Consider the following 72,089-nt stretch of genomic DNA (forward strand, 5'->3'; position numbering starts at 1 on the left):
GTGCACACAGACCCAAAGAGTCACTACAAGGCACCTGTGAGAAATTCCCCTGAGCAAAGGGAAATGCTCCCTGTGGAGGCTTTGGCATCTCCCCAGGGGATGAAGGGTTGAGCCTGGAGCAGACAGTGTCTTTGATGAGCTCCAGAGGAGCTGAGCCCAGGGGCTGCTGGCCAAGGCCCTGGCCCAGTGAGCATTTCTCAGCTGGCAGGGCGGCCTGAGAAGGGGAAAGGGGAATGCACCAGACCAGGAACCATGGAACCAAGGGACCATTGTTACACTGTGGGGCCATGTGAGAAGAAGTGACCATTGGGACACTGTGGGGCCTTGTCAGACCAAGGGACCATTGGGACACTGTGGGACCATGTGAGATCAAGAGACCATTGGGATACTGTGAGTCCTCATGGATTCATGGACACCACTGTGACATTGCTGGGCCTCATGGAAGCAAGGGGACCCTGGTGACGCTGTGTGCCTCAGTGGAATGTAGGCATCATTGTGACACTGTGAGGCCCCATCCAACCAAGGCTCCATTGGGACACTGCGAGACCCCACGAAAACAAAGCTCCAGGGTGAAACAGAGAGGCTGCCTGTAATCAGTGCTCCATTGTGACCCTGTGGAGCCAAAGGAGAGCGTTGTGACACTGCAAAGCCCCATGGTCCATTGGTCCAAAGGTCCATTGTGACATTGCAGGACTCATGGAACAGAGGAGTCACATGACACTGTGGGGCCTGTGGAACCATGGAGAACATTGTGACACTGCAAGGCCTCAAGGAATCATTAGGACTGTTATATGTCTATAGGATAATTCGTGCAAATAAAATTGTCGTCTCTTTTATAGTTATGTGCTGTTAAATTATACTCTTATAGGAAGTTTTTAAATCGCACAAGCCAGCAACAGCGATTGCAACACCATGTCAAAGCCACCTGGACGAGAGAGGGAGGACTTTATTTACAAGCGAACGAAAGTGGCCAGCCCAGAGAGGGATCATGCATCAAGGTTGTCCGAGAAACACCCGGACGATAAATACACGATAAATATCCGAGACCGAGATAGTCAGAGCCATCAGGGAGGTACATCTCAAATCCGAATTCCGGGACTGCAAACACAGGTGTTCATCACTCTCCGGACACGTATTGTTCAACTTGCCACAGAGAAAAGAACTCCACATGAATACATGCACTTTGAAAAGGAAGAAAGGGGACTCTGGCTCAGGCAAGGAAAATCGTATAAAAATGGGTCAGACAGGACGGTCGGTGTGAAGCATAGAGGACCCTCTGCTGCAGCTGTCCAACCTGTGTCTCACCCGGTGGCAATCCCGGGCTCCACATTGACTTTTTTTTATAGTGGCTTTTTTTCATTTTTCTCAAAGTTTATATTTGGTACACTTAATAACTTTTATTAAATTAATAATGAATAACTTGGAGCCTTGCATTTCTAACATGTTCATCACATTCAGTTTCTCATGATAAGCCTATCTACTTCTGCTAATTCTGAGATGGGGAAAATGAACTGTCATGATTCCCGCTTGCACTAGAGGATTGTGACACGGGCTGACTTTGTGATGCCAGAGTCTTCTGTGCCATCACAGCGCAACTGTATGACATCCCAGAGTGATAGAGCAGCACTGGCTCTGTGACATCACAAGGGGGATTTGTGAGATCTCAGGGTGGGCTGTGACATCCCAGGAGGCAGTGTGACATCTCAGGGGCTCTGTGACCTTACTGTGGAGGTCACTTCAAGCCAGCTCCCACTCACAGTTCCTCCCAGAGAAGTCCAAAGCTGCTCGTGCCCGGTGGCATCCCGTGTCCCTCTGGGTCCCCCTGCCCCTGGCGCTGCAGCCTCCCCCTGAGGATGTTCGAGGAGATCAAGCCCAGAGCCTGACACGGGGACAGGGGCTCAGGGCCGTCACAGTTGGAACAGGGAGACAGGGACCCCCTAGCAGCATCCCTGTGCCCCCAGGGCCAGAGCTTGGCCAGGGCTCCTTCACCCTCTTATGAAGGAGGGCTTGAGAGCACTTTAAAAATCCCCAGCAGGGGAGTAGCATAAAACAGCTTTAATATTAAGTGACAGCACCACAGAGTTCCTTGGCAAGAGTCACTCTGCTCCTGACTGGACACTTCAGGCACACCAAGGAAACAAAGCAACAACAAAACCAAACAAAATCCAGGCAATCAAACCAAAAAGGAGTCAAGAACTGTCCCGGTGTCTGTGTGTCTCTGTGTGTTTGTGTGTGTGTGTGTGTCTGGGTGTGTGTGTGTGTGTGTGTGTGTGTGTGACGAAAGGACAGTGAGGGCAAGGATAAAAGGAATACAGCCTAAAAGCTAAACAGAGCTGTGGAATAACACTTAACAATATTCAACTTCGCTTATAACTTCTATTAAGCTTCACAAATTAGCAAAAGAACAACTCTTAGCAGCATTTAACTTTGCTTACAGCTTGTGACTTTGTCGCTATAAGACACGTGAAAGCACGACGCGAGCCACCTGCTATTTTCAAGGTAAAGAGAAAAGTTTATTCTCTGACTCCAACTTTTATACTTTCCCAAAGGTGACATTGGATTGGAGAGTGAATGGACCACCTGTCCAAAGACATTGGACAAAGCACTAGTACATCAAGTTTGTCCAGCCCCATAAAAGATTATAAACAATATGTTGTTGACAGAAATTGTGTGGGAAGGTTCTCCAACAGAATGGAAACTCAGAAGGCTTTAGAAAATCTTAAGAATCAGGGTGACATGACTTAACCTTACTTCCAGGCCTGACTGGCTCAGCTATCCAAGGCAATCAAAGCCCTCAGAGAGCAGCATTTCTGCCACATTTCCCTGAGCACAGGCACTCCTGTGTGCACACAGACACAAAGAGTCACTACAAGGCACCTGTGAGAAATTCCCCTGAGCAAAGGGAAATGCTCCCTGTGGAGGCTTTGGCATCTCCCCAGGGGATGAAGGGTTGAGCCTGGAGCAGACAGTGTCTGTGATGAGCCCCAGAGGAGCTGAGCCCAGGGGCTGCTGGCCAAGGCCCTGGCCCAGTGAGCATTTCTCAGCTGGCAGGGCGGCCTGAGAAGGGGAAAGGGGAATGCACCAGACCAGGAACCATGGAACCAAGGGACCATTGTTACACTGTGGGGCCATGTGAGAAGAAGTGACCATTGGGACACTGTGGGGCCTTGTGAGACCAAGGGACCATTGGGACACTGTGGGACCATGTGAGATCAAGGGACCATTGGGATACTGTGAGTCCTCATGGATTCATGGACACCACTGTGACATTGCTGGGCCTCATGGAAGCAAGGGGACCCTAGTGACGCCGTGTGCCTCAGTGGAATGTAGGCATCATTGTGACACTGTGAGGCCCCATCCAGCCAAGGCTCCATTGGGACACTGCGAGACCCCACGGAAACAAAGCTCCAGGGTAACACAGAGAGGCTGCCTGTAATCAGTGCTCCATTGTGACCCTGTGGAGCCAAAGGAGAGCGTTGTGACACTGCAAAGCCCCATGCTCCATTGGTCCAAAGGTCCATTGTGACATTGCAGGACTCATGGAACAGAGGAGTCACATGACACTGTGGGGCCTGTGGAACCTTGGAGAACATTGTGACACTGCAAGGCCTCAAGGAATCATTAGGACTGTTATATGTCTATAGGATAATTCGTGCAAATAAAATTGTTGTCTCTTTTATAGTTATGTGCTGTTAAATTATACTCTTATAGGAAGTTTTTAAATCGCACAAGCCAGCAACAGCGATTGCAACACCATGTCAAAGCCACCTGGACGAGAGAGGGAGGACTTTATTTACAAGCGAACGAAAGTGGCCAGCCCAGAGAGGGATCATGCATCAAGGTTGTCCGAGAAACACCCGGACGATAAATACACGATAAATATCCGAGACCGAGATAGTCAGAGCCATCAGGGAGGTACATCTCAAATCCGAATTCCGGGACTGCAAACACAGGTGTTCATCACTCTCCGGACACGTATTGTTCAACTTGCCACAGAGAAAAGAACTCCACATGAATACATGCACTTTGAAAAGGAAGAAAGGGGACTCTGGCTCAGGCAAGGAAAATCGTATAAAAATGGGTCAGACAGGATGGTCGGTGTGAAGCATAGAGGACCCTCTGCTGCAGCTGTCCAACCTGTGTCTCACCCGGTGGCAATCCCGGGCTCCACATTGACCTTTTTTTATAGTGGCTTTTTTTCATTTTTCTCAAAGTTTATATTTGGTACACTTAATAACTTTTATTAAATTAAAAATTAATAACTTGGAGCCTTGCATTTCTAAGATGTTTATCACATTCGGTTTCTCATGATAAGCCTATCTACTTCTGCTAATTCTGAGATGGGGAAAATGAACTGTCATGATTCCCGCTTGCACTAAAGGATTGTGACACGGGCTGACTTTGTGATGCCAGAGTCTTCTGTGCCATCACAGCGCAACTGTATGACATCCCAGAGTGATAGAGCAGCACTGGCTCTGTGACATCACAAGGGGGATTTGTGAGATCTCAGGGTGGGCTGTGACATCCCAGGAGGCAGTGTGACATCTCAGGGGCTCTGTGACCTTACTGGGGAGGTCACTTCAAGCCAGCTCCCACTCACAGTTCCTCCCAGAGAAGTCCAAAGCTGCTCGTGCCCGGTGGCATCCCGTGTCCCTCTGGGTCCCCCTGCCCCTGGCGCTGCAGCCTCCCGCTGAGGATGTTCGAGGAGATCAAGCCCAGAGCCTGACACGGGGACAGGGGCTCAGGGCCGTCACAGTTGGAACAGGGAGACAGGGACCCCCTAGCAGCATCCCTGTGCCCCCAGGGCCAGAGCTTGGCCAGGGCTCCTTCACCCTCTTATGAAGGAGGGCTTGAGAGCACTTTAAAAATCCCCAGCAGGGGAGTAGCATAAAACAGCTTTAATATTAAGTGACAGCACCACAGAGTTCCTTGGCAAGAGTCACTCTGCTCCTGACTGGACACTTCAGGCACACCAAGGAAACAAAGCAACAACAAAACCAAACAAAATCCAGGCAATCAAACCAAAAAGGAGTCAAGAACTGTCCCGGTGTCTGTGTGTCTCTGTGTGTTTGTGTGTGTGTGTGTGTCTGGGTGTGTGTGTGTGTGTGTGTGTGTGTGTGACGAAAGGACAGTGAGGGCAAGGATAAAAGGAATACAGCCTAAAAGCTAAACAGAGCTGTGGAATAACACTTAACAATATTCAACTTCGCTTATAACTTCTATTAAGCTTCACAAATTAGCAAAAGAACAACTCTTAGCAGCATTTAACTTTGCTTACAGCTTGTGACTTTGTCGCTATAAGACACGTGAAAGCACGACGCGAGCCACCTGCTATTTTCAAGGTAAAGAGAAAAGTTTATTCTCTGACTCCAACTTTTATACTTTCCCAAAGGTGACATTGGATTGGAGAGTGAATGGACCACCTGTCCAAAGACATTGGAAAAAGCACTAGTACATCAAGTTTGTCCAGCCCCATAAAAGATTGTAAACAATATGTTGTTGACAGAAATTGTGTGGGAAGGTTCTCCAACAGAATGGAAACTCAGAAGGCTTTAGAAAATCTTAAGAATCAGGGTGACATGACTTAACCTTACTTCCAGGCCTGACTGGCTCAGCTATCCAAGGCAATCAAAGCCCTCAGAGAGCAGCATTTCTGCCACATTTCCCTGAGCACAGGCACTCCTGTGTGCACACAGACCCAAAGAGTCACTACAAGGCACCTGTGAGAAATTCCCCTGAGCAAAGGGAAATGCTCCCTGTGGAGGCTTTGGCATCTCCCCAGGGGATGAAGGGTTGAGCCTGGAGCAGACAGTGTCTTTGATGAGCTCCAGAGGAGCTGAGCCCAGGGGCTGCTGGCCAAGGCCCTGGCCCAGTGAGCATTTCTCAGCTGGCAGGGCGGCCTGAGAAGGGGAAAGGGGAATGCACCAGACCAGGAACCATGGAACCAAGGGACCATTGTTACACTGTGGGGCCATGTGAGAAGAAGTGACCATTGGGACACTGTGGGGCCTTGTCAGACCAAGGGACCATTGGGACACTGTGGGACCATGTGAGATCAAGAGACCATTGGGATACTGTGAGTCCTCATGGATTCATGGACACCACTGTGACATTGCTGGGCCTCATGGAAGCAAGGGGACCCTGGTGACGCTGTGTGCCTCAGTGGAATGTAGGCATCATTGTGACACTGTGAGGCCCCATCCAACCAAGGCTCCATTGGGACACTGCGAGACCCCACGAAAACAAAGCTCCAGGGTGAAACAGAGAGGCTGCCTGTAATCAGTGCTCCATTGTGACCCTGTGGAGCCAAAGGAGAGCGTTGTGACACTGCAAAGCCCCATGGTCCATTGGTCCAAAGGTCCATTGTGACATTGCAGGACTCATGGAACAGAGGAGTCACATGACACTGTGGGGCCTGTGGAACCATGGAGAACATTGTGACACTGCAAGGCCTCAAGGAATCATTAGGACTGTTATATGTCTATAGGATAATTCGTGCAAATAAAATTGTCGTCTCTTTTATAGTTATGTGCTGTTAAATTATACTCTTATAGGAAGTTTTTAAATCGCACAAGCCAGCAACAGCGATTGCAACACCATGTCAAAGCCACCTGGACGAGAGAGGGAGGACTTTATTTACAAGCGAACGAAAGTGGCCAGCCCAGAGAGGGATCATGCATCAAGGTTGTCCGAGAAACACCCGGACGATAAATACACGATAAATATCCGAGACCGAGATAGTCAGAGCCATCAGGGAGGTACATCTCAAATCCGAATTCCGGGACTGCAAACACAGGTGTTCATCACTCTCCGGACACGTATTGTTCAACTTGCCACAGAGAAAAGAACTCCACATGAATACATGCACTTTGAAAAGGAAGAAAGGGGACTCTGGCTCAGGCAAGGAAAATCGTATAAAAATGGGTCAGACAGGACGGTCGGTGTGAAGCATAGAGGACCCTCTGCTGCAGCTGTCCAACCTGTGTCTCACCCGGTGGCAATCCCGGGCTCCACATTGACTTTTTTTTATAGTGGCTTTTTTTCATTTTTCTCAAAGTTTATATTTGGTACACTTAATAACTTTTATTAAATTAATAATGAATAACTTGGAGCCTTGCATTTCTAACATGTTCATCACATTCAGTTTCTCATGATAAGCCTATCTACTTCTGCTAATTCTGAGATGGGGAAAATGAACTGTCATGATTCCCGCTTGCACTAGAGGATTGTGACACGGGCTGACTTTGTGATGCCAGAGTCTTCTGTGCCATCACAGCGCAACTGTATGACATCCCAGAGTGATAGAGCAGCACTGGCTCTGTGACATCACAAGGGGGATTTGTGAGATCTCAGGGTGGGCTGTGACATCCCAGGAGGCAGTGTGACATCTCAGGGGCTCTGTGACCTTACTGTGGAGGTCACTTCAAGCCAGCTCCCACTCACAGTTCCTCCCAGAGAAGTCCAAAGCTGCTCGTGCCCGGTGGCATCCCGTGTCCCTCTGGGTCCCCCTGCCCCTGGCGCTGCAGCCTCCCCCTGAGGATGTTCGAGGAGATCAAGCCCAGAGCCTGACACGGGGACAGGGGCTCAGGGCCGTCACAGTTGGAACAGGGAGACAGGGACCCCCTAGCAGCATCCCTGTGCCCCCAGGGCCAGAGCTTGGCCAGGGCTCCTTCACCCTCTTATGAAGGAGGGCTTGAGAGCACTTTAAAAATCCCCAGCAGGGGAGTAGCATAAAACAGCTTTAATATTAAGTGACAGCACCACAGAGTTCCTTGGCAAGAGTCACTCTGCTCCTGACTGGACACTTCAGGCACACCAAGGAAACAAAGCAACAACAAAACCAAACAAAATCCAGGCAATCAAACCAAAAAGGAGTCAAGAACTGTCCCGGTGTCTGTGTGTCTCTGTGTGTTTGTGTGTGTGTGTGTGTCTGGGTGTGTGTGTGTGTGTGTGTGTGTGTGTGACGAAAGGACAGTGAGGGCAAGGATAAAAGGAATACAGCCTAAAAGCTAAACAGAGCTGTGGAATAACACTTAACAATATTCAACTTCGCTTATAACTTCTATTAAGCTTCACAAATTAGCAAAAGAACAACTCTTAGCAGCATTTAACTTTGCTTACAGCTTGTGACTTTGTCGCTATAAGACACGTGAAAGCACGACGCGAGCCACCTGCTATTTTCAAGGTAAAGAGAAAAGTTTATTCTCTGACTCCAACTTTTATACTTTCCCAAAGGTGACATTGGATTGGAGAGTGAATGGACCACCTGTCCAAAGACATTGGACAAAGCACTAGTACATCAAGTTTGTCCAGCCCCATAAAAGATTATAAACAATATGTTGTTGACAGAAATTGTGTGGGAAGGTTCTCCAACAGAATGGAAACTCAGAAGGCTTTAGAAAATCTTAAGAATCAGGGTGACATGACTTAACCTTACTTCCAGGCCTGACTGGCTCAGCTATCCAAGGCAATCAAAGCCCTCAGAGAGCAGCATTTCTGCCACATTTCCCTGAGCACAGGCACTCCTGTGTGCACACAGACACAAAGAGTCACTACAAGGCACCTGTGAGAAATTCCCCTGAGCAAAGGGAAATGCTCCCTGTGGAGGCTTTGGCATCTCCCCAGGGGATGAAGGGTTGAGCCTGGAGCAGACAGTGTCTGTGATGAGCCCCAGAGGAGCTGAGCCCAGGGGCTGCTGGCCAAGGCCCTGGCCCAGTGAGCATTTCTCAGCTGGCAGGGCGGCCTGAGAAGGGGAAAGGGGAATGCACCAGACCAGGAACCATGGAACCAAGGGACCATTGTTACACTGTGGGGCCATGTGAGAAGAAGTGACCATTGGGACACTGTGGGGCCTTGTGAGACCAAGGGACCATTGGGACACTGTGGGACCATGTGAGATCAAGGGACCATTGGGATACTGTGAGTCCTCATGGATTCATGGACACCACTGTGACATTGCTGGGCCTCATGGAAGCAAGGGGACCCTAGTGACGCCGTGTGCCTCAGTGGAATGTAGGCATCATTGTGACACTGTGAGGCCCCATCCAGCCAAGGCTCCATTGGGACACTGCGAGACCCCACGGAAACAAAGCTCCAGGGTAACACAGAGAGGCTGCCTGTAATCAGTGCTCCATTGTGACCCTGTGGAGCCAAAGGAGAGCGTTGTGACACTGCAAAGCCCCATGGTCCATTGGTGCAAAGGTCCATTGTGACATTGCAGGACTCATGGAACAGAGGAGTCACATGACACTGTGGGGCCTGTGGAACCTTGGAGAACATTGTGACACTGCAAGGCCTCAAGGAATCATTAGGACTGTTATATGTCTATAGGATAATTCGTGCAAATAAAATTGTCGTCTCTTTTATAGTTATGTGCTGTTAAATTATACTCTTATAGGAAGTTTTTAAATCGCACAAGCCAGCAACAGCGATTGCAACACCATGTCAAAGCCACCTGGACGAGAGAGGGAGGACTTTATTTACAAGCGAACGAAAGTGGCCAGCCCAGAGAGGGATCATGCATCAAGGTTGTCCGAGAAACACCCGGACGATAAATACACGATAAATATCCGAGACCGAGATAGTCAGAGCCATCAGGGAGGTACATCTCAAATCCGAATTCCGGGACTGCAAACACAGGTGTTCATCACTCTCCGGACACGTATTGTTCAACTTGCCACAGAGAAAAGAACTCCACATGAATACATGCACTTTGAAAAGGAAGAAAGGGGACTCTGGCTCAGGCAAGGAAAATCGTATAAAAATGGGTCAGACAGGACGGTCGGTGTGAAGCATAGAGGACCCTCTGCTGCAGCTGTCCAACCTGTGTCTCACCCGGTGGCAATCCCGGGCTCCACATTGACTTTTTTTTATAGTGGCTTTTTTTCATTTTTCTCAAAGTTTATATTTGGTACACTTAATAACTTTTATTAAATTAAAAATTAATAACTTGGAGCCTTGCATTTCTAACATGTTCATCACATTCGGTTTCTCATGATAAGCCTATCTACTTCTGCTAATTCTGAGATGGGGAAAATGAACTGTCATGATTCCCGCTTGCACTAAAGGATTGTGACACGGGCTGACTTTGTGATGCCAGAGTCTTCTGTGCCATCACAGCGCAACTGTATGACATCCCAGAGTGCTAGAGCAGCACTGGCTCTGTGACATCACAAGGGGGATTTGTGAGATCTCAGGGTGGGCTGTGACATCCCAGGAGGCAGTGTGACATCTCAGGGGCTCTGTGACCTTACTGGGGAGGTCACTTCAAGCCAGCTCCCACTCACAGTTCCTCCCAGAGAAGTCCAAAGCTGCTCGTGCCCGGTGGCATCCCGTGTCCCTCTGGGTCCCCCTGCCCCTGGCGCTGCAGCCTCCCGCTGAGGATGTTCGAGGAGATCAAGCCCAGAGCCTGACATGGGGACAGGGGCTCAGGGCCGTCACAGTTGGAACAGGGAGACAGGGACCCCCTAGCAGCACCCCTGTGCCCCCAGGGCCAGAGCTTGGCCAGGGCTCCTTCACCCTCTTATGAAGGAGGGCTTGAGAGCACTTTAAAAATCCCCAGCAGGGGAGTAGCATAAAACAGCTTTAATATTAAGTGACAGCACCACAGAGTTCCTTGGCAAGAGTCACTCTGCTCCTGACTGGACACTTCAGGCACACCAAGGAAACAAAGCAACAACAAAACCAAACAAAATCCAGGCAATCAAACCAAAAAGGAGTCAAGAACTGTCCCGGTGTCTGTGTGTCTCTGTGTGTTTGTGTGTGTGTGGGGGTGTGGGTTTGTGTGTGTGTGTGTGTGTGTGTGTGACGAAAGGACAGTGAGGGCAAGGATAAAAGGAATACAGCCTAAAAGCTAAACAGAGCTGTGGAATAACACTTAACAATATTCAACTTCGCTTATAACTTCTATTAAGCTTCACAAATTAGCAAAAGAACAACTCTTAGCAGCATTTAACTTTGCTTACAGCTTGTGACTTTGTCGCTATAAGACACGTGAAAGCACGACGCGAGCCACCTGCTATTTTCAAGGTAAAGAGAAAAGTTTATTCTCTGACTCCAACTTTTATACTTTCCCAAAGGTGACATTGGATTGGAGAGTGAATGGACCACCTGTCCAAAGACATTGGACAAAGCACTAGTACATCAAGTTTGTCCAGCCCCATAAAAGATTATAAACAATATGTTGTTGACAGAAATTGTGTGGGAAGGTTCTCCAACAGAATGGAAACTCAGAAGGCTTTAGAAAATCTTAAGAATCAGGGTGACATGACTTAACCTTACTTCCAGGCCTGACTGGCTCAGCTATCCAAGGCAATCAAAGCCCTCAGAGAGCAGCATTTCTGCCACATTTCCCTGAGCACAGGCACTCCTGTGTGCACACAGACACAAAGAGTCACTACAAGGCACCTGTGAGAAATTCCCCTGAGCAAAGGGAAATGCTCCCTGTGGAGGCTTTGGCATCTCCCCAGGGGATGAAGGGTTGAGCCTGGAGCAGACAGTGTCTGTGATGAGCCCCAGAGGAGCTGAGCCCAGGGGCTGCTGGCCAAGGCCCTGGCCCAGTGAGCATTTCTCAGCTGGCAGGGCGGCCTGAGAAGGGGAAAGGGGAATGCACCAGACCAGGAACCATGGAACCAAGGGACCATTGTTACACTGTGGGGCCATGTGAGAAGAAGTGACCATTGGGACACTGTGGGGCCTTGTGAGACCAAGGGACCATTGGGACACTGTGGGACCATGTGAGATCAAGGGACCATTGGGATACTGTGAGTCCTCATGGATTCATGGACACCACTGTGACATTGCTGGGCCTCATGGAAGCAAGGGGACCCTAGTGACGCCGTGTGCCTCAGTGGAATGTAGGCATCATTGTGACACTGTGAGGCCCCATCCAGCCAAGGCTCCATTGGGACACTGCGAGACCCCACGGAAACAAAGCTCCAGGGTAACACAGAGAGGCTGCCTGTAATCAGTGCTCCATTGTGACCCTGTGGAGCCAAAGGAGAGCGTTGTGACACTGCAAAGCCCCATGCTCCATTGGTCCAAAGGTCCATTGTGACATTGCAGGACTCATGGAACAGAGGAGTCACATGACACTGTGGGGCCTGTGGAACCTTGGAGAACATTGTGACACTGCAAGGCCTCAAGGAATCATTAGGACTGTTATATGTCTATAGGATAATTCGTGCAAATAAAATTGTTGTCTCTTTTATAGTTATGTGCTGTTAAATTATACTCTTATAGGAAGTTTTTAAATCGCACAAGCCAGCAACAGCGATTGCAACACCATGTCAAAGCCACCTGGACGAGAGAGGGAGGACTTTATTTACAAGCGAACGAAAGTGGCCAGCCCAGAGAGGGATCATGCATCAAGGTTGTCCGAGAAACACCCGGACGATAAATACACGATAAATATCCGAGACCGAGATAGTCAGAGCCATCAGGGAGGTACATCTCAAATCCGAATTCCGGGACTGCAAACACAGGTGTTCATCACTCTCCGGACACGTATTGTTCAACTTGCCACAGAGAAAAGAACTCCACATGAATACATGCACTTTGAAAAGGAAGAAAGGGGACTCTGGCTCAGGCAAGGAAAATCGTATAAAAATGGGTCAGACAGGATGGTCGGTGTGAAGCATAGAGGACCCTCTGCTGCAGCTGTCCAACCTGTGTCTCACCCGGTGGCAATCCCGGGCTCCACATTGACCTTTTTTTATAGTGGCTTTTTTTCATTTTTCTCAAAGTTTATATTTGGTACACTTAATAACTTTTATTAAATTAAAAATTAATAACTTGGAGCCTTGCATTTCTAAGATGTTTATCACATTCGGTTTCTCATGATAAGCCTATCTACTTCTGCTAATTCTGAGATGGGGAAAATGAACTGTCATGATTCCCGCTTGCACTAAAGGATTGTGACACGGGCTGACTTTGTGATGCCAGAGTCTTCTGTGCCATCACAGCGCAACTGTATGACATCCCAGAGTGATAGAGCAGCACTGGCTCTGTGACATCACAAGGGGGATTTGTGAGATCTCAGGGTGGGCTGTGACATCCCAGGAGGCAGTGTGACATCTCAGGGGCTCTGTGACCTTACTGGGGAGGTCACTTCAAGCCAGCTCCCACTCACAGTTCCTCCCAGAGAAGTCCAAAGCTGCTCGTGCCCGGTGGCATCCCGTGTCCCTCTGGGTCCCCCTGCCCCTGGCGCTGCAGCCTCCCGCTGAGGATGTTCGAGGAGATCAAGCCCAGAGCCTGACACGGGGACAGGGGCTCAGGGCCGTCACAGTTGGAACAGGGAGACAGGGACCCCCTAGCAGCATCCCTGTGCCCCCAGGGCCAGAGCTTGGCCAGGGCTCCTTCACCCTCTTATGAAGGAGGGCTTGAGAGCACTTTAAAAATCCCCAGCAGGGGAGTAGCATAAAACAGCATTAAGATTAAGTGACAGCACCACAGAGTTCCTTGGCAAGAGTCACTCTGCTCCTGACTGGACACTTCAGGCACACCAAGGAAACAAAGCAACAACAAAACCAAACAAAATCCAGGCAATCAAACCAAAAAGGAGTCAAGAACTGTCCCGGTGTCTGTGTGTCTCTGTGTGTTTGTCTGTGTGTGTGTGTGTGTGTGTGTGTGTGTGTGTGACGAAAGGACAGTGAGGGCAAGGATAAAAGGAATACAGCCTAAAAGCTAAACAGAGCTGTGGAATAACACTTAACAATATTCAACTTTGCTTATAACTTCTATTAAGCTTCACAAATTAGCAAAAGAACAACTCTTAGCAGCATTTAACTTTGCTTACAGCTTGTGACTTTGTCGCTATAAGACACGTGAAAGCACGACGCGAGCCACCTGCTATTTTCAAGGTAAAGAGAAAAGTTTATTCTCTGACTCCAACTTTTATACTTTCCCAAAGGTGACATTGGATTGGAGAGTGAATGGACCACCTGTCCAAAGACATTGGACAAAGCACTAGTACATCAAGTTTGTCCAGCCCCATAAAAGATTGTAAACAATATGTTGTTGACAGAAATTGTGTGGGAAGGTTCTCCAACAGAATGGAAACTCAGAAGGCTTTAGAAAATCTTAAGAATCAGGGTGACATGACTTAACCTTACTTCCAGGCCTGACTGGCTCAGCTATCCAAGGCAATCAAAGCCCTCAGAGAGCAGCATTTCTGCCACATTTCCCTGAGCACAGGCACTCCTGTGTGCACACAGACACAAAGAGTCACTACAAGGCACCTGTGAGAAATTCCCCTGAGCAAAGGGAAATGTTCCCTGTGGAGGCTTTGGCATCTCCCCAGGGGATGAAGGGTTGAGCCTGGAGCAGACAGTGTCTGTGATGAGCTCCAGAGGAGCTGAGCCCAGGGGCTGCTGGCCAAGGCCCTGGCCCAGTGAGCATTTCTCAGCTGGCAGGGTGGCCTGAGAAGGGGAAAGGGGAATGCACCAGACCAGGAACCATGGAACCAAGGGACCATTGTTACACTGTGGGGCCATGTGAGAAGAAGTGACCATTGGGACACTGTGGGGCCTTGTGAGACCAAGGGACCATTGGGACACTGTGGGACCATGTGAGATCAAGGGACCATTGGGATACTGTGAGTCCTCATGGATTCATGGACACCACTGTGACATTGCTGGGCCTCATGGAAGCAAGGGGACCCTAGTGACGCCGTGTGCCTCAGTGGAATGTAGGCATCATTGTGACACTGTGAGGCCCCATCCAGCCAAGGCTCCATTGGGACACTGCGAGACCCCACGAAAACAAAGCTCCAGGGTGAAACAGAGAGGCTGCCTGTAATCAGTGCTCCATTGTGACACTGTGGAGCCAAAGGAGAGCGTTGTGACACTGCAAAGCCCCATGGTCCATTGGTCCAAAGGTCCATTGTGACATTGCAGGACTCATGGAACAGAGGAGTCACATGACACTGTGGGGCCTGTGGAACCATGGAGAACATTGTGACACTGCAAGGCCTCAAGGAATCATTAGGACTGTTATATGTCTATAGGATAATTCGTGCAAATAAAATTGTCGTCTCTTTTATAGTTATGTGCTGTTAAATTATACTCTTATAGGAAGTTTTTAAATCGCACAAGCCAGCAACAGCGATTGCAACACCATGTCAAAGCCACCTGGACGAGAGAGGGAGGACTTTATTTACAAGCGAACGAAAGTGGCCAGCCCAGAGAGGGATCATGCATCAAGGTTGTCCGAGAAACACCCGGACGATAAATACACGATAAATATCCGAGACCGAGATAGTCAGAGCCATCAGGGAGGTACATCTCAAATCCGAATTCCGGGACTGCAAACACAGGTGTTCATCACTCTCCGGACACGTATTGTTCAACTTGCCACAGAGAAAAGAACTCCACATGAATACATGCACTTTGAAAAGGAAGAAAGGGGACTCTGGCTCAGGCAAGGAAAATCGTATAAAAATGGGTCAGACAGGACGGTCGGTGTGAAGCATAGAGGACCCTCTGCTGCAGCTGTCCAACCTGTGTCTCACCCGGTGGCAATCCCGGGCTCCACATTGATTTTTTTTTATAGTGGCTTTTTTTCATTTTTCTCAAAGTTTATATTTGGTACACTTAATAACTTTTATTAAATTAAAAATTAATAACTTGGAGCCTTGCATTTGTAACATGTTCATCACATTCAGTTTCTCATGATAAGCCTATCTACTTCTGCTAATTCTGAGATGGGGAAAATGAACTGTCATGATTCCCGCTTGCACTAGAGGATTGTGACACGGGCTGACTTTGTGATGCCAGAGTCTTCTGTGCCATCACAGCGCAACTGTATGACATCCCAGAGTGACAGAGCAGCACTGGCTCTGTGACATCACAAGGGGGATTTGTGAGATCTCAGGGTGGGCTGTGACATCCCAGGAGGCAGTGTGACATCTCAGGGGCTCTGTGACCTTACTGTGGAGGTCACTTCAAGCCAGCTCCCACTCACAGTTCCTCCCAGAGAAGTCCAAAGCTGCTCGTGCCCGGTGGCATCCCGTGTCCCTCTGGGTCCCCCTGCCCCTGGCGCTGCAGCCTCCCCCTGAGGATGTTCGAGGAGATCAAGCCCAGAGCCTGACACGGGGACAGGGGCTCAGGGCCGTCACAGTTGGAACAGGGAGACAGGGACCCCCTAGCAGCATCCCTGTGCCCCCAGGGCCAGAGCTTGGCCAGGGCTCCTTCACCCTCTTATGAAGGAGGGCTTGAGAGCACTTTAAAAATCCCCAGCAGGGGAGTAGCATAAAACAGCTTTAATATTAAGTGACAGCACCACAGAGTTCCTTGGCAAGAGTCACTCTGCTCCTGACTGGACACTTCAGGCACACCAAGGAAACAAAGCAACAACAAAACCAAACAAAATCCAGGCAATCAAACCAAAAAGGAGTCAAGAACTGTCCCGGTGTCTGTGTGTCTCTGTGTGTTTGTGTGTGTGTGTGTGTCTGGGTGTGTGTGTGTGTGTGTGTGTGTGTGTGACGAAAGGACAGTGAGGGCAAGGATAAAAGGAATACAGCCTAAAAGCTAAACAGAGCTGTGGAATAACACTTAACAATATTCAACTTCGCTTATAACTTCTATTAAGCTTCACAAATTAGCAAAAGAACAACTCTTAGCAGCATTTAACTTTGCTTACAGCTTGTGACTTTGTCGCTATAAGACACGTGAAAGCACGACGCGAGCCACCTGCTATTTTCAAGGTAAAGAGAAAAGTTTATTCTCTGACTCCAACTTTTATACTTTCCCAAAGGTGACATTGGATTGGAGAGTGAATGGACCACCTGTCCAAAGACATTGGACAAAGCACTAGTACATCAAGTTTGTCCAGCCCCATAAAAGATTGTAAACAATATGTTGTTGACAGAAATTGTGTGGGAAGGTTCTCCAACAGAATGGAAACTCAGAAGGCTTTAGAAAATCTTAAGAATCAGGGTGACATGACTTAACCTTACTTCCAGGCCTGACTGGCTCAGCTATCCAAGGCAATCAAAGCCCTCAGAGAGCAGCATTTCTGCCACATTTCCCTGAGCACAGGCACTCCTGTGTGCACACAGACACAAAGAGTCACTACAAGGCACCTGTGAGAAATTCCCCTGAGCAAAGGGAAATGCTCCCTGTGGAGGCTTTGGCATCTCCCCAGGGGATGAAGGGTTGAGCCTGGAGCAGACAGTGTCTGTGATGAGCCCCAGAGGAGCTGAGCCCAGGGGCTGCTGGCCAAGGCCCTGGCCCAGTGAGCATTTCTCAGCTGGCAGGGCGGCCTGAGAAGGGGAAAGGGGAATGCACCAGACCAGGAACCATGGAACCAAGGGACCATTGTTACACTGTGGGGCCATGTGAGAAGAAGTGACCATTGGGACACTGTGGGGCCTTGTGAGACCAAGGGACCATTGGGACACTGTGGGACCATGTGAGATCAAGGGACCATTGGGATACTGTGAGTCCTCATGGATTCATGGACACCACTGTGACATTGCTGGGCCTCATGGAAGCAAGGGGACCCTAGTGACGCCGTGTGCCTCAGTGGAATGTAGGCATCATTGTGACACTGTGAGGCCCCATCCAGCCAAGGCTCCATTGGGACACTGCGAGACCCCACGGAAACAAAGCTCCAGGGTAACACAGAGAGGCTGCCTGTAATCAGTGCTCCATTGTGACCCTGTGGAGCCAAAGGAGAGCGTTGTGACACTGCAAAGCCCCATGGTCCATTGGTCCAAAGGTCCATTGTGACATTGCAGGACTCATGGAACAGAGGAGTCACATGACACTGTGGGGCCTGTGGAACCTTGGAGAACATTGTGACACTGCAAGGCCTCAAGGAATCATTAGGACTGTTATATGTCTATAGGATAATTCGTGCAAATAAAATTGTTGTCTCTTTTATAGTTATGTGCTGTTAAATTATACTCTTATAGGAAGTTTTTAAATCGCACAAGCCAGCAACAGCGATTGCAACACCATGTCAAAGCCACCTGGACGAGAGAGGGAGGACTTTATTTACAAGCGAACGAAAGTGGCCAGCCCAGAGAGGGATCATGCATCAAGGTTGTCCGAGAAACACCCGGACGATAAATACACGATAAATATCCGAGACCGAGATAGTCAGAGCCATCAGGGAGGTACATCTCAAATCCGAATTCCGGGACTGCAAACACAGGTGTTCATCACTCTCCGGACACGTATTGTTCAACTTGCCACAGAGAAAAGAACTCCACATGAATACATGCACTTTGAAAAGGAAGAAAGGGGACTCTGGCTCAGGCAAGGAAAATCGTATAAAAATGGGTCAGACAGGATGGTCGGTGTGAAGCATAGAGGACCCTCTGCTGCAGCTGTCCAACCTGTGTCTCACCCGGTGGCAATCCCGGGCTCCACATTGACCTTTTTTTATAGTGGCTTTTTTTCATTTTTCTCAAAGTTTATATTTGGTACACTTAATAACTTTTATTAAATTAAAAATTAATAACTTGGAGCCTTGCATTTCTAAGATGTTTATCACATTCGGTTTCTCATGATAAGCCTATCTACTTCTGCTAATTCTGAGATGGGGAAAATGAACTGTCATGATTCCCGCTTGCACTAAAGGATTGTGACACGGGCTGACTTTGTGATGCCAGAGTCTTCTGTGCCATCACAGCGCAACTGTATGACATCCCAGAGTGATAGAGCAGCACTGGCTCTGTGACATCACAAGGGGGATTTGTGAGATCCCAGGGTGGGCTGTGACATCCCAGGAGGCAGTGTGACATCTCAGGGGCTCTGTGACCTTACTGGGGAGGTCACTTCAAGCCAGCTCCCACTCACAGTTCCTCCCAGAGAAGTCCAAAGCTGCTCGTGCCCGGTGGCATCCCGTGTCCCTCTGGGTCCCCCTGCCCCTGGCGCTGCAGCCTCCCGCTGAGGATGTTCGAGGAGATCAAGCCCAGAGCCTGACACGGGGACAGGGGCTCAGGGCCGTCACAGTTGGAACAGGGAGACAGGGACCCCCTAGCAGCATCCCTGTGCCCCCAGGGCCAGAGCTTGGCCAGGGCTCCTTCACCCTCTTATGAAGGAGGGCTTGAGAGCACTTTAAAAATCCCCAGCAGGGGAGTAGCATAAAACAGCATTAAGATTAAGTGACAGCACCACAGAGTTCCTTGGCAAGAGTCACTCTGCTCCTGACTGGACACTTCAGGCACACCAAGGAAACAAAGCAACAACAAAACCAAACAAAATCCAGGCAATCAAACCAAAAAGGAGTCAAGAACTGTCCCGGTGTCTGTGTGTCTCTGTGTGTTTGTCTGTGTGTGTGTGTGTGTGTGTGTGTGTGTGTGTGTGTGTGTGACGAAAGGACAGTGAGGGCAAGGATAAAAGGAATACAGCCTAAAAGCTAAACAGAGCTGTGGAATAACACTTAACAATATTCAACTTTGCTTATAACTTCTATTAAGCTTCACAAATTAGCAAAAGAACAACTCTTAGCAGCATTTAACTTTGCTTACAGCTTGTGACTTTGTCGCTATAAGACACGTGAAAGCACGACGCGAGCCACCTGCTATTTTCAAGGTAAAGAGAAAAGTTTATTCTCTGACTCCAACTTTTATACTTTCCCAAAGGTGACATTGGATTGGAGAGTGAATGGACCACCTGTCCAAAGACATTGGACAAAGCACTAGTACATCAAGTTTGTCCAGCCCCATAAAAGATTGTAAACAATATGTTGTTGACAGAAATTGTGTGGGAAGGTTCTCCAACAGAATGGAAACTCAGAAGGCTTTAGAAAATCTTAAGAATCAGGGTGACATGACTTAACCTTACTTCCAGGCCTGACTGGCTCAGCTATCCAAGGCAATCAAAGCCCTCAGAGAGCAGCATTTCTGCCACATTTCCCTGAGCACAGGCACTCCTGTGTGCACACAGACACAAAGAGTCACTACAAGGCACCTGTGAGAAATTCCCCTGAGCAAAGGGAAATGCTCCCTGTGGAGGCTTTGGCATCACCCCAGGGGATGAAGGGTTGAGCCTGGAGCAGACAGTGTCTGTGATGAGCTCCAGAGGAGCTGAGCCCAGGGGCTGCTGGCCAAGGCCCTGGCCCAGTGAGCATTTCTCAGCTGGCAGGGCGGCCTGAGAAGGGGAAAGGGGAATGCACCAGACCAGGAACCATGGAACCAAGGGACCATTGTTACACTGTGGGGCCATGTGAGAAGAAGTGACCATTGGGACACTGTGGGGCCTTGTGAGACCAAGGGACCATTGGGACACTGTGGGACCATGTGAGATCAAGGGACCATTGGGATACTGTGAGTCCTCATGGATTCATGGACACCACTGTGACATTGCTGGGCCTCATGGAAGCAAGGGGACCCTAGTGATGCCGTGTGCCTCAGTGGAATGTAGGCATCATTGTGACACTGTGAGGCCCCATCCAGCCAAGGCTCCATTGGGACACTGCGAGACCCCACGGAAACAAAGCTCCAGGGTAACACAGAGAGGCTGCCTGTAATCAGTGCTCCATTGTGACCCTGTGGAGCCAAAGGAGAGCGTTGTGACACTGCAAAGCCCCATGGTCCATTGGTCCAAAGGTCCATTGTGACATTGCAGGACTCATGGAACAGAGGAGTCACATGACACTGTGGGGCCTGTGGAACCATGGAGAACATTGTGACACTGCAAGGCCTCAAGGAATCATTAGGACTGTTATATGTCTATAGGATAATTCGTGCAAATAAAATTGTCGTCTATTTTATAGTTATGTGCTGTTAAATTATACTCTTATAAGAAGTTTTTAAATCGCACAAGCCAGCAACAGCGACTGCAACACCATGTCAAAGCCACCTGGACGAGAGAGGGAGGACTTTATTTACAAGCGAACGAAAGTGGCCAGCCCAGAGAGGGATCATGCATCAAGGTTGTCCGAGAAACACCCGGACGATAAATACACGATAAATATCCGAGACCGAGATAGTCAGAGCCATCAGGGAGGTACATCTCAAATCCGAATTCCGGGACTGCAAACACAGGTGTTCATCACTCTCCGGACACGTATTGTTCAACTTGCCACAGAGAAAAGAACTCCACATGAATACATGCACTTTGAAAAGGAAGAAAGGGGACTCTGGCTCAGGCAAGGAAAATCGTATAAAAATGGGTCAGACAGGACGGTCGGTGTGAAGCATAGAGGACCCTCTGCTGCAGCTGTCCAACCTGTGTCTCACCCGGTGGCAATCCCGGGCTCCACATTGACCTTTTTTTATAGTGGCTTTTTTTCATTTTTCTCAAAGTTTATATTTGGTACACTTAATAACTTTTATTAAATTAAAAATTAATAACTTGGAGCCTTGCATTTCTAAGATGTTTATCACGTTCGGTTTCTCATGATAAGCCTATCTACTTCTGCTAATTCTGAGATGGGGAAAATGAACTGTCATGATTCCCGCTTGCACTAAAGGATTGTGACACGGGCTGACTTTGTGATGCCAGAGTCTTCTGTGCCATCACAGCGCAACTGTATGACATCCCAGAGTGATAGAGCAGCACTGGCTCTGTGACATCACAAGGGGGATTTGTGAGATCTCAGGGTGGGCTGTGACATCCCAGGAGGCAGTGTGACATCTCAGGGGCTCTGTGACCTTACTGGGGAGGTCACTTCAAGCCAGCTCCCACTCACAGTTCCTCCCAGAGAAGTCCAAAGCTGCTCGTGCCCGGTGGCATCCCGTGTCCCTCTGGGTCCCCCTGCCCCTGGCGCTGCAGCCTCCCGCTGAGGATGTTCGAGGAGATCAAGCCCAGAGCCTGACACGGGGACAGGGGCTCAGGGCCGTCACAGTTGGAACAGGGAGACAGGGACCCCCTAGCAGCATCCCTGTGCCCCCAGGGCCAGAGCTTGGCCAGGGCTCCTTCACCCTCTTATGAAGGAGGGCTTGAGAGCACTTTAAAAATCCCCAGCAGGGGAGTAGCATAAAACAGCATTAAGATTAAGTGACAGCACCACAGAGTTCCTTGGCAAGAGTCACTCTGCTCCTGACTGGACACTTCAGGCACACCAAGGAAACAAAGCAACAACAAAACCAAACAAAATCCAGGCAATCAAACCAAAAAGGAGTCAAGAACTGTCCCGGTGTCTGTGTGTCTCTGTGTTTTTGTGTGTGTGTGTGTGTCTGGGTGTGTGTGTGTGTGTGTGTGTGTGTGTGACGAAAGGACAGTGAGGGCAAGGATAAAAGGAATACAGCCTAAAAGCTAAACAGAGCTGTGGAATAACACTTAACAATATTCAACTTTGCTTATAACTTCTATTAAGCTTCACAAATTAGCAAAAGAACAACTCTTAGCAGCATTTAACTTTGCTTACAGCTTGTGACTTTGTCGCTATAAGACACGTGAAAGCACGACGCAAGCCACCTGCTATTTTCAAGGTAAAGAGAAAAGTTTATTCTCTGACTCCAACTTTTATACTTTCCCAAAGGTGACATTGGATTGGAGAGTGAATGGGCCACCTGTCCAAAGACATTGGACAAAGCACTAGTACATCAAGTTTGTCCAGCCCCATAAAAGATTGTAAACAATATGTTGTTGACAGAAATTGTGTGGGAAGGTTCTCCAACAGAATGGAAACTCAGAAGGCTTTAGAAAATCTTAAGAATCAGGGTGACATGACTTAACCTTACTTGCAGGCCTGACTGGCTCAGCTATCCAAGGCAATCAAAGCCCTCAGAGAGCAGCATTTCTGCCACATTTCCCTGAGCACAGGCACTCCTGTGTGCACACAGACACAAAGAGTCACTACAAGGCACCTGTGAGAAATTCCCCTGAGCAAAGGGAAATGTTCCCTGTGGAGGCTTTGGCATCTCCCCAGGGGATGAAGGGTTGAGCCTGGAGCAGACAGTGTCTGTGATGAGCTCCAGAGGAGCTGAGCCCAGGGGCTGCTGGCCAAGGCCCTGGCCCAGTGAGCATTTCTCAGCTGGCAGGGTGGCCTGAGAAGGGGAGAGGGGAATGCACCAGACCAGGAACCATGGAACCAAGGGACCATTGTTACACTGTGGGCCATGTGAGAAGAAGTGACCATTGGGACACTGTGGGGCCTTGTGAGACCAAGGGACCATTGGGACACTGTGGGACCATGTGAGATCAAGGGACCATTGGGATACTGTGAGTCCTCATGGATTCATGGACACCACTGTGACATTGCTGGGCCTCATGGAAGCAAGGGGACCCTAGTGACGCCGTGTGCCTCAGTGGAATGTAGGCATCATTGTGACACTGTGAGGCCCCATCCAGCCAAGGCTCCATTGGGACACTGCGAGACCCCACGGAAACAAAGCTCCAGGGTAACACAGAGAGGCTGCCTGTAATCAGTGCTCCATTGTGACCCTGTGGAGCCAAAGGAGACCGTTGTGACACTGCAAAGCCCCATGGTCCATTGGTCCAAAGGTCCATTGTGACATTGCAGGACTCATGGAACAGAGGAGTCACATGACACTGTGGGGCCTGTGGAACCATGGAGAACATTGTGACACTGCAAGGCCTCAAGGAATCATTAGGACTGTTATATGTCTATAGGATAATTCGTGCAAATAAAATTGTCGTCTCTTTTATAGTTATGTGCTGTTAAATTATACTCTTATAGGAAGTTTTTAAATCGCACAAGCCAGCAACAGCGATTGCAACACCATGTCAAAGCCACCTGGACGAGAGAGGGAGGACTTTATTTACAAGCGAACGAAAGTGGCCAGCCCAGAGAGGGATCATGCATCAAGGTTGTCCGAGAAACACCCGGACGATAAATACACGATAAATATCCGAGACCGAGATAGTCAGAGCCATCAGGGAGGTACATCTCAAATCCGAATTCCGGGACTGCAAACACAGGTGTTCATCACTCTCCGGACACGTATTGTTCAACTTGCCACAGAGAAAAGAACTCCACATGAATACATGCACTTTGAAAAGGAAGAAAGGGGACTCTGGCTCAGGCAAGGAAAATCGTATAAAAATGGGTCAGACAGGATGGTCGGTGTGAAGCATAGAGGACCCTCTGCTGCAGCTGTCCAACCTGTGTCTCACCCGGTGGCAATCCCGGGCTCCACATTGACTTTTTTTTATAGTGGCTTTTTTTCATTTTTCTCAAAGTTTATATTTGGTACACTTAATAACTTTTATTAAATTAAAAATTAATAACTTGGAGCCTTGCATTTCTAACATGTTCATCACATTCGGTTTCTCATGATAAGCCTATCTACTTCTGCTAATTCTGAGATGGGGAAAATGAACTGTCATGATTCCCGCTTGCACTAGAGGATTGTGACACGGGCTGACTTTGTGATGCCAGAGTCTTCTGTGCCATCACAGCGCAACTGTATGACATCCCAGAGTGATAGAGCAGCACTGGCTCTGTGACATCACAAGGGGGATTTGTGAGATCTCAGGGTGGGCTGTGACATCCCAGGAGGCAGTGTGACATCTCAGGGGCTCTGTGACCTTACTGGGGAGGTCACTTCAAGCCAGCTCCCACTCACAGTTCCTCCCAGAGAAGTCCAAAGCTGCTCGTGCCCGGTGGCATCCCGTGTCCCTCTGGGTCCCCCTGCCCCTGGCGCTGCAGCCTCCCGCTGAGGATGTTCGAGGAGATCAAGCCCAGAGCCTGACACGGGGACAGGGGCTCAGGGCCGTCACAGTTGGAACAGGGAGACAGGGACCCCCTAGCAGCATCCCTGTGCCCCCAGGGCCAGAGCTTGGCCAGGGCTCCTTCACCCTCTTATGAAGGAGGGCTTGAGAGCACTTTAAAAATCCCCAGCAGGGGAGTAGCATAAAACAGCATTAAGATTAAGTGACAGCACCACAGAGTTCCTTGGCAAGAGTCACTCTGCTCCTGACTGGACACTTCAGGCACACCAAGGAAACAAAGCAACAACAAAACCAAACAAAATCCAGGCAATCAAACCAAAAAGGAGTCAAGAACTGTCCCGGTGTCTGTGTGTCTCTGTGTGTTTGTCTGTGTGTGTGTGTGTGTGTGTGTGTGTGTGTGTGACGAAAGGACAGTGAGGGCAAGGATAAAAGGAATACAGCCTAAAAGCTAAACAGAGCTGTGGAATAACACTTAACAATATTCAACTTTGCTTATAACTTCTATTAAGCTTCACAAATTAGCAAAAGAACAACTCTTAGCAGCATTTAACTTTGCTTACAGCTTGTGACTTTGTCGCTATAAGACACGTGAAAGCACGACGCGAGCCACCTGCTATTTTCAAGGTAAAGAGAAAAGTTTATTCTCTGACTCCAACTTTTATACTTTCCCAAAGGTGACATTGGATTGGAGAGTGAATGGACCACCTGTCCAAAGACATTGGACAAAGCACTAGTACATCAAGTTTGTCCAGCCCCATAAAAGATTGTAAACAATATGTTGTTGACAGAAATTGTGTGGGAAGGTTCTCCAACAGAATGGAAACTCAGAAGGCTTTAGAAAATCTTAAGAATCAGGGTGACATGACTTAACCTTACTTCCAGGCCTGACTGGCTCAGCTATCCAAGGCAATCAAAGCCCTCAGAGAGCAGCATTTCTGCCACATTTCCCTGAGCACAGGCACTCCTGTGTGCACACAGACACAAAGAGTCACTACAAGGCACCTGTGAGAAATTCCCCTGAGCAAAGGGAAATGTTCCCTGTGGAGGCTTTGGCATCTCCCCAGGGGATGAAGGGTTGAGCCTGGAGCAGACAGTGTCTGTGATGAGCTCCAGAGGAGCTGAGCACAGGGGCTGCTGGCCAAGGCCCTGGCCCAGTGAGCATTTCTCAGCTGGCAGGGTGGCCTGAGAAGGGGAAAGGGGAATGCACCAGACCAGGAACCATGGAACCAAGGGACCATTGTTACACTGTGGGGCCATGTGAGAAGAAGTGACCATTGGGACACTGTGGGGCCTTGTGAGACCAAGGGACCATTGGGACACTGTGGGACCATGTGAGATCAAGAGACCATTGGGATACTGTGAGTCCTCATGGATTCATGGACACCACTGTGACATTGCTGGGCCTCATGGAAGCAAGGGGACCCTAGTGACGCCGTGTGCCTCAGTGGAATGTAGGCATCATTGTGACACTGTGAGGCCCCATCCAGCCAAGGCTCCATTGGGACACTGCGAGACCCCACGAAAACAAAGCTCCAGGGTGAAACAGAGAGGCTGCCTGTAATCAGTGCTCCATTGTGACACTGTGGAGCCAAAGGAGAGCGTTGTGACACTGCAAAGCCCCATGGTCCATTGGTCCAAAGGTCCATTGTGACATTGCAGGACTCATGGAACAGAGGAGTCACATGACACTGTGGGGCCTGTGGAACCATGGAGAACATTGTGACACTGCAAGGCCTCAAGGAATCATTAGGACTGTTATATGTCTATAGGATAATTCGTGCAAATAAAATTGTCGTCTCTTTTATAGTTATGTGCTGTTAAATTATACTCTTATAGGAAGTTTTTAAATCGCACAAGCCAGCAACAGCGATTGCAACACCATGTCAAAGCCACCTGGACGAGAGAGGGAGGACTTTATTTACAAGCGAACGAAAGTGGCCAGCCCAGAGAGGGATCATGCATCAAGGTTGTCCGAGAAACACCCGGACGATAAATACACGATAAATATCCGAGACCGAGATAGTCAGAGCCATCAGGGAGGTACATCTCAAATCCGAATTCCGGGACTGCAAACACAGGTGTTCATCACTCTCCGGACACGTATTGTTCAACTTGCCACAGAGAAAAGAACTCCACATGAATACATGCACTTTGAAAAGGAAGAAAGGGGACTCTGGCTCAGGCAAGGAAAATCGTATAAAAATGGGTCAGACAGGACGGTCGGTGTGAAGCATAGAGGACCCTCTGCTGCAGCTGTCCAACCTGTGTCTCACCCGGTGGCAATCCCGGGCTCCACATTGATTTTTTTTTATAGTGGCTTTTTTTCATTTTTCTCAAAGTTTATATTTGGTACACTTAATAACTTTTATTAAATTAAAAATTAATAACTTGGAGCCTTGCATTTGTAACATGTTCATCACATTCGGTTTCTCATGATAAGCCTATCTACTTCTGCTAATTCTGAGATGGGGAAAATGAACTGTCATGATTCCCGCTTGCACTAGAGGATTGTGACACGGGCTGACTTTGTGATGCCAGAGTCTTCTGTGCCATCACAGCGCAACTGTATGACATCCCAGAGTGATAGAGCAGCACTGGCTCTGTGACATCACAAGGGGGATTTGTGAGATCTCAGGGTGGGCTGTGACATCCCAGGAGGCAGTGTGACATCTCAGGGGCTCTGTGACCTTACTGTGGAGGTCACTTCAAGCCAGCTCCCACTCACAGTTCCTCCCAGAGAAGTCCAAAGCTGCTCGTGCCCGGTGGCATCCCGTGTCCCTCTGGGTCCCCCTGCCCCTGGCGCTGCAGCCTCCCCCTGAGGATGTTCGAGGAGATCAAGCCCAGAGCCTGAAACGGGGACAGGGGCTCAGGGCCGTCACAGTTGGAACAGGGAGACAGGGACCCCCTAGCAGCATCCCTGTGCCCCCAGGGCCAGAGCTTGGCCAGGGCTCCTTCACCCTCTTATGAAGGAGGGCTTGAGAGCACTTTAAAAATCCCCAGCAGGGGAGTAGCATAAAACAGCTTTAATATTAAGTGACAGCACCACAGAGTTCCTTGGCAAGAGTCACTCTGCTCCTGACTGGACACTTCAGGCACACCAAGGAAACAAAGCAACAACAAAACCAAACAAAATCCAGGCAATCAAACCAAAAAGGAGTCAAGAACTGTCCCGGTGTCTGTGTGTCTCTGTGTGTTTGTGTGTGTGTGTGTGTCTGGGTGTGTGTGTGTGTGTGTGTGTGTGTGTGACGAAAGGACAGTGAGGGCAAGGATAAAAGGAATACAGCCTAAAAGCTAAACAGAGCTGTGGAATAACACTTAACAATATTCAACTTCGCTTATAACTTCTATTAAGCTTCACAAATTAGCAAAAGAACAACTCTTAGCAGCATTTAACTTTGCTTACAGCTTGTGACTTTGTCGCTATAAGACACGTGAAAGCACGACGCGAGCCACCTGCTATTTTCAAGGTAAAGAGAAAAGTTTATTCTCTGACTCCAACTTTTATACTTTCCCAAAGGTGACATTGGATTGGAGAGTGAATGGACCACCTGTCCAAAGACATTGGACAAAGCACTAGTACATCAAGTTTGTCCAGCCCCATAAAAGATTGTAAACAATATGTTGTTGACAGAAATTGTGTGGGAAGGTTCTCCAACAGAATGGAAACTCAGAAGGCTTTAGAAAATCTTAAGAATCAGGGTGACATGACTTAACCTTACTTCCAGGCCTGACTGGCTCAGCTATCCAAGGCAATCAAAGCCCTCAGAGAGCAGCATTTCTGCCACATTTCCCTGAGCACAGGCACTCCTGTGTGCACACAGACACAAAGAGTCACTACAAGGCACCTGTGAGAAATTCCCCTGAGCAAAGGGAAATGCTCCCTGTGGAGGCTTTGGCATCTCCCCAGGGGATGAAGGGTTGAGCCTGGAGCAGACAGTGTCTGTGATGAGCCCCAGAGGAGCTGAGCCCAGGGGCTGCTGGCCAAGGCCCTGGCCCAGTGAGCATTTCTCAGCTGGCAGGGCGGCCTGAGAAGGGGAAAGGGGAATGCACCAGACCAGGAACCATGGAACCAAGGGACCATTGTTACACTGTGGGGCCATGTGAGAAGAAGTGACCATTGGGACACTGTGGGGCCTTGTGAGACCAAGGGACCATTGGGACACTGTGGGACCATGTGAGATCAAGGGACCATTGGGATACTGTGAGTCCTCATGGATTCATGGACACCACTGTGACATTGCTGGGCCTCATGGAAGCAAGGGGACCCTAGTGACGCCGTGTGCCTCAGTGGAATGTAGGCATCATTGTGACACTGTGAGGCCCCATCCAACCAAGGCTCCATTGGGACACTGCGAGACCCCACGGAAACAAAGCTCCAGGGTAACACAGAGAGGCTGCCTGTAATCAGTGCTCCATTGTGACCCTGTGGAGCCAAAGGAGAGCGTTGTGACACTGCAAAGCCTCATGGTCCATTGGTCCAAAGGTCCATTGTGACATTGCAGGACTCATGGAACAGAGGAGTCACATGACACTGTGGGGCCTGTGGAACCTTGGAGAACATTGTGACACTGCAAGGCCTCAAGGAATCATTAGGACTGTTATATGTCTATAGGATAATTCGTGCAAATAAAATTGTTGTCTCTTTTATAGTTATGTGCTGTTAAATTATACTCTTATAGGAAGTTTTTAAATCGCACAAGCCAGCAACAGCGATTGCAACACCATGTCAAAGCCACCTGGACGAGAGAGGGAGGACTTTATTTACAAGCGAACGAAAGTGGCCAGCCCAGAGAGGGATCATGCATCAAGGTTGTCCGAGAAACACCCGGACGATAAATACACGATAAATATCCGAGACCGAGATAGTCAGAGCCATCAGGGAGGTACATCTCAAATCCGAATTCCGGGACTGCAAACACAGGTGTTCATCACTCTCCGGACACGTATTGTTCAACTTGCCACAGAGAAAAGAACTCCACATGAATACATGCACTTTGAAAAGGAAGAAAGGGGACTCTGGCTCAGGCAAGGAAAATCGTATAAAAATGGGTCAGACAGGATGGTCGGTGTGAAGCATAGAGGACCCTCTGCTGCAGCTGTCCAACCTGTGTCTCACCCGGTGGCAATCCCGGGCTCCACATTGACCTTTTTTTATAGTGGCTTTTTTTCATTTTTCTCAAAGTTTATATTTGGTACACTTAATAACTTTTATTAAATTAAAAATTAATAACTTGGAGCCTTGCATTTCTAAGATGTTTATCACATTCGGTTTCTCATGATAAGCCTATCTACTTCTGCTAATTCTGAGATGGGGAAAATGAACTGTCATGATTCCCGCTTGCACTAAAGGATTGTGACACGGGCTGACTTTGTGATGCCAGAGTCTTCTGTGCCATCACAGCGCAACTGTATGACATCCCAGAGTGATAGAGCAGCACTGGCTCTGTGACATCACAAGGGGGATTTGTGAGATCCCAGGGTGGGCTGTGACATCCCAGGAGGCAGTGTGACATCTCAGGGGCTCTGTGACCTTACTGGGGAGGTCACTTCAAGCCAGCTCCCACTCACAGTTCCTCCCAGAGAAGTCCAAAGCTGCTCGTGCCCGGTGGCATCCCGTGTCCCTCTGGGTCCCCCTGCCCCTGGCGCTGCAGCCTCCCGCTGAGGATGTTCGAGGAGATCAAGCCCAGAGCCTGACACGGGGACAGGGGCTCAGGGCCGTCACAGTTGGAACAGGGAGACAGGGACCCCCTAGCAGCATCCCTGTGCCCCCAGGGCCAGAGCTTGGCCAGGGCTCCTTCACCCTCTTATGAAGGAGGGCTTGAGAGCACTTTAAAAATCCCCAGCAGGGGAGTAGCATAAAACAGCATTAAGATTAAGTGACAGCACCACAGAGTTCCTTGGCAAGAGTCACTCTGCTCCTGACTGGACACTTCAGGCACACCAAGGAAACAAAGCAACAACAAAACCAAACAAAATCCAGGCAATCAAACCAAAAAGGAGTCAAGAACTGTCCCGGTGTCTGTGTGTCTCTGTGTGTTTGTCTGTGTGTGTGTGTGTGTGTGTGTGTGTGTGTGTGTGTGTGTGACGAAAGGACAGTGAGGGCAAGGATAAAAGGAATACAGCCTAAAAGCTAAACAGAGCTGTGGAATAACACTTAACAATATTCAACTTTGCTTATAACTTCTATTAAGCTTCACAAATTAGCAAAAGAACAACTCTTAGCAGCATTTAACTTTGCTTACAGCTTGTGACTTTGTCGCTATAAGACACGTGAAAGCACGACGCGAGCCACCTGCTATTTTCAAGGTAAAGAGAAAAGTTTATTCTCTGACTCCAACTTTTATACTTTCCCAAAGGTGACATTGGATTGGAGAGTGAATGGACCACCTGTCCAAAGACATTGGACAAAGCACTAGTACATCAAGTTTGTCCAGCCCCATAAAAGATTGTAAACAATATGTTGTTGACAGAAATTGTGTGGGAAGGTTCTCCAACAGAATGGAAACTCAGAAGGCTTTAGAAAATCTTAAGAATCAGGGTGACATGACTTAACCTTACTTCCAGGCCTGACTGGCTCAGCTATCCAAGGCAATCAAAGCCCTCAGAGAGCAGCATTTCTGCCACATTTCCCTGAGCACAGGCACTCCTGTGTGCACACAGACACAAAGAGTCACTACAAGGCACCTGTGAGAAATTCCCCTGAGCAAAGGGAAATGTTCCCTGTGGAGGCTTTGGCATCTCCCCAGGGGATGAAGGGTTGAGCCTGGAGCAGACAGTGTCTGTGATGAGCTCCAGAGGAGCTGAGCCCAGGGGCTGCTGGCCAAGGCCCTGGCCCAGTGAGCATTTCTCAGCTGGCAGGGTGGCCTGAGAAGGGGAAAGGGGAATGCACCAGACCAGGAACCATGGAACCAAGGGACCATTGTTACACTGTGGGGCCATGTGAGAAGAAGTGACCATTGGGACACTGTGGGGCCTTGTGAGACCAAGGGACCATTGGGACACTGTGGGACCATGTGAGATCAAGGGACCATTGGGATACTGTGAGTCCTCATGGATTCATGGACACCACTGTGACATTGCTGGGCCTCATGGAAGCAAGGGGACCCTAGTGACGCCGTGTGCCTCAGTGGAATGTAGGCATCATTGTGACACTGTGAGGCCCCATCCAGCCAAGGCTCCATTGGGACACTGCGAGACCCCACGAAAACAAAGCTCCAGGGTGAAACAGAGAGGCTGCCTGTAATCAGTGCTCCATTGTGACACTGTGGAGCCAAAGGAGAGCGTTGTGACACTGCAAAGCCCCATGGTCCATTGGTCCAAAGGTCCATTGTGACATTGCAGGACTCATGGAACAGAGGAGTCACATGACACTGTGGGGCCTGTGGAACCATGGAGAACATTGTGACACTGCAAGGCCTCAAGGAATCATTAGGACTGTTATATGTCTATAGGATAATTCGTGCAAATAAAATTGTCGTCTCTTTTATAGTTATGTGCTGTTAAATTATACTCTTATAGGAAGTTTTTAAATCGCACAAGCCAGCAACAGCGATTGCAACACCATGTCAAAGCCACCTGGACGAGAGAGGGAGGACTTTATTTACAAGCGAACGAAAGTGGCCAGCCCAGAGAGGGATCATGCATCAAGGTTGTCCGAGAAACACCCGGACGATAAATACACGATAAATATCCGAGACCGAGATAGTCAGAGCCATCAGGGAGGTACATCTCAAATCCGAATTCCGGGACTGCAAACACAGGTGTTCATCACTCTCCGGACACGTATTGTTCAACTTGCCACAGAGAAAAGAACTCCACATGAATACATGCACTTTGAAAAGGAAGAAAGGGGACTCTGGCTCAGGCAAGGAAAATCGTATAAAAATGGGTCAGACAGGATGGTCGGTGTGAAGCATAGAGGACCCTCTGCTGCAGCTGTCCAACCTGTGTCTCACCCGGTGGCAATCCCGGGCTCCACATTGACTTTTTTTTATAGTGGCTTTTTTTCATTTTTCTCAAAGTTTATATTTGGTACACTTAATAACTTTTATTAAATTAAAAATTAATAACTTGGAGCCTTGCATTTCTAACATGTTCATCACATTCGGTTTCTCATGATAAGCCTATCTACTTCTGCTAATTCTGAGATGGGGAAAATGAACTGTCATGATTCCCGCTTGCACTAGAGGATTGTGACACGGGCTGACTTTGTGATGCCAGAGTCTTCTGTGCCATCACAGCGCAACTGTATGACATCCCAGAGTGATAGAGCAGCACTGGCTCTGTGACATCACAAGGGGGATTTGTGAGATCTCAGGGTGGGCTGTGACATCCCAGGAGGCAGTGTGACATCTCAGGGGCTCTGTGACCTTACTGGGGAGGTCACTTCAAGCCAGCTCCCACTCACAGTTCCTCCCAGAGAAGTCCAAAGCTGCTCGTGCCCGGTGGCATCCCGTGTCCCTCTGGGTCCCCCTGCCCCTGGCGCTGCAGCCTCCCGCTGAGGATGTTTGAGGAGATCAAGCCCAGAGCCTGACACGGGGACAGGGGCTCAGGGCCGTCACAGTTGGAACAGGGAGACAGGGACCCCCTAGCAGCATCCCTGTGCCCCCAGGGCCAGAGCTTGGCCAGGGCTCCTTCACCCTCTTATGAAGGAGGGCTTGAGAGCACTTTAAAAATCCCCAGCAGGGGAGTAGCATAAAACAGCATTAAGATTAAGTGACAGCACCACAGAGTTCCTTGGCAAGAGTCACTCTGCTCCTGACTGGACACTTCAGGCACACCAAGGAAACAAAGCAACAACAAAACCAAACAAAATCCAGGCAATCAAACCAAAAAGGAGTCAAGAACTGTCCCGGTGTCTGTGTGTCTCTGTGTGTTTGTCTGTGTGTGTGTGTGTGTGTGTGTGTGTGTGACGAAAGGACAGTGAGGGCAAGGATAAAAGGAATACAGCCTAAAAGCTAAACAGAGCTGTGGAATAACACTTAACAATATTCAACTTTGCTTATAACTTCTATTAAGCTTCACAAATTAGCAAAAGAACAACTCTTAGCAGCATTTAACTTTGCTTACAGCTTGTGACTTTGTCGCTATAAGACACGTGAAAGCACGACGCGAGCCACCTGCTATTTTCAAGGTAAAGAGAAAAGTTTATTCTCTGACTCCAACTTTTATACTTTCCCAAAGGTGACATTGGATTGGAGAGTGAATGGACCACCTGTCCAAAGACATTGGACAAAGCACTAGTACATCAAGTTTGTCCAGCCCCATAAAAGATTGTAAACAATATGTTGTTGACAGAAATTGTGTGGGAAGGTTCTCCAACAGAATGGAAACTCAGAAGGCTTTAGAAAATCTTAAGAATCAGGGTGACATGACTTAACCTTACTTGCAGGCCTGACTGGCTCAGCTATCCAAGGCAATCAAAGCCCTCAGAGAGCAGCATTTCTGCCACATTTCCCTGAGCACAGGCACTCCTGTGTGCACACAGACACAAAGAGTCACTACAAGGCACCTGTGAGAAATTCCCCTGAGCAAAGGGAAATGCTCCCTGTGGAGGCTTTGGCATCACCCCAGGGGATGAAGGGTTGAGCCTGGAGCAGACAGTGTCTGTGATGAGCTCCAGAGGAGCTGAGCCCAGGGGCTGCTGGCCAAGGCCCTGGCCCAGTGAGCATTTCTCAGCTGGCAGGGCGGCCTGAGAAGGGGAAAGGGGAATGCACCAGACCAGGAACCATGGAACCAAGGGACCATTGTTACACTGTGGGGCCATGTGAGAAGAAGTGACCATTGGGACACTGTGGGGCCTTGTGAGACCAAGGGACCATTGGGACACTGTGGGACCATGTGAGATCAAGGGACCATTGGGATACTGTGAGTCCTCATGGATTCATGGACACCACTGTGACATTGCTGGGCCTCATGGAAGCAAGGGGACCCTAGTGACGCCGTGTGCCTCAGTGGAATGTAGGCATCATTGTGACACTGTGAGGCCCCATCCAGCCAAGGCTCCATTGGGACACTGCGAGACCCCACGGAAACAAAGCTCCAGGGTAACACAGAGAGGCTGCCTGTAATCAGTGCTCCATTGTGACCCTGTGGAGCCAAAGGAGACCGTTGTGACACTGCAAAGCCCCATGGTCCATTGGTCCAAAGGTCCATTGTGACATTGCAGGACTCATGGAACAGAGGAGTCACATGACACTGTGGGGCCTGTGGAACCATGGAGAACATTGTGACACTGCAAGGCCTCAAGGAATCATTAGGACTGTTATATGTCTATAGGATAATTCGTGCAAATAAAATTGTCGTCTATTTTATAGTTATGTGCTGTTAAATTATACTCTTATAAGAAGTTTTTAAATCGCACAAGCCAGCAACAGCGACTGCAACACCATGTCAAAGCCACCTGGACGAGAGAGGGAGGACTTTATTTACAAGCGAACGAAAGTGGCCAGCCCAGAGAGGGATCATGCATCAAGGTTGTCCGAGAAACACCCGGACGATAAATACACGATAAATATCCGAGACCGAGATAGTCAGAGCCATCAGGGAGGTACATCTCAAATCCGAATTCCGGGACTGCAAACACAGGTGTTCATCACTCTCCGGACACGTATTGTTCAACTTGCCACAGAGAAAAGAACTCCACATGAATACATGCACTTTGAAAAGGAAGAAAGGGGACTCTGGCTCAGGCAAGGAAAATCGTATAAAAATGGGTCAGACAGGACGGTCGGTGTGAAGCATAGAGGACCCTCTGCTGCAGCTGTCCAACCTGTGTCTCACCCGGTGGCAATCCCGGGCTCCACATTGACCTTTTTTTATAGTGGCTTTTTTTCATTTTTCTCAAAGTTTATATTTGGTACACTTAATAACTTTTATTAAATTAAAAATTAATAACTTGGAGCCTTGCATTTCTAAGATGTTTATCACGTTCGGTTTCTCATGATAAGCCTATCTACTTCTGCTAATTCTGAGATGGGGAAAATGAACTGTCATGATTCCCGCTTGCACTAAAGGATTGTGACACGGGCTGACTTTGTGATGCCAGAGTCTTCTGTGCCATCACAGCGCAACTGTATGACATCCCAGAGTGCTAGAGCAGCACTGGCTCTGTGACATCACAAGGGGGATTTGTGAGATCTCAGGGTGGGCTGTGACATCCCAGGAGGCAGTGTGACATCTCAGGGGCTCTGTGACCTTACTGGGGAGGTCACTTCAAGCCAGCTCCCACTCACAGTTCCTCCCAGAGAAGTCCAAAGCTGCTCGTGCCCGGTGGCATCCCGTGTCCCTCTGGGTCCCCCTGCCCCTGGCGCTGCAGCCTCCCGCTGAGGATGTTCGAGGAGATCAAGCCCAGAGCCTGACACGGGGACAGGGGCTCAGGGCCGTCACAGTTGGAACAGGGAGACAGGGACCCCCTAGCAGCATCCCTGTGCCCCCAGGGCCAGAGCTTGGCCAGGGCTCCTTCACCCTCTTATGAAGGAGGGCTTGAGAGCACTTTAAAAATCCCCAGCAGGGGAGTAGCATAAAACAGCATTAAGATTAAGTGACAGCACCACAGAGTTCCTTGGCAAGAGTCACTCTGCTCCTGACTGGACACTTCAGGCACACCAAGGAAACAAAGCAACAACAAAACCAAACAAAATCCAGGCAATCAAACCAAAAAGGAGTCAAGAACTGTCCCGGTGTCTGTGTGTCTCTGTGTGTTTGTCTGTGTGTGTGTGTGTGTGTGTGTGTGTGTGTGTGACGAAAGGACAGTGAGGGCAAGGATAAAAGGAATACAGCCTAAAAGCTAAACAGAGCTGTGGAATAACACTTAACAATATTCAACTTTGCTTATAACTTCTATTAAGCTTCACAAATTAGCAAAAGAACAACTCTTAGCAGCATTTAACTTTGCTTACAGCTTGTGACTTTGTCGCTATAAGACACGTGAAAGCACGACGCGAGCCACCTGCTATTTTCAAGGTAAAGAGAAAAGTTTATTCTCTGACTCCAACTTTTATACTTTCCCAAAGGTGACATTGGATTGGAGAGTGAATGGACCACCTGTCCAAAGACATTGGACAAAGCACTAGTACATCAAGTTTGTCCAGCCCCATAAAAGATTGTAAACAATATGTTGTTGACAGAAATTGTGTGGGAAGGTTCTCCAACAGAATGGAAACTCAGAAGGCTTTAGAAAATCTTAAGAATCAGGGTGACATGACTTAACCTTACTTCCAGGCCTGACTGGCTCAGCTATCCAAGGCAATCAAAGCCCTCAGAGAGCAGCATTTCTGCCACATTTCCCTGAGCACAGGCACTCCTGTGTGCACACAGACACAAAGAGTCACTACAAGGCACCTGTGAGAAATTCCCCTGAGCAAAGGGAAATGCTCCCTGTGGAGGCTTTGGCATCTCCCCAGGGGATGAAGGGTTGAGCCTGGAGCAGACAGTGTCTGTGATGAGCTCCAGAGGAGCTGAGCCCAGGGGCTGCTGGCCAAGGCCCTGGCCCAGTGAGCATTTCTCAGCTGGCAGGGTGGCCTGAGAAGGGGAGAGGGGAATGCACCAGACCAGGAACCATGGAACCAAGGGACCATTGTTACACTGTGGGGCCATGTGAGAAGAAGTGACCATTGGGACACTGTGGGGCCTTGTGAGACCAAGGGACCATTGGGACACTGTGGGACCATGTGAGATCAAGGGACCATTGGGATACTGTGAGTCCTCATGGATTCATGGACACCACTGTGACATTGCTGGGCCTCATGGAAGCAAGGGGACCCTAGTGACGCCGTGTGCCTCAGTGGAATGTAGGCATCATTGTGACACTGTGAGGCCCCATCCAGCCAAGGCTCCATTGGGACACTGCGAGACCCCACGGAAACAAAGCTCCAGGGTAACACAGAGAGGCTGCCTGTAATCAGTGCTCCATTGTGACCCTGTGGAGCCAAAGGAGACCGTTGTGACACTGCAAAGCCCCATGGTCCATTGGTCCAAAGGTCCATTGTGACATTGCAGGACTCATGGAACAGAGGAGTCACATGACACTGTGGGGCCTGTGGAACCATGGAGAACATTGTGACACTGCAAGGCCTCAAGGAATCATTAGGACTGTTATATGTCTATAGGATAATTCGTGCAAATAAAATTGTCGTCTATTTTATAGTTATGTGCTGTTAAATTATACTCTTATAAGAAGTTTTTAAATCGCACAAGCCAGCAACAGCGACTGCAACACCATGTCAAAGCCACCTGGACGAGAGAGGGAGGACTTTATTTACAAGCGAACGAAAGTGGCCAGCCCAGAGAGGGATCATGCATCAAGGTTGTCCGAGAAACACCCGGACGATAAATACACGATAAATATCCGAGACCGAGATAGTCAGAGCCATCAGGGAGGTACATCTCAAATCCGAATTCCGGGACTGCAAACACAGGTGTTCATCACTCTCCGGACACGTATTGTTCAACTTGCCACAGAGAAAAGAACTCCACATGAATACATGCACTTTGAAAAGGAAGAAAGGGGACTCTGGCTCAGGCAAGGAAAATGGTATAAAAATGGGTCAGACAGGACGGTCGGTGTGAAGCATAGAGGACCCTCTGCTGCAGCTGTCCAACCTGTGTCTCACCCGGTGGCAATCCCGGGCTCCACATTGACCTTTTTTTATAGTGGCTTTTTTTCATTTTTCTCAAAGTTTATATTTGGTACACTTAATAACTTTTATTAAATTAAAAATTAATAACTTGGAGCCTTGCATTTCTAAGATGTTTATCACGTTCGGTTTCTCATGATAAGCCTATCTACTTCTGCTAATTCTGAGATGGGGAAAATGAACTGTCATGATTCCCGCTTGCACTAAAGGATTGTGACACGGGCTGACTTTGTGATGCCAGAGTCTTCTGTGCCATCACAGCGCAACTGTATGACATCCCAGAGTGCTAGAGCAGCACTGGCTCTGTGACATCACAAGGGGGATTTGTGAGATCTCAGGGTGGGCTGTGACATCCCAGGAGGCAGTGTGACATCTCAGGGGCTCTGTGACCTTACTGGGGAGGTCACTTCAAGCCAGCTCCCACTCACAGTTCCTCCCAGAGAAGTCCAAAGCTGCTCGTGCCCGGTGGCATCCCGTGTCCCTCTGGGTCCCCCTGCCCCTGGCGCTGCAGCCTCCCGCTGAGGATGTTCGAGGAGATCAAGCCCAGAGCCTGACACGGGGACAGGGGCTCAGGGCCGTCACAGTTGGAACAGGGAGACAGGGACCCCCTAGCAGCATCCCTGTGCCCCCAGGGCCAGAGCTTGGCCAGGGCTCCTTCACCCTCTTATGAAGGAGGGCTTGAGAGCACTTTAAAAATCCCCAGCAGGGGAGTAGCATAAAACAGCATTAAGATTAAGTGACAGCACCACAGAGTTCCTTGGCAAGAGTCACTCTGCTCCTGACTGGACACTTCAGGCACACCAAGGAAACAAAGCAACAACAAAACCAAACAAAATCCAGGCAATCAAACCAAAAAGGAGTCAAGAACTGTCCCGGTGTCTGTGTGTCTCTGTGTGTTTGTCTGTGTGTGTGTGTGTGTGTGTGTGTGTGTGTGTGACGAAAGGACAGTGAGGGCAAGGATAAAAGGAATACAGCCTAAAAGCTAAACAGAGCTGTGGAATAACACTTAACAATATTCAACTTTGCTTATAACTTCTATTAAGCTTCACAAATTAGCAAAAGAACAACTCTTAGCAGCATTTAACTTTGCTTACAGCTTGTGACTTTGTCGCTATAAGACACGTGAAAGCACGACGCGAGCCACCTGCTATTTTCAAGGTAAAGAGAAAAGTTTATTCTCTGACTCCAACTTTTATACTTTCCCAAAGGTGACATTGGATTGGAGAGTGAATGGACCACCTGTCCAAAGACATTGGACAAAGCACTAGTACATCAAGTTTGTCCAGCCCCATAAAAGATTGTAAACAATATGTTGTTGACAGAAATTGTGTGGGAAGGTTCTCCAACAGAATGGAAACTCAGAAGGCTTTAGAAAATCTTAAGAATCAGGGTGACATGACTTAACCTTACTTCCAGGCCTGACTGGCTCAGCTATCCAAGGCAATCAAAGCCCTCAGAGAGCAGCATTTCTGCCACATTTCCCTGAGCACAGGCACTCCTGTGTGCACACAGACACAAAGAGTCACTACAAGGCACCTGTGAGAAATTCCCCTGAGCAAAGGGAAATGCTCCCTGTGGAGGCTTTGGCATCTCCCCAGGGGATGAAGGGTTGAGCCTGGAGCAGACAGTGTCTGTGATGAGCTCCAGAGGAGCTGAGCCCAGGGGCTGCTGGCCAAGGCCCTGGCCCAGTGAGCATTTCTCAGCTGGCAGGGTGGCCTGAGAAGGGGAGAGGGGAATGCACCAGACCAGGAACCATGGAACCAAGGGACCATTGTTACACTGTGGGGCCATGTGAGAAGAAGTGACCATTGGGACACTGTGGGGCCTTGTGAGACCAAGGGACCATTGGGACACTGTGGGACCATGTGAGATCAAGGGACCATTGGGATACTGTGAGTCCTCATGGATTCATGGACACCACTGTGACATTGCTGGGCCTCATGGAAGCAAGGGGACCCTAGTGACGCCGTGTGCCTCAGTGGAATGTAGGCATCATTGTGACACTGTGAGGCCCCATCCAGCCAAGGCTCCATTGGGACACTGCGAGACCCCACGGAAACAAAGCTCCAGGGTAACACAGAGAGGCTGCCTGTAATCAGTGCTCCATTGTGACCCTGTGGAGCCAAAGGAGACCGTTGTGACACTGCAAAGCCCCATGGTCCATTGGTCCAAAGGTCCATTGTGACATTGCAGGACTCATGGAACAGAGGAGTCACATGACACTGTGGGGCCTGTGGAACCATGGAGAACATTGTGACACTGCAAGGCCTCAAGGAATCATTAGGACTGTTATATGTCTATAGGATAATTCGTGCAAATAAAATTGTCGTCTATTTTATAGTTATGTGCTGTTAAATTATACTCTTATAAGAAGTTTTTAAATCGCACAAGCCAGCAACAGCGACTGCAACACCATGTCAAAGCCACCTGGACGAGAGAGGGAGGACTTTATTTACAAGCGAACGAAAGTGGCCAGCCCAGAGAGGGATCATGCATCAAGGTTGTCCGAGAAACACCCGGACGATAAATACACGATAAATATCCGAGACCGAGATAGTCAGAGCCATCAGGGAGGTACATCTCAAATCCGAATTCCGGGACTGCAAACACAGGTGTTCATCACTCTCCGGACACGTATTGTTCAACTTGCCACAGAGAAAAGAACTCCACATGAATACATGCACTTTGAAAAGGAAGAAAGGGGACTCTGGCTCAGGCAAGGAAAATGGTATAAAAATGGGTCAGACAGGACGGTCGGTGTGAAGCATAGAGGACCCTCTGCTGCAGCTGTCCAACCTGTGTCTCACCCGGTGGCAATCCCGGGCTCCACATTGACCTTTTTTTATAGTGGCTTTTTTTCATTTTTCTCAAAGTTTATATTTGGTACACTTAATAACTTTTATTAAATTAAAAATTAATAACTTGGAGCCTTGCATTTCTAAGATGTTTATCACGTTCGGTTTCTCATGATAAGCCTATCTACTTCTGCTAATTCTGAGATGGGGAAAATGAACTGTCATGATTCCCGCTTGCACTAAAGGATTGTGACACGGGCTGACTTTGTGATGCCAGAGTCTTCTGTGCCATCACAGCGCAACTGTATGACATCCCAGAGTGCTAGAGCAGCACTGGCTCTGTGACATCACAAGGGGGATTTGTGAGATCTCAGGGTGGGCTGTGACATCCCAGGAGGCAGTGTGACATCTCAGGGGCTCTGTGACCTTACTGGGGAGGTCACTTCAAGCCAGCTCCCACTCACAGTTCCTCCCAGAGAAGTCCAAAGCTGCTCGTGCCCGGTGGCATCCCGTGTCCCTCTGGGTCCCCCTGCCCCTGGCGCTGCAGCCTCCCGCTGAGGATGTTCGAGGAGATCAAGCCCAGAGCCTGACACGGGGACAGGGGCTCAGGGCCGTCACAGTTGGAACAGGGAGACAGGGACCCCCTAGCAGCATCCCTGTGCCCCCAGGGCCAGAGCTTGGCCAGGGCTCCTTCACCCTCTTATGAAGGAGGGCTTGAGAGCACTTTAAAAATCCCCAGCAGGGGAGTAGCATAAAACAGCATTAAGATTAAGTGACAGCACCACAGAGTTCCTTGGCAAGAGTCACTCTGCTCCTGACTGGACACTTCAGGCACACCAAGGAAACAAAGCAACAACAAAACCAAACAAAATCCAGGCAATCAAACCAAAAAGGAGTCAAGAACTGTCCCGGTGTCTGTGTGTCTCTGTGTGTTTGTCTGTGTGTGTGTGTGTGTGTGTGTGTGTGTGACGAAAGGACAGTGAGGGCAAGGATAAAAGGAATACAGCCTAAAAGCTAAACAGAGCTGTGGAATAACACTTAACAATATTCAACTTTGCTTATAACTTCTATTAAGCTTCACAAATTAGCAAAAGAACAACTCTTAGCAGCATTTAACTTTGCTTACAGCTTGTGACTTTGTCGCTATAAGACACGTGAAAGCACGACGCGAGCCACCTGCTATTTTCAAGGTAAAGAGAAAAGTTTATTCTCTGACTCCAACTTTTATACTTTCCCAAAGGTGACATTGGATTGGAGAGTGAATGGACCACCTGTCCAAAGACATTGGACAAAGCACTAGTACATCAAGTTTGTCCAGCCCCATAAAAGATTGTAAACAATATGTTGTTGACAGAAATTGTGTGGGAAGGTTCTCCAACAGAATGGAAACTCAGAAGGCTTTAGAAAATCTTAAGAATCAGGGTGACATGACTTAACCTTACTTCCAGGCCTGACTGGCTCAGCTATCCAAGGCAATCAAAGCCCTCAGAGAGCAGCATTTCTGCCACATTTCCCTGAGCACAGGCACTCCTGTGTGCACACAGACACAAAGAGTCACTACAAGGCACCTGTGAGAAATTCCCCTGAGCAAAGGGAAATGTTCCCTGTGGAGGCTTTGGCATCTCCCCAGGGGATGAAGGGTTGAGCCTGGAGCAGACAGTGTCTGTGATGAGCTCCAGAGGAGCTGAGCCCAGGGGCTGCTGGCCAAGGCCCTGGCCCAGTGAGCATTTCTCAGCTGGCAGGGTGGCCTGAGAAGGGGAGAGGGGAATGCACCAGACCAGGAACCATGGAACCAAGGGACCATTGTTACACTGTGGGGCCATGTGAGAAGAAGTGACCATTGGGACACTGTGGGGCCTTGTGAGACCAAGGGACCATTGGGACACTGTGGGACCATGTGAGATCAAGGGACCATTGGGATACTGTGAGTCCTCATGGATTCATGGACACCACTGTGACATTGCTGGGCCTCATGGAAGCAAGGGGACCCTAGTGACGCCGTGTGCCTCAGTGGAATGTAGGCATCATTGTGACACTGTGAGGCCCCATCCAGCCAAGGCTCCATTGGGACACTGCGAGACCCCACGGAAACAAAGCTCCAGGGTAACACAGAGAGGCTGCCTGTAATCAGTGCTCCATTGTGACCCTGTGGAGCCAAAGGAGACCGTTGTGACACTGCAAAGCCCCATGGTCCATTGGTCCAAAGGTCCATTGTGACATTGCAGGACTCATGGAACAGAGGAATCACATGACACTGTGGGGCCTGTGGAACCATGGAGAACATTGTGACACTGCAAGGCCTCAAGGAATCATTAGGACTGTTATATGTCTATAGGATAATTCGTGCAAATAAAATTGTCGTCTATTTTATAGTTATGTGCTGTTAAATTATACTCTTATAAGAAGTTTTTAAATCGCACAAGCCAGCAACAGCGACTGCAACACCATGTCAAAGCCACCTGGACGAGAGAGGGAGGACTTTATTTACAAGCGAACGAAAGTGGCCAGCCCAGAGAGGGATCATGCATCAAGGTTGTCCGAGAAACACCCGGACGATAAATACACGATAAATATCCGAGACCGAGATAGTCAGAGCCATCAGGGAGGTACATCTCAAATCCGAATTCCGGGACTGCAAACACAGGTGTTCATCACTCTCCGGACACGTATTGTTCAACTTGCCACAGAGAAAAGAACTCCACATGAATACATGCACTTTGAAAAGGAAGAAAGGGGACTCTGGCTCAGGCAAGGAAAATCGTATAAAAATGGGTCAGACAGGACGGTCGGTGTGAAGCATAGAGGACCCTCTGCTGCAGCTGTCCAACCTGTGTCTCACCCGGTGGCAATCCCGGGCTCCACATTGACCTTTTTTTATAGTGGCTTTTTTTCATTTTTCTCAAAGTTTATATTTGGTACACTTAATAACTTTTATTAAATTAAAAATTAATAACTTGGAGCCTTGCATTTCTAAGATGTTTATCACGTTCGGTTTCTCATGATAAGCCTATCTACTTCTGCTAATTCTGAGATGGGGAAAATGAACTGTCATGATTCCCGCTTGCACTAAAGGATTGTGACACGGGCTGACTTTGTGATGCCAGAGTCTTCTGTGCCATCACAGCGCAACTGTATGACATCCCAGAGTGCTAGAGCAGCACTGGCTCTGTGACATCACAAGGGAGATTTGTGAGATCTCAGGGTGGGCTGTGACATCCCAGGAGGCAGTGTGACATCTCAGGGGCTCTGTGACCTTACTGGGGAGGTCACTTCAAGCCAGCTCCCACTCACAGTTCCTCCCAGAGAAGTCCAAAGCTGCTCGTGCCCGGTGGCATCCCGTGTCCCTCTGGGTCCCCCTGCCCCTGGCGCTGCAGCCTCCCGCTGAGGATGTTCGAGGAGATCAAGCCCAGAGCCTGACACGGGGACAGGGGCTCAGGGCCGTCACAGTTGGAACAGGGAGACAGGGACCCCCTAGCAGCATCCCTGTGCCCCCAGGGCCAGAGCTTGGCCAGGGCTCCTTCACCCTCTTATGAAGGAGGGCTTGAGAGCACTTTAAAAATCCCCAGCAGGGGAGTAGCATAAAACAGCATTAAGATTAAGTGACAGCACCACAGAGTTCCTTGGCAAGAGTCACTCTGCTCCTGACTGGACACTTCAGGCACACCAAGGAAACAAAGCAACAACAAAACCAAACAAAATCCAGGCAATCAAACCAAAAAGGAGTCAAGAACTGTCCCGGTGTCTGTGTGTCTCTGTGTGTTTGTCTGTGTGTGTGTGTGTGTGTGTGTGTGTGTGTGTGACGAAAGGACAGTGAGGGCAAGGATAAAAGGAATACAGCCTAAAAGCTAAACAGAGCTGTGGAATAACACTTAACAATATTCAACTTTGCTTATAACTTCTATTAAGCTTCACAAATTAGCAAAAGAACAACTCTTAGCAGCATTTAACTTTGCTTACAGCTTGTGACTTTGTCGCTATAAGACACGTGAAAGCACGACGCGAGCCACCTGCTATTTTCAAGGTAAAGAGAAAAGTTTATTCTCCAACTTTTATACTTTCCCAAAGGTGACATTGGATTGGAGAGTGAATGGACCACCTGTCCAAAGACATTGGACAAAGCACTAGTACATCAAGTTTGTCCAGCCCCATAAAAGATTGTAAACAATATGTTGTTGACAGAAATTGTGTGGGAAGGTTCTCCAACAGAATGGAAACTCAGAAGGCTTTAGAAAATCTTAAGAATCAGGGTGACATGACTTAACCTTACTTCCAGGCCTGACTGGCTCAGCTATCCAAGGCAATCAAAGCCCTCAGAGAGCAGCATTTCTGCCACATTTCCCTGAGCACAGGCACTCCTGTGTGCACACAGACACAAAGAGTCACTACAAGGCACCTGTGAGAAATTCCCCTGAGCAAAGGGAAATGTTCCCTGTGGAGGCTTTGGCATCTCCCCAGGGGATGAAGGGTTGAGCCTGGAGCAGACAGTGTCTGTGATGAGCCCCAGAGGAGCTGAGCCCAGGGGCTGCTGGCCAAGGCCCTGGCCCAGTGAGCATTTCTCAGCTGGCAGGGCGGCCTGAGAAGGGGAAAGGGGAATGCACCAGACCAGGAACCATGGAACCAAGGGACCATTGTTACACTGTGGGGCCATGTGAGAAGAAGTGACCATTGGGACACTGTGGGGCCTTGTGAGACCAAGGGACCATTGGGACACTGTGGGACCATGTGAGATCAAGGGACCATTGGGATACTGTGAGTCCTCATGGATTCATGGACACCACTGTGACATTGCTGGGCCTCATGGAAGCAAGGGGACCCTAGTGACGCCGTGTGCCTCAGTGGAATGTAGGCATCATTGTGACACTGTGAGGCCCCATCCAGCCAAGGCTCCATTGGGACACTGCGAGACCCCACGGAAACAAAGCTCCAGGGTAACACAGAGAGGCTGCCTGTAATCAGTGCTCCATTGTGACCCTGTGGAGCCAAAGGAGACCGTTGTGACACTGCAAAGCCCCATGGTCCATTGGTCCAAAGGTCCATTGTGACATTGCAGGACTCATGGAACAGAGGAGTCACATGACACTGTGGGGCCTGTGGAACCATGGAGAACATTGTGACACTGCAAGGCCTCAAGGAATCATTAGGACTGTTATATGTCTATAGGATAATTCGTGCAAATAAAATTGTCGTCTATTTTATAGTTATGTGCTGTTAAATTATACTCTTATAAGAAGTTTTTAAATCGCACAAGCCAGCAACAGCGACTGCAACACCATGTCAAAGCCACCTGGACGAGAGAGGGAGGACTTTATTTACAAGCGAACGAAAGTGGCCAGCCCAGAGAGGGATCATGCATCAAGGTTGTCCGAGAAACACCCGGACGATAAATACACGATAAATATCCGAGACCGAGATAGTCAGAGCCATCAGGGAGGTACATCTCAAATCCGAATTCCGGGACTGCAAACACAGGTGTTCATCACTCTCCGGACACGTATTGTTCAACTTGCCACAGAGAAAAGAACTCCACATGAATACATGCACTTTGAAAAGGAAGAAAGGGGACTCTGGCTCAGGCAAGGAAAATGGTATAAAAATGGGTCAGACAGGACGGTCGGTGTGAAGCATAGAGGACCCTCTGCTGCAGCTGTCAAACCTGTGTCTCACCCGGTGGCAATCCCGGGCTCCACATTGACCTTTTTTTATAGTGGCTTTTTTTCATTTTTCTCAAAGTTTATATTTGGTACACTTAATAACTTTTATTAAATTAAAAATTAATAACTTGGAGCCTTGCATTTCTAAGATGTTTATCACGTTCGGTTTCTCATGATAAGCCTATCTACTTCTGCTAATTCTGAGATGGGGAAAATGAACTGTCATGATTCCCGCTTGCACTAAAGGATTGTGACACGGGCTGACTTTGTGATGCCAGAGTCTTCTGTGCCATCACAGCGCAACTGTATGACATCCCAGAGTGCTAGAGCAGCACTGGCTCTGTGACATCACAAGGGGGATTTGTGAGATCTCAGGGTGGGCTGTGACATCCCAGGAGGCAGTGTGACATCTCAGGGGCTCTGTGACCTTACTGGGGAGGTCACTTCAAGCCAGCTCCCACTCACAGTTCCTCCCAGAGAAGTCCAAAGCTGCTCGTGCCCGGTGGCATCCCGTGTCCCTCTGGGTCCCCCTGCCCCTGGCGCTGCAGCCTCCCGCTGAGGATGTTCGAGGAGATCAAGCCCAGAGCCTGACACGGGGACAGGGGCTCAGGGCCGTCACAGTTGGAACAGGGAGACAGGGACCCCCTAGCAGCATCCCTGTGCCCCCAGGGCCAGAGCTTGGCCAGGGCTCCTTCACCCTCTTATGAAGGAGGGCTTGAGAGCACTTTAAAAATCCCCAGCAGGGGAGTAGCATAAAACAGCTTTAAGATTAAGTGACAGCACCACAGAGTTCCTTGGCAAGAGTCACTCTGCTCCTGACTGGACACTTCAGGCACACCAAGGAAACAAAGCAACAACAAAACCAAACAAAATCCAGGCAATCAAACCAAAAAGGAGTCAAGAACTGTCCCGGTGTCTGTGTGTCTCTGTGTGTTTGTCTGTGTGTGTGTGTGTGTGTGTGTGTGTGTGACGAAAGGACAGTGAGGGCAAGGATAAAAGGAATACAGCCTAAAAGCTAAACAGAGCTGTGGAATAACACTTAACAATATTCAACTTTGCTTATAACTTCTATTAAGCTTCACAAATTAGCAAAAGAACAACTCTTAGCAGCATTTAACTTTGCTTACAGCTTGTGACTTTGTCGCTATAAGACACGTGAAAGCACGACGCGAGCCACCTGCTATTTTCAAGGTAAAGAGAAAAGTTTATTCTCCAACTTTTATACTTTCCCAAAGGTGACATTGGATTGGAGAGTGAATGGACCACCTGTCCAAAGACATTGGACAAAGCACTAGTACATCAAGTTTGTCCAGCCCCATAAAAGATTGTAAACAATATGTTGTTGACAGAAATTGTGTGGGAAGGTTCTCCAACAGAATGGAAACTCAGAAGGCTTTAGAAAATCTTAAGAATCAGGGTGACATGACTTAACCTTACTTCCAGGCCTGACTGGCTCAGCTATCCAAGGCAATCAAAGCCCTCAGAGAGCAGCATTTCTGCCACATTTCCCTGAGCACAGGCACTCCTGTGTGCACACAGACACAAAGAGTCACTACAAGGCACCTGTGAGAAATTCCCCTGAGCAAAGGGAAATGTTCCCTGTGGAGGCTTTGGCATCTCCCCAGGGGATGAAGGGTTGAGCCTGGAGCAGACAGTGTCTGTGATGAGCTCCAGCGGAGCTGAGCCCAGGGGCTGCTGGCCAAGGCCCTGGCCCAGTGAGCATTTCTCAGCTGGCAGGGCGGCCTGAGAAGGGGAAAGGGGAATGCACCAGACCAGGAACCATGGAACCAAGGGACCATTGTTACACTGTGGGGCCATGTGAGAAGAAGTGACCATTGGGACACTGTGGGGCCTTGTGAGACCAAGGGACCATTGGGACACTGTGGGACCATGTGAGATCAAGGGACCATTGGGATACTGTGAGTCCTCATGGATTCATGGACACCACTGTGACATTGCTGGGCCTCATGGAAGCAAGGGGACCCTAGTGACGCCGTGTGCCTCAGTGGAATGTAGGCATCATTGTGACACTGTGAGGCCCCATCCAGCCAAGGCTCCATTGGGACACTGCGAGACCCCACGGAAACAAAGCTCCAGGGTAACACAGAGAGGCTGCCTGTAATCAGTGCTCCATTGTGACCCTGTGGAGCCAAAGGAGAGCGTTGTGACACTGCAAAGCCCCATGGTCCATTGGTCCAAAGGTCCATTGTGACATTGCAGGACTCATGGAACAGAGGAGTCACATGACACTGTGGGGCCTGTGGAACCATGGAGAACATTGTGACACTGCAAGGCCTCAAGGAATCATTAGGACTGTTATATGTCTATAGGATAATTCGTGCAAATAAAATTGTCGTCTATTTTATAGTTATGTGCTGTTAAATTATACTCTTATAAGAAGTTTTTAAATCGCACAAGCCAGCAACAGCGACTGCAACACCATGTCAAAGCCACCTGGACGAGAGAGGGAGGACTTTATTTACAAGCGAACGAAAGTGGCCAGCCCAGAGAGGGATCATGCATCAAGGTTGTCCGAGAAACACCCGGACGATAAATACACGATAAATATCCGAGACCGAGATAGTCAGAGCCATCAGGGAGGTACATCTCAAATCCGAATTCCGGGACTGCAAACACAGGTGTTCATCACTCTCCGGACACGTATTGTTCAACTTGCCACAGAGAAAAGAACTCCACATGAATACATGCACTTTGAAAAGGAAGAAAGGGGACTCTGGCTCAGGCAAGGAAAATCGTATAAAAATGGGTCAGACAGGATGGTCGGTGTGAAGCATAGAGGACCCTCTGCTGCAGCTGTCAAACCTGTGTCTCACCCGGTGGCAATCCCGGGCTCCACATTGAACTTTTTTTATAGTGGCTTTTTTTCATTTTTCTCAAAGTTTATATTTGGTACACTTAATAACTTTTATTAAATTAAAAATTAATAACTTGGAGCCTTGCATTTCTAAGATGTTTATCACGTTCGGTTTCTCATGATAAGCCTATCTACTTCTGCTAATTCTGAGATGGGGAAAATGAACTGTCATGATTCCCGCTTGCACTAAAGGATTGTGACACGGGCTGACTTTGTGATGCCAGAGTCTTCTGTGCCATCACAGCGCAACTGTATGACATCCCAGAGTGCTAGAGCAGCACTGGCTCTGTGACATCACAAGGGAGATTTGTGAGATCTCAGGGTGGGCTGTGACATCCCAGGAGGCAGTGTGACATCTCAGGGGCTCTGTGACCTTACTGGGGAGGTCACTTCAAGCCAGCTCCCACTCACAGTTCCTCCCAGAGAAGTCCAAAGCTGCTCGTGCCCGGTGGCATCCCGTGTCCCTCTGGGTCCCCCTGCCCCTGGCGCTGCAGCCTCCCGCTGAGGATGTTCGAGGAGATCAAGCCCAGAGCCTGACACGGGGACAGGGGCTCAAGCCCGTCACAGTTGGAACAGGGAGACAGGGACCCCCTAGCAGCATCCCTGTGCCCCCAGGGCCAGAGCTTGGCCAGGGCTCCTTCACCCTCTTATGAAGGAGGGCTTGAGAGCACTTTAAAAATCCCCAGCAGGGGAGTAGCATAAAACAGCATTAAGATTAAGTGACAGCACCACAGAGTTCCTTGGCAAGAGTCACTCTGCTCCTGACTGGACACTTCAGGCACACCAAGGAAACAAAGCAACAACAAAACCAAACAAAATCCAGGCAATCAAACCAAAAAGGAGTCAAGAACTGTCCCGGTGTCTGTGTGTCTCTGTGTGTTTGTCTCTGTGTGTGTGTGTGTGTGTGTGTGTGTGACGAAAGGACAGTGAGGGCAAGGATAAAAGGAATACAGCCTAAAAGCTAAACAGAGCTGTGGAATAACACTTAACAATATTCAACTTTGCTTATAACTTCTATTAAGCTTCACAAATTAGCAAAAGAGCAACTCTTAGCAGCATTTAACTTTGCTTACAGCTTGTGACTTTGTCGCTATAAGACACGTGAAAGCACGACGCAAGCCACCTGCTATTTTCAAGGTAAAGAGAAAAGTTTATTCTCTGACTCCAACTTTTATACTTTCCCAAAGGTGACATTGGATTGGAGAGTGAATGGACCACCTGTCCAAAGACATTGGACAAAGCACTAGTACATCAAGTTTGTCCAGCCCCATAAAAGATTGTAAACAATATGTTGTTGACAGAAATTGTGTGGGAAGGTTCTCCAACAGAATGGAAACTCAGAAGGCTTTAGAAAATCTTAAGAATCAGGGTGACATGACTTAACCTTACTTGCAGGCCTGACTGGCTCAGCTATCCAAGGCAATCAAAGCCCTCAGAGAGCAGCATTTCTGCCACATTTCCCTGAGCACAGGCACTCCTGTGTGCACACAGACACAAAGAGTCACTACAAGGCACCTGTGAGAAATTCCCCTGAGCAAAGGGAAATGTTCCCTGTGGAGGCTTTGGCATCTCCCCAGGGGATGAAGGGTTGAGCCTGGAGCAGACAGTGTCTGTGATGAGCTCCAGAGGAGCTGAGCCCAGGGGCTGCTGGCCAAGGCCCAGGCCCAGTGAGCATTTCTCAGCTGGCAGGGCGGCCTGAGAAGGGGAGAGGGGAATGCACCAGACCAGGAACCATGGAACCAAGGGACCATTGTTACACTGTGGGGCCATGTGAGAAGAAGTGACCATTGGGACACTGTGGGGCCTTGTGAGACCAAGGGACCATTGGGACATTGTGGGACCATGTGAGATCAAGAGACCATTGGGATACTGTGAGTCCTCATGGATTCATGGACACCACTGTGACATTGCTGGGCCTCATGGAAGCAAGGGGACCCTAGTGACGCCGTGTGCCTCAGTGGAATGTAGGCATCATTGTGACACTGTGAGGCCCCATCCAGCCAAGGCTCCATTGGGACACTGCGAGACCCCACGGAAACAAAGCTCCAGGGTAACAGAGAGGCTGCCTGTAATCAGTGCTCCATTGTGACCCTGTGGAGCCAAAGGAGAGCGTTGTGACACTGCAAAGCCCCATGGTCCATTGGTCCAAAGGTCCATTGTGACATTGCAGGACTCATGGAACAGAGGAGTCACATGACACTGTGGGGCCTGTGGAACCATGGAGAACATTGTGACACTGCAAGGCCTCAAGGAATCATTAGGACTGTTATATGTCTATAGGATAATTCGTGCAAATAAAATTGTCGTCTATTTTATAGTTATGTGCTGTTAAATTATACTCTTATAAGAAGTTTTTAAATCGCACAAGCCAGCAACAGCGACTGCAACACCATGTCAAAGCCACCTGGACGAGAGAGGGAGGACTTTATTTACAAGCGAACGAAAGTGGCCAGCCCAGAGAGGGATCATGCATCAAGGTTGTCCGAGAAACACCCGGACGATAAATACACGATAAATATCCGAGACCGAGATAGTCAGAGCCATCAGGGAGGTACATCTCAAATCCGAATTCCGGGACTGCAAACACAGGTGTTCATCACTCTCCGGACACGTATTGTTCAACTTGCCACAGAGAAAAGAACTCCACATGAATACATGCACTTTGAAAAGGAAGAAAGGGGACTCTGGCTCAGGCAAGGAAAATCGTATAAAAATGGGTCAGACAGGATGGTCGGTGTGAAGCATAGAGGACCCTCTGCTGCAGCTGTCAAACCTGTGTCTCACCCGGTGGCAATCCCGGGCTCCACATTGAACTTTTTTTATAGTGGCTTTTTTTCATTTTTCTCAAAGTTTATATTTGGTACACTTAATAACTTTTATTAAATTAAAAATTAATAACTTGGAGCCTTGCATTTCTAAGATGTTTATCACGTTCGGTTTCTCATGATAAGCCTATCTACTTCTGCTAATTCTGAGATGGGGAAAATGAACTGTCATGATTCCCGCTTGCACTAAAGGATTGTGACACGGGCTGACTTTGTGATGCCAGAGTCTTCTGTGCCATCACAGCGCAACTGTATGACATCCCAGAGTGCTAGAGCAGCACTGGCTCTGTGACATCACAAGGGGGATTTGTGAGATCTCAGGGTGGGCTGTGACATCCCAGGAGGCAGTGTGACATCTCAGGGGCTCTGTGACCTTACTGGGGAGGTCACTTCAAGCCAGCTCCCACTCACAGTTCCTCCCAGAGAAGTCCAAAGCTGCTCGTGCCCGGTGGCATCCCGTGTCCCTCTGGGTCCCCCTGCCCCTGGCGCTGCAGCCTCCCGCTGAGGATGTTCGAGGAGATCAAGCCCAGAGCCTGACACGGGGACAGGGGCTCAGGGCCGTCACAGTTGGAACAGGGAGACAGGGACCCCCTAGCAGCATCCCTGTGCCCCCAGGGCCAGAGCTTGGCCAGGGCTCCTTCACCCTCTTATGAAGGAGGGCTTGAGAGCACTTTAAAAATCCCCAGCAGGGGAGTAGCATAAAACAGCTTTAAGATTAAGTGACAGCACCACAGAGTTCCTTGGCAAGAGTCACTCTGCTCCTGACTGGACACTTCAGGCACACCAAGGAAACAAAGCAACAACAAAACCAAACAAAATCCAGGCAATCAAACCAAAAAGGAGTCAAGAACTGTCCCGGTGTCTGTGTGTCTCTGTGTGTTTGTGTGTGTGTGTGTGTGTGGGTGTGTGTGTGGGTGTGTGTGTGTGTGTGTGACGAAAGGACAGTGAGGGCAAGGATAAAAGGAATACAGCCTAAAAGCTAAACAGAGCTGTGGAATAACACTTAACAATATTCAACTTTGCTTATAACTTCTATTAAGCTTCACAAATTAGCAAAAGAGCAACTCTTAGCAGCATTTAACTTTGCTTACAGCTTGTGACTTTGTCGCTATAAGACACGTGAAAGCACGACGCAAGCCACCTGCTATTTTCAAGGTAAAGAGAAAAGTTTATTCTCCAACTTTTATACTTTCCCAAAGGTGACATTGGATTGGAGAGTGAATGGACCACCTGTCCAAAGACATTGGACAAAGCACTAGTACATCAAGTTTGTCCAGCCCCATAAAAGATTGTAAACAATATGTTGTTGACAGAAATTGTGTGGGAAGGTTCTCCAACAGAATGTAAACTCAGAAGGCTTTAGAAAATCTTAAGAATCAGGGTGACATGACTTAACCTTACTTGCAGGCCTGACTGGCTCAGCTATCCAAGGCAATCAAAGCCCTCAGAGAGCAGCATTTCTGCCACATTTCCCTGAGCACAGGCACTCCTGTGTGCACACAGACACAAAGAGTCACTACAAGGCACCTGTGAGAAATTCCCCTGAGCAAAGGGAAATGTTCCCTGTGGAGGCTTTGGCATCTCCCCAGGGGATGAAGGGTTGAGCCTGGAGCAGACAGTGTCTGTGATGAGCCCCAGAGGAGCTGAGCCCAGGGGCTGCTGGCCAAGGCCCTGGCCCAGTGAGCATTTCTCAGCTGGCAGGGCGGCCTGAGAAGGGGAAAGGGGAATGCACCAGACCAGGAACCATGGAACCAAGGGACCATTGTTACACTGTGGGGCCATGTGAGAAGAAGTGACCATTGGGACACTGTGGGGCCTTGTGAGACCAAGGGACCATTGGGACACTGTGGGACCATGTGAGATCAAGGGACCATTGGGATACTGTGAGTCCTCATGGATTCATGGACACCACTGTGACATTGCTGGGCCTCATGGAAGCAAGGGGACCCTAGTGACGCCGTGTGCCTCAGTGGAATGTAGGCATCATTGTGACACTGTGAGGCCCCATCCAGCCAAGGCTCCATTGGGACACTGCGAGACCCCACGGAAACAAAGCTCCAGGGTAACACAGAGAGGCTGCCTGTAATCAGTGCTCCATTGTGACCCTGTGGAGCCAAAGGAGACCATTGTGACACTGCAAAGCCCCATGGTCCATTGGTCCAAAGGTCCATTGTGACATTGCAGGACTCATGGAACAGAGGAGTCACATGACACTGTGGGGCCTGTGGAACCATGGAGAACATTGTGACACTGCAAGGCCTCAAGGAATCATTAGGACTGTTATATGTCTATAGGATAATTCGTGCAAATAAAATTGTCGTCTTATTTATAGTTATGTGCTGTTAAATTATACTCTTATAGGAAGTTTTTAAATCGCACAAGCCAGCAACAGCGACTGCAACACCATGTCAAAGCCACCTGGATGAGAGAGGGAGGACTTTATTTACAAGCGAACGAAAGTGGCCAGCCCAGAGAGGGATCATGCATCAAGGTTGTCCGAGAAACACCCGGACGATAAATACACGATAAATATCCGAGACCGAGATAGTCAGAGCCATCAGGGAGGTACATCTCAAATCCGAATTCCGGGACTGCAAACACAGGTGTTCATCACTCTCCGGACACGTATTGTTCAACTTGCCACAGAGAAAAGAACTCCACATGAATACATGCACTTTGAAAAGGAAGAAAGGGGACTCTGGCTCAGGCAAGGAAAATCGTATAAAAATGGGTCAGACAGGACGGTCGGTGTGAAGCATAGAGGACCCTCTGCTGCAGCTGTCAAACCTGTGTCTCACCCGGTGGCAATCCCGGGCTCCACATTGACCTTTTTTTATAGTGGCTTTTTTTCATTTTTCTCAAAGTTTATATTTGGTACACTTAATAACTTTTATTAAATTAAAAATTAATAACTTGGAGCCTTGCATTTCTGAGATGTTTATCACATTCGGTTTCTCATGATACGCCTATCTACTTCTGCTAATTCTGAGATGGGGAAAATGAACTGTCATGATTCCCGCTTGCACTAAAGGATTGTGACACGGGCTGACTTTGTGATGCCAGAGTCTTCTGTGCCATCACAGCGCAACTGTATGACATCCCAGAGTGCTAGAGCAGCACTGGCTCTGTGACATCACAAGGGGGATTTGTGAGATCTCAGGGTGGGCTGTGACATCCCAGGAGGCAGTGTGACATCTCAGGGGCTCTGTGACCTTACTGGGGAGGTCACTTCAAGCCAGCTCCCACTCACAGTTCCTCCCAGAGAAGTCCAAAGCTGCTCGTGCCCGGTGGCATCCCGTGTCCCTCTGGGTCCCCCTGCCCCTGGCGCTGCAGCCTCCCGCTGAGGATGTTCGAGGAGATCAAGCCCAGAGCCTGACACGGGGACAGGGGCTCAGGGCCGTCACAGTTGGAACAGGGAGACAGGGACCCCCTAGCAGCATCCCTGTGCCCCCAGGGCCAGAGCTTGGCCAGGGCTCCTTCACCCTCTTATGAAGGAGGGCTTGAGAGCACTTTAAAAATCCCCAGCAGGGGAGTAGCATAAAACAGCTTTAAGATTAAGTGACAGCACCACAGAGTTCCTTGGCAAGAGTCACTCTGCTCCTGACTGGACACTTCAGGCACACCAAGGAAACAAAGCAACAACAAAACCAAACAAAATCCAGGCAATCAAACCAAAAAGGAGTCAAGAACTGTCCCGGTGTCTGTGTGTCTCTGTGTGTTTGTGTGTGTGTGTGTGTGTGGGTGTGTGTGTGGGTGTGTGTGTGTGTGTGTGACGAAAGGACAGTGAGGGCAAGGATAAAAGGAATACAGCCTAAAAGCTAAACAGAGCTGTGGAATAACACTTAACAATATTCAACTTTGCTTATAACTTCTATTAAGCTTCACAAATTAGCAAAAGAGCAACTCTTAGCAGCATTTAACTTTGCTTACAGCTTGTGACTTTGTCGCTATAAGACACGTGAAAGCACGACGCAAGCCACCTGCTATTTTCAAGGTAAAGAGAAAAGTTTATTCTCCAACTTTTATACTTTCCCAAAGGTGACATTGGATTGGAGAGTGAATGGACCACCTGTCCAAAGACATTGGACAAAGCACTAGTACATCAAGTTTGTCCAGCCCCATAAAAGATTGTAAACAATATGTTGTTGACAGAAATTGTGTGGGAAGGTTCTCCAACAGAATGTAAACTCAGAAGGCTTTAGAAAATCTTAAGAATCAGGGTGACATGACTTAACCTTACTTGCAGGCCTGACTGGCTCAGCTATCCAAGGCAATCAAAGCCCTCAGAGAGCAGCATTTCTGCCACATTTCCCTGAGCACAGACACTCCTGTGTGCACACAGACACAAAGAGTCACTACAAGGCACCTGTGAGAAATTCCCCTGAGCAAAGGGAAATGTTTCCTGTGGAGGCTTTGGCATCTCCCCAGGGGATGAAGGGTTGAGCCTGGAGCAGACAGTGTCTGTGATGAGCCCCAGAGGAGCTGAGCCCAGGGGCTGCTGGCCAAGGCCCTGGCCCAGTGAGCATTTCTCAGCTGGCAGGGCGGCCTGAGAAGGGGAAAGGGGAATGCACCAGACCAGGAACCATGGAACCAAGGGACCATTGTTACACTGTGGGGCCATGTGAGAAGAAGTGACCATTGGGACACTGTGGGGCCTTGTGAGACCAAGGGACCATTGGGACACTGTGGGACCATGTGAGATCAAGGGACCATTGGGATACTGTGAGTCCTCATGGATTCATGGACACCACTGTGACATTGCTGGGCCTCATGGAAGCAAGGGGACCCTAGTGACGCCGTGTGCCTCAGTGGAATGTAGGCATCATTGTGACACTGTGAGGCCCCATCCAGCCAAGGCTCCATTGGGACACTGCGAGACCCCACGGAAACAAAGCTCCAGGGTAACACAGAGAGGCTGCCTGTAATCAGTGCTCCATTGTGACCCTGTGGAGCCAAAGGAGAGCGTTGTGACACTGCAAAGCCCCATGGTCCATTGGTCCAAAGGTCCATTGTGACATTGCAGGACTCATGGAACAGAGGAGTCACATGACACTGTGGGGCCTGTGGAACCATGGAGAACATTGTGACACTGCAAGGCCTCAAGGAATCATTAGGACTGTTATATGTCTATAGGATAATTCGTGCAAATAAAATTGTCGTCTTATTTATAGTTATGTGCTGTTAAATTATACTCTTATAAGAAGTTTTTAAATCGCACAAGCCAGCAACAGCGACTGCAACACCATGTCAAAGCCACCTGGATGAGAGAGGGAGGACTTTATTTACAAGTGAACGAAAGTGGCCAGCCCAGAGAGGGATCATGCATCAAGGTTGTCCGAGAAACACCCGGACGATAAATACACGATAAATATCCGAGACCGAGATAGTCAGAGCCATCAGGGAGGTACATCTCAAATCCGAATTCCGGGACTGCAAACACAGGTGTTCATCACTCTCCGGACACGTATTGTTCAACTTGCCACAGAGAAAAGAACTCCACATGAATACATGCACTTTGAAAAGGAAGAAAGGGGACTCTGGCTCAGGCAAGGAAAATGGTATAAAAATGGGTCAGACAGGACGGTCGGTGTGAAGCATAGAGGACCCTCTGCTGCAGCTGTCAAACCTGTGTCTCACCCGGTGGCAATCCCGGGCTCCACATTGACCTTTTTTTATAGTGGCTTTTTTTCATTTTTCTCAAAGTTTATATTTGGTACACTTAATAACTTTTATTAAATTAAAAATTAATAACTTGGAGCCTTGCATTTCTAAGATGTTTATCACGTTCGGTTTCTCATGATAAGCCTATCTACTTCTGCTAATTCTGAGATGGGGAAAATGAACTGTCATGATTCCCGCTTGCACTAAAGGATTGTGACACGGGCTGACTTTGTGATGCCAGAGTCTTCTGTGCCATCACAGCGCAACTGTATGACATCCCAGAGTGCTAGAGCAGCACTGGCTCTGTGACATCACAAGGGGGATCTGTGAGATCTCAGGGTGGGCTGTGACATCCCAGGAGGCAGTGTGACATCTCAGGGGCTCTGTGACCTTACTGGGGAGGTCACTTCAAGCCAGCTCCCACTCACAGTTCCTCCCAGAGAAGTCCAAAGCTGCTCGTGCCCGGTGGCATCCCGTGTCCCTCTGGGTCCCCCTGCCCCTGGCGCTGCAGCCTCCCGCTGAGGATGTTCGAGGAGATCAAGCCCAGAGCCTGACACGGGGACAGGGGCTCAGGGCCGTCACAGTTGGAACAGGGAGACAGGGACCCCCTAGCAGCATCCCTGTGCCCCCAGGGCCAGAGCTTGGCCAGGGCTCCTTCACCCTCTTATGAAGGAGGGCTTGAGAGCACTTTAAAAATCCCCAGCAGGGGAGTAGCATAAAACAGCTTTAAGATTAAGTGACAGCACCACAGAGTTCCTTGGCAAGAGTCACTCTGCTCCTGACTGGACACTTCAGGCACACCAAGGAAACAAAGCAACAACAAAACCAAACAAAATCCAGGCAATCAAACCAAAAAGGAGTCAAGAACTGTCCCGGTGTCTGTGTGTCTCTGTGTGTTTGTCTGTGTGTGTGTGTGTGTGTGTGTGTGTGTGACGAAAGGACAGTGAGGGCAAGGATAAAAGGAATACAGCCTAAAAGCTAAACAGAGCTGTGGAATAACACTTAACAATATTCAACTTTGCTTATAACTTCTATTAAGCTTCACAAATTAGCAAAAGAACAACTCTTAGCAGCATTTAACTTTGCTTACAGCTTGTGACTTTGTCGCTATAAGACACGTGAAAGCACGACGCGAGCCACCTGCTATTTTCAAGGTAAAGAGAAAAGTTTATTCTCCAACTTTTATACTTTCCCAAAGGTGACATTGGATTGGAGAGTGAATGGACCACCTGTCCAAAGACATTGGACAAAGCACTAGTACATCAAGTTTGTCCAGCCCCATAAAAGATTGTAAACAATATGTTGTTGACAGAAATTGTGTGGGAAGGTTCTCCAACAGAATGGAAACTCAGAAGGCTTTAGAAAATCTTAAGAATCAGGGTGACATGACTTAACCTTACTTGCAGGCCTGACTGGCTCAGCTATCCAAGGCAATCAAAGCCCTCAGAGAGCAGCATTTCTGCCACATTTCCCTGAGCACAGGCACTCCTGTGTGCACACAGACACAAAGAGTCACTACAAGGCACCTGTGAGAAATTCCCCTGAGCAAAGGGAAATGTTCCCTGTGGAGGCTTTGGCATCTCCCCAGGGGATGAAGGGTTGAGCCTGGAGCAGACAGTGTCTGTGATGAGCTCCAGAGGAGCTGAGCCCAGGGGCTGCTGGCCAAGGCCCTGGCCCAGTGAGCATTTCTCAGCTGGCAGGGCGGCCTGAGAAGGGGAAAGGGGAATGCACCAGACCAGGAACCATGGAACCAAGGGACCATTGTTACACTGTGGGGCCATGTGAGAAGAAGTGACCATTGGGACACTGTGGGGCCTTGTGAGACCAAGGGACCATTGGGACACTGTGGGACCATGTGAGATCAAGGGACCATTGGGATACTGTGAGTCCTCATGGATTCATGGACACCACTGTGACATTGCTGGGCCTCATGGAAGCAAGGGGACCCTAGTGACGCCGTGTGCCTCAGTGGAATGTAGGCATCATTGTGACACTGTGAGGCCCCATCCAGCCAAGGCTCCATTGGGACACTGCGAGACCCCACGGAAACAAAGCTCCAGGGTAACACAGAGAGGCTGCCTGTAATCAGTGCTCCATTGTGACCCTGTGGAGCCAAAGGAGACCATTGTGACACTGCAAAGCCCCATGGTCCATTGGTCCAAAGGTCCATTGTGACATTGCAGGACTCATGGAACAGAGGAGTCACATGACACTGTGGGGCCTGTGGAACCATGGAGAACATTGTGACACTGCAAGGCCTCAAGGAATCATTAGGACTGTTATATGTCTATAGGATAATTCGTGCAAATAAAATTGTCGTCTTATTTATAGTTATGTGCTGTTAAATTATACTCTTATAAGAAGTTTTTAAATCGCACAAGCCAGCAACAGCGACTGCAACACCATGTCAAAGCCACCTGGATGAGAGAGGGAGGACTTTATTTACAAGTGAACGAAAGTGGCCAGCCCAGAGAGGGATCATGCATCAAGGTTGTCCGAGAAACACCCGGACGATAAATACACGATAAATATCCGAGACCGAGATAGTCAGAGCCATCAGGGAGGTACATCTCAAATCCGAATTCCGGGACTGCAAACACAGGTGTTCATCACTCTCCGGACACGTATTGTTCAACTTGCCACAGAGAAAAGAACTCCACATGAATACATGCACTTTGAAAAGGAAGAAAGGGGACTCTGGCTCAGGCAAGGAAAATGGTATAAAAATGGGTCAGACAGGACGGTCGGTGTGAAGCATAGAGGACCCTCTGCTGCAGCTGTCAAACCTGTGTCTCACCCGGTGGCAATCCCGGGCTCCACATTGACCTTTTTTTATAGTGGCTTTTTTTCATTTTTCTCAAAGTTTATATTTGGTACACTTAATAACTTTTATTAAATTAAAAATTAATAACTTGGAGCCTTGCATTTCTAAGATGTTTATCACGTTCGGTTTCTCATGATAAGCCTATCTACTTCTGCTAATTCTGAGATGGGGAAAATGAACTGTCATGATTCCCGCTTGCACTAAAGGATTGTGACACGGGCTGACTTTGTGATGCCAGAGTCTTCTGTGCCATCACAGCGCAACTGTATGACATCCCAGAGTGATAGAGCAGCACTGGCTCTGTGACATCACAAGGGGGATTTGTGAGATCTCAGGGTGGGCTGTGACATCCCAGGAGGCAGTGTGACATCTCAGGGGCTCTGTGACCTTACTGGGGAGGTCACTTCAAGCCAGCTCCCACTCACAGTTCCTCCCAGAGAAGTCCAAAGCTGCTCGTGCCCGGTGGCATCCCGTGTCCCTCTGGGTCCCCCTGCCCCTGGCGCTGCAGCCTCCCGCTGAGGATGTTCGAGGAGATCAAGCCCAGAGCCTGACACGGGGACAGGGGCTCAGGGCCGTCACAGTTGGAACAGGGAGACAGGGACCCCCTAGCAGCATCCCTGTGCCCCCAGGGCCAGAGCTTGGCCAGGGCTCCTTCACCCTCTTATGAAGGAGGGCTTGAGAGCACTTTAAAAATCCCCAGCAGGGGAGTAGCATAAAACAGCTTTAAGATTAAGTGACAGCACCACAGAGTTCCTTGGCAAGAGTCACTCTGCTCCTGACTGGACACTTCAGGCACACCAAGGAAACAAAGCAACAACAAAACCAAACAAAATCCAGGCAATCAAACCAAAAAGGAGTCAAGAACTGTCCCGGTGTCTCTGTGTCTCTGTGTGTTTGTCTGTGTGTGTGTGTGTGTGTGTGTGTGTGTGACGAAAGGACAGTGAGGGCAAGGATAAAAGGAATACAGCCTAAAAGCTAAACAGAGCTGTGGAATAACACTTAACAATATTCAACTTTGCTTATAACTTCTATTAAGCTTCACAAATTAGCAAAAGAACAACTCTTAGCAGCATTTAACTTTGCTTACAGCTTGTGACTTTGTCGCTATAAGACACGTGAAAGCACGACGCAAGCCACCTGCTATTTTCAAGGTAAAGAGAAAAGTTTATTCTCTGACTCCAACTTTTATACTTTCCCAAAGGTGACATTGGATTGGAGAGTGAATGGACCACCTGTCCAAAGACATTGGACAAAGCACTAGTACATCAAGTTTGTCCAGCCCCATAAAAGATTGTAAACAATATGTTGTTGACAGAAATTGTGTGGGAAGGTTCTCCAACAGAATGGAAACTCAGAAGGCTTTAGAAAATCTTAAGAATCAGGGTGACATGACTTAACCTTACTTCCAGGCCTGACTGGCTCAGCTATCCAAGGCAATCAAAGCCCTCAGAGAGCAGCATTTCTGCCACATTTCCCTGAGCACAGGCACTCCTGTGTGCACACAGACACAAAGAGTCACTACAAGGCACCTGTGAGAAATTCCCCTGAGCAAAGGGAAATGTTCCCTGTGGAGGCTTTGGCATCTCCCCAGGGGATGAAGGGTTGAGCCTGGAGCAGACAGTGTCTGTGATGAGCTCCAGAGGAGCTGAGCCCAGGGGCTGCTGGCCAAGGCCCTGGCCCAGTGAGCATTTCTCAGCTGGCAGGGTGGCCTGAGAAGGGGAGAGGGGAATGCACCAGACCAGGAACCATGGAACCAAGGGACCATTGTTACACTGTGGGGCCATATGAGAAGAAGTGACCATTGGGACACTGTGGGGCCTTGTGAGACCAAGGGACCATTGGGACACTGTGGGACCATGTGAGATCAAGAGACCATTGGGATACTGTGAGTCCTCATGGATTCATGGACACCACTGTGACATTGCTGGGCCTCATGGAAGCAAGGGGACCCTAGTGACGCCGTGTGCCTCAGTGGAATGTAGGCATCATTGTGACATTGTGAGGCCCCATCCAGCCAAGGCTCCATTGGGACACTGCGAGACCCCACGGAAACAAAGCTCCAGGGTAACACAGAGAGGCTGCCTGTAATCAGTGCTCCATTGTGACCCTGTGGAGCCAAAGGAGACCGTTGTGACACTGCAAAGCCCCATGGTCCATTGGTCCAAAGGTCCATTGTGACATTGCAGGACTCATGGAACAGAGGAGTCACATGACACTGTGGGGCCTGTGGAACCATGGAGAACATTGTGACACTGCAAGGCCTCAAGGAATCATTAGGACTGTTATATGTCTATAGGATAATTCGTGCAAATAAAATTGTCGTCTATTTTATAGTTATGTGCTGTTAAATTATACTCTTATAAGAAGTTTTTAAATCGCACAAGCCAGCAACAGCGACTGCAACACCATGTCAAAGCCACCTGGACGAGAGAGGGAGGACTTTATTTACAAGTGAACGAAAGTGGCCAGCCCAGAGAGGGATCATGCATCAAGGTTGTCCGAGAAACACCCGGACGATAAATACACGATAAATATCCGAGACCGAGATAGTCAGAGCCATCAGGGAGGTACATCTCAAATCCGAATTCCGGGACTGCAAACACAGGTGTTCATCACTCTCCGGACACGTATTGTTCAACTTGCCACAGAGAAAAGAACTCCACATGAATACATGCACTTTGAAAAGGAAGAAAGGGGACTCTGGCTCAGGCAAGGAAAATCGTATAAAAATGGGTCAGACAGGACGGTCGGTGTGAAGCATAGAGGACCCTCTGCTGCAGCTGTCAAACCTGTGTCTCACCCGGTGGCAATCCCGGGCTCCACATTGACCTTTTTTTATAGTGGCTTTTTTTCATTTTTCTCAAAGTTCATATTTGGTACACTTAATAACTTTTATTAAATTAAAAATTAATAACTTGGAGCCTTGCATTTCTACGATGTTTATCACGTTCGGTTTCTCATGATAAGCCTATCTACTTCTGCTAATTCTGAGATGGGGAAAATGAACTGTCATGATTCCCGCTTGCACTAAAGGATTGTGACACGGGCTGACTTTGTGATGCCAGAGTCTTCTGTGCCATCACAGCGCAACTGTATGACATCCCAGAGTGCTAGAGCAGCACTGGCTCTGTGACATCACAAGGGGGATTTGTGAGATCTCAGGGTGGGCTGTGACATCCCAGGAGGCAGTGTGACATCTCAGGGGCTCTGTGACCTTACTGGGGAGGTCACTTCAAGCCAGCTCCCACTCACAGTTCCTCCCAGAGAAGTCCAAAGCTGCTCGTGCCCGGTGGCATCCCGTGTCCCTCTGGGTCCCCCTGCCCCTGGCGCTGCAGCCTCCCGCTGAGGATGTTCGAGGAGATCAAGCCCAGAGCCTGACACGGGGACAGGGGCTCAGGGCCGTCACAGTTGGAACAGGGAGACAGGGACCCCCTAGCAGCATCCCTGTGCCCCCAGGGCCAGAGCTTGGCCAGGGCTCCTTCACCCTCTTATGAAGGAGGGCTTGAGAGCACTTTAAAAATCCCCAGCAGGGGAGTAGCATAAAACAGCTTTAAGATTAAGTGACAGCACCACAGAGTTCCTTGGCAAGAGTCACTCTGCTCCTGACTGGACACTTCAGGCACACCAAGGAAACAAAGCAACAACAAAACCAAACAAAATCCAGGCAATCAAACCAAAAAGGAGTCAAGAACTGTCCCGGTGTCTGTGTGTCTCTGTGTGTTTGTCTGTGTGTGTGTGTGTGTGTGTGTGTGTGTGTGTGTGTGTGTGACGAAAGGACAGTGAGGGCAAGGATAAAAGGAATACAGCCTAAAAGCTAAACAGAGCTGTGGAAGAACACTTAACAATATTCAACTTTGCTTATAACTTCTATTAAGCTTCACAAATTAGCAAAAGAGCAACTCTTAGCAGCATTTAACTTTGCTTACAGCTTGTGACTTTGTCGCTATAAGACACGTGAAAGCACGACGCGAGCCACCTGTTATTTTCAAGGTAAAGAGAAAAGTTTATTCTCCAACTTTTATACTTTCCCAAAGGTGACATTGGATTGGAGAGTGAATGGACCACCTGTCCAAAGACATTGGACAAAGCACTAGTACATCAAGTTTGTCCAGCCCCATAAAAGATTGTAAACAATATGTTGTTGACAGAAATTGTGTGGGAAGGTTCTCCAACAGAATGGAAACTCAGAAGGCTTTAGAAAATCTTAAGAATCAGGGTGACATGACTTAACCTTACTTCCAGGCCTGACTGGCTCAGCTATCCAAGGCAATCAAAGCCCTCAGAGAGCAGCATTTCTGCCACATTTCCCTGAGCACAGGCACTCCTGTGTGCACACAGACACAAAGAGTCACTACAAGGCACCTGTGAGAAATTCCCCTGAGCAAAGGGAAATGTTCCCTGTGGAGGCTTTGGCATCTCCCCAGGGGATGAAGGGTTGAGCCTGGAGCAGACAGTGTCTGTGATGAGCTCCAGAGGAGCTGAGCCCAGGGGCTGCTGGCCAAGGCCCTGGCCCAGTGAGCATTTCTCAGCTGGCAGGGCGGCCTGAGAAGGGGAGAGGGGAATGCACCAGACCAGGAACCATGGAACCAAGGGACCATTGTTACACTGTGGGGCCATGTGAGAAGAAGTGACCATTGGGACACTGTGGGGCCTTGTGAGACCAAGGGACCATTGGGACACTGTGGGACCATGTGAGATCAAGGGACCATTGGGATACTGTGAGTCCTCATGGATTCATGGACACCACTGTGACATTGCTGGGCCTCATGGAAGCAAGGGGACCCTAGTGACGCCGTGTGCCTCAGTGGAATGTAGGCATCATTGTGACACTGTGAGGCCCCATCCAGCCAAGGCTCCATTGGGACACTGCGAGACCCCACGGAAACAAAGCTCCAGGGTAACACAGAGAGGCTGCCTGTAATCAGTGCTCCATTGTGACCCTGTGGAGCCAAAGGAGACCATTGTGACACTGCAAAGCCCCATGGTCCATTGGTCCAAAGGTCCATTGTGACATTGCAGGACTCATGGAACAGAGGAGTCACATGACACTGTGGGGCCTGTGGAACCATGGAGAACATTGTGACACTGCAAGGCCTCAAGGAATCATTAGGACTGTTATATGTCTATAGGATAATTCGTGCAAATAAAATTGTCGTCTATTTTATAGTTATGTGCTGTTAAATTATACTCTTATAAGAAGTTTTTAAATCGCACAAGCCAGCAACAGCGACTGCAACACCATGTCAAAGCCACCTGGACGAGAGAGGGAGGACTTTATTTACAAGTGAACGAAAGTGGCCAGCCCAGAGAGGGATCATGCATCAAGGTTGTCCGAGAAACACCCGGACGATAAATACACGATAAATATCCGAGACCGAGATAGTCAGAGCCATCAGGGAGGTACATCTCAAATCCGAATTCCGGGACTGCAAACACAGGTGTTCATCACTCTCCGGACACGTATTGTTCAACTTGCCACAGAGAAAAGAACTCCACATGAATACATGCACTTTGAAAAGGAAGAAAGGGGACTCTGGCTCAGGCAAGGAAAATCATATAAAAATGGGTCAGACAGGACGGTCGGTGTGAAGCATAGAGGACCCTCTGCTGCAGCTGTCAAACCTGTGTCTCACCCGGTGGCAATCCCGGGCTCCACATTGACCTTTTTTTATAGTGGCTTTTTTTCATTTTTCTCAAAGTTTATATTTGGTACACTTAATAACTTTTATTAAATTAAAAATTAATAACTTGGAGCCTTGCATTTCTAAGATGTTTATCACATTCGGTTTCTCATGATAAGCCTATCTACTTCTGCTAATTCTGAGATGGGGAAAATGAACTGTCATGATTCCCGCTTGCACTAAAGGATTGTGACACGGGCTGACTTTGTGATGCCAGAGTCTTCTGTGCCATCACAGCGCAACTGTATGACATCCCAGAGTGCTAGAGCAGCACTGGCTCTGTGACATCACAAGGGGGATTTGTGAGATCTCAGGGTGGGCTGTGACATCCCAGGAGGCAGTGTGACATCTCAGGGGCTCTGTGACCTTACTGGGGAGGTCACTTCAAGCCAGCTCCCACTCACAGTTCCTCCCAGAGAAGTCCAAAGCTGCTCGTGCCCGGTGGCATCCCGTGTCCCTCTGGGTCCCCCTGCCCCTGGCGCTGCAGCCTCCCGCTGAGGATGTTCGAGGAGATCAAGCCCAGAGCCTGACACGGGGACAGGGGCTCAGGGCCGTCACAGTTGGAACAGGGAGACAGGGACCCCCTAGCAGCATCCCTGTGCCCCCAGGGCCAGAGCTTGGCCAGGGCTCCTTCACCCTCTTATGAAGGAGGGCTTGAGAGCACTTTAAAAATCCCCAGCAGGGGAGTAGCATAAAACAGCTTTAATATTAAGTGACAGCACCACAGAGTTCCTTGGCAAGAGTCACTCTGCTCCTGACTGGACACTTCAGGCACACCAAGGAAACAAAGCAACAACAAAACCAAACAAAATCCAGGCAATCAAACCAAAAAGGAGTCAAGAACTGTCCCGGTGTCTCTGTGTCTCTGTGTGTTTGTGTGTGTGTGTGTGTGGGGGGGTGTGTGTGTGTGTGTGTGTGTGTGTGTGACGAAAGGACAGTGAGGGCAAGGATAAAAGGAATACAGCCTAAAAGCTAAACAGAGCTGTGGAATAACACTTAACAATATTCAACTTTGCTTAAAACTTCTATTAAGCTTCACAAATTAGCAAAAGAGCAACTCTTAGCAGCATTTAACTTTGCTTACAGCTTGTGACTTTGTCGCTATAAGACACGTGAAAGCACGACGCAAGCCACCTGCTATTTTCAAGGTAAAGAGAAAAGTTTATTCTCTGACTCCAACTTTTATACTTTCCCAAAGGTGACATTGGATTGGAGAGTGAATGGACCACCTGTCCAAAGACATTGGACAAAGCACTAGTACATCAAGTTTGTCCAGCCCCATAAAAGATTGTAAACAATATGTTGTTGACAGAAATTGTGTGGGAAGGTTCTCCAACAGAATGTAAACTCAGAAAGCTTTAGAAAATCTTAAGAATCAGGGTGACATGACTTAACCTTACTTGCAGGCCTGACTGGCTCAGCTATCCAAGGCAATCAAAGCCCTCAGAGAGCAGCATTTCTGCCACATTTCCCTGAGCACAGGCACTCCTGTGTGCACACAGACACAAAGAGTCACTACAAGGCACCTGTGAGAAATTCCCCTGAGCAAAGGGAAATGTTCCCTGTGGAGGCTTTGGCATCTCCCCAGGGGATGAAGGGTTGAGCCTGGAGCAGACAGTGTCTGTGATGAGCTCCAGAGGAGCTGAGCCCAGGGGCTGCTGGCCAAGGCCCTGGCCCAGTGAGCATTTCTCAGCTGGCAGGGCGGCCTGAGAAGGGGAGAGGGGAATGCACCAGACCAGGAACCATGGAACCAAGGGACCATTGTTACACTGTGGGGCCATGTGAGAAGAAGTGACCATTGGGACACTGTGGGGCCTTGTGAGACCAAGGGACCATTGGGACACTGTGGGACCATGTGAGATCAAGGGACCATTGGGATACTGTGAGTCCTCATGGATTCATGGACACCACTGTGACATTGCTGGGCCTCATGGAAGCAAGGGGACCCTAGTGACGCCGTGTGCCTCAGTGGAATGTAGGCATCATTGTGACACTGTGAGGCCCCATCCAGCCAAGGCTCCATTGGGACACTGCGAGACCCCACGGAAACAAAGCTCCAGGGTAACACAGAGAGGCTGCCTGTAATCAGTGCTCCATTGTGACCCTGTGGAGCCAAAGGAGAGCGTTGTGACACTGCAAAGCCCCATGGTCCATTGGTCCAAAGGTCCATTGTGACATTGCAGGACTCATGGAACAGAGGAGTCACATGACACTGTGGGGCCTGTGGAACCATGGAGAACATTGTGACACTGCAAGGCCTCAAGGAATCATTAGGACTGTTATATGTCTATAGGATAATTCGTGCAAATAAAATTGTCGTCTATTTTATAGTTATGTGCTGTTAAATTATACTCTTATAAGAAGTTTTTAAATCGCACAAGCCAGCAACAGCGACTGCAACACCATGTCAAAGCCACTTGGACGAGAGAGGGAGGACTTTATTTACAAGCGAACGAAAGTGGCCAGCCCAGAGAGGAATCATGCATCAAGGTTGTCCGAGAAACACCCGGACGATAAATACACGATAAATATCCGAGACCGAGATAGTCAGAGCCATCAGGGAGGTACATCTCAAATCCGAATTCCGGGACTGCAAACACAGGTGTTCATCACTCTCCGGACACGTATTGTTCAACTTGCCACAGAGAAAAGAACTCCACATGAATACATGCACTTTGAAAAGGAAGAAAGTGGACTCTGGCTCAGGCAAGGAAAATCGTATAAAAATGGGTCAGACAGGACGGTCGGTGTGAAGCATAGAGGACCCTCTGCTGCAGCTGTCCAACCTGTGTCTCACCCGGTGGCAATCCCGGGCTCCACATTGACCTTTTTTTATAGAGGCTTTTTTTCATTTTTCTCAAAGTTTATATTTGGTACACTTAATAACTTTTATTAAATTAAAAATTAATAACTTGGAGCCTTGCATTTCTAAGATGTTTATCACATTCGGTTTCTCATGATAAGCCTATCTACTTCTGCTAATTCTGAGATGGGGAAAATGAACTGTCATGATTCCCGCTTGCACTAAAGGATTGTGACACGGGCTGACTTTGTGATGCCAGAGTCTTCTGTGCCATCACAGCGCAACTGTATGACATCCCAGAGTGCTAGAGCAGCACTGGCTCTGTGACATCACAAGGGGGATTTGTGAGATCTCAGGGTGGGCTGTGACATCCCAGGAGGCAGTGTGACATCTCAGGGGCTCTGTGACCTTACTGGGGAGGTCACTTCAAGCCAGCTCCCACTCACAGTTCCTCCCAGAGAAGTCCAAAGCTGCTCGTGCCCGGTGGCATCCCGTGTCCCTCTGGGTCCCCCTGCCCCTGGCGCTGCAGCCTCCCGCTGAGGATGTTCGAGGAGATCAAGCCCAGAGCCTGACACGGGGACAGGGGCTCAGGGCCGTCACAGTTGGAACAGGGAGACAGGGACCCCCTAGCAGCATCCCTGTGCCCCCAGGGCCAGAGCTTGGCCAGGGCTCCTTCACCCTCTTATGAAGGAGGGCTTGAGAGCACTTTAAAAATCCCCAGCAGGGGAGTAGCATAAAACAGCTTTAATATTAAGTGACAGCACCACAGAGTTCCTTGGCAAGAGTCACTCTGCTCCTGACTGGACACTTCAGGCACACCAAGGAAACAAAGCAACAACAAAACCAAACAAAATCCAGGCAATCAAACCAAAAAGGAGTCAAGAACTGTCCCGGTGTCTGTGTGTCTCTGTGTGTTTGTCTGTGTGTGTGTGTGTGTGTGTGTGTGTGTGTGTGTGTGTGTGTGACGAAAGGACAGTGAGGGCAAGGATAAAAGGAATACAGCCTAAAAGCTAAACAGAGCTGTGGAATAACACTTAACAATATTCAACTTCGCTTATAACTTCTATTAAGCTTCACAAATTAGCAAAAGAACAACTATTAGCAGCATTTAACTTTGCTTACAGCTTGTGACTTTGTCGCTATAAGACACGTGAAAGCACGACGCGAGCCACCTGCTATTTGCAAGGTAAATGAGGTAAGTGGAAGATCATTTGTTCACTGAAGCAAGACTGTGGTATGCTTGCTTACCTTGGTTTGCATAAGAATGTACTGGTGTGTCTTTGAAATGCTTATTTGCTTACAAGGTGATAAGGAGATTGAGATTAAAGTCCTGGGTGTGTGTATCTGGTCTGCTTGCTGTATCTCAAAAGAAGAGACTTAGAAGCTATCACAACGACCAGACTCAGACTACATCTGGAGAGTCACGTCTGCAAGGAGAATCGGGGGGGAATAAAAGGAAGGTTGGGATAGAACATTTTAGCGCGCCGTTGGTGGAGCAGGAGACTCCCGGCCGCCCAGCGCTGTGCTTTGCCTGCCTTACTCGCTTGCTATTTTAAATAAAATTGCTTTATTGAATTAAGACACTTCAAATTGTCGTGTCACAATTTATAACAATTTGGTGCCGTGACTCGGATGGAGAAGTAGATCAGTCGCTACGGGACGATCGGGATGCGCCCCGCCCTTATGGCAGCCCGGCTGCCCCAGGCTTTCTGATCACTCTCCACCGACGAACCTAAATTGAGTAACGGGCAAAGGAGAACGGGTTACCCCTGTAATCTTTGTGCACGAAGAACCAGCGAAGATGCAGGACGCTGAGTATAGGCCGGTTTCCCGCTCGGTTTGGGGTGGTTTTCCCGGAGTGCTGTGTGTGAGAGGTCTCATAGAGACCAAGTGAGTGCGGACTCTGTATTAGTGCGTTTTCCATTCCCCGCGAGGGGCTGGGCCACGAACCAGGGGAGCACGTGTGTGAGAAGTTGAGTGCACTCCGGAAGATGGGACAGAGGAAAAGCAAGCCCTCTGGTCCCATGGGAGAGGGGACCCATGCTAAGCTTCCCCAGATTCCCAGGGATAGCCCCTTGGGTTTGATGATAATTAATTGGGATGCTTTCCCATCTAGAAAAGGGAAAGACAAAGTTAAAATGATACATTATTGTATGGAAGTGTTGGGGGGGAAACAAATTAGGGGAGACCATTTGTATTGGCCGGTATTCGGGTCCTTTGAGGATTGGATTTGTCAGGCTCTAAATATATATGTTAACTCAAAGGAAGCCTTTGATTCAGAAGAGAGCGAATATGCTTCCCTGTGGACAGTTGGGGAGACAAGGACAAAACTATTTGCCTTATCAGCCAGGGAAAAGAACAAGAAAAACAAGGAGTAAGATAATATGCCCCCCTACGTTCCTCCTTCATATATTCCTCCACTCCCATCCCCTGCTAGTCAAAATATATATCCCCAGCTGCCTGCGGACCCGGTTGGCCCCGGGGTCCCCACGGCTCCTTCAGACTCTGATGATGAGGCAGAGAGTGGAGGAACAAGGGAAAACAATCGTAGGGTAACTAGAAGTCAGACTAGGAAAAAGGAACAGGAATTGGGGATGTTTCCCCTAAGAGAACAAAGCATTGGTATGATCCCGAATCCCCAAGCGGGACAGGAAGGTCAGCCACCCCAAATAGCAGGGGTTGCCTATGTAACTGTGCCTTTAGACTCTGGGCAAGTCAGGGACTTTAAGAAGGAAATGGGATATTTG

This window comes from Lonchura striata, unplaced genomic scaffold (genome assembly GCF_046129695.1).
Source record: "Lonchura striata isolate bLonStr1 unplaced genomic scaffold, bLonStr1.mat Scaffold_82, whole genome shotgun sequence".
Classification (NCBI taxonomy): domain Eukaryota; kingdom Metazoa; phylum Chordata; class Aves; order Passeriformes; family Estrildidae; genus Lonchura; species Lonchura striata.